Below are 71,870 nucleotides of genomic sequence, written 5' to 3'. Positions count from 1 at the left end.
GTGATTATTTACAAACAAGTAAGTCTGCTTCAGCAGTACACTGAGAAGAACTGAACAATAGCCGTTTCCCCCCTTTTGTGAAACCCAAAACGCTGGACCGAATATGACGAGCAAATATGAGCAACTAAGTGCAATACAACACATTATTCTTGCATATCATCATTGTACTACACCACTATATGCTTACATGATCAGTTCCTTGCTCAGAGCTGCCTCTTCTGGTCACTCCTGAGCTGAAGAACATCGACGTCCTCAAAAACCTGGAGCGTCGCTAGCTGGATGAAATCAGTGACCCGAACCCCCACAGGCCTACAATTTCATCAAAATCATAGCACAGCATAAGGAGGATCAATTGAACAACGGCATGCTCATTACAGACCAATCATTTCTGATCCTTGCCAACACAACAATAACAAAGACGATCCAAGAAATTCAGTTCAGATGCTCACCATGGGAAGGAGGCCTTCTCTGGCAACCGTATTCCGAGCCTAGGGCCCAGTGCCGGTCCTAGGATTTTAAGGGCCCTCTGCCAATCTCATCGCAACGGCCACTCTTGACCATGTATAAAATCTTATAATATATAAGTACTAATTTTGCTTGTAAAATGAAAGCAAATTCAATAACATATTTTTAATTTAACATGTCTGATAATTATCGAGGAACAATATAGATTAAGCAATATATTTATAGATGTATGATAATTATCGAGGAACAATGTTGATTAAAAAAGCAATATTTTCGTTTTCTTTTCTCACGCATGACAAATATTTCTTAGGTAACATTCTAAAATTCTAACACCTAAATTAGAAGAAAAATATGACTATATGGGTACAAAGTACTGGAAGTCTGAAATACTATATAAATAATTAATTTAAATTAAAAATAAAAAGAAAAAAAATACCTTGAGCCTAAACAACTGATCGGTGATCGCAATTCGTAAGAAGCCAAGAATCAAGATGTCGTCGTCGTGGAGCTCTGCCTGGTCGTCGTCCTCGTGCGCCGTGTCCATGTCTCTGGTAGTCTAGCTCTTCGCGGCGGCGTGGCTCGTCAGCTCCGCATGTGTAAGGCGCACGTTGCGAACTCACGATCAGAGTGTGCTATGTGCAGCGTGACTCCTCGCCTCCTCTCTACCCGAGGGCCGTGGTGAAAGGAAACTAGAAAAGAAATGTTGATGTTGTCTTTGTGGATCGCCTGACCAGTTCTATGTCTCTCTTCTTATTAGTTTGCTAATGCTTAATGGACTATAGGACCTGAGGGTTTGTATACCTGGGCTTGGACCCCTCCTCCGCTTGGGCCCTCGGCCGTCGCACCTCGTGCGTTACCCCTAGGGCCGACACTGCTAGGGCCTTCGTCGTACCCCTCACAGATCATCTCCCCGTTCTCATCTCTGTAGCATACGATCCCTCTCGATTGGTCCTCAAACACCTATGAATCATCACAAGAACAGATGAGATCGAGAGCCTCTATGCATACACCTCCTGCATGTGTAAATGAAGAACTGCTGCGACACACATACCTGAACTTTCTTGTCTGTCACAGCAGCAAAGGAGAGGTGTGGTGAAGAACTGCTGCCATGAGCAGAGGTCCTGAGCCTGAAGGACGACTGCCTTGTGCCTGACCTTGGGCAGATCATGGCCATGGAGGAGGAGGAAGAAGGGTGACGATGGCAAGGGATCCTGGCTGCCATTTTTGGTTTCTGGTGAAAAGCAAAGGTGTTGTTCACCAAACAACCAAAGGTGGGCTTCCACTAGGCTGAAAAGAATACATATATACAGGGGCGGATCCAGCGGTGGGGCGGGGGGGGGGGCTCAAGCCCCCCCTACCCAAACCGAATCAGTGCAAATTACTGTAGAGCCCCTATGAATTTTTAGGCAAAGTTCTATAGTATAGGGGGGCTGAGACTTAAGATCGAGCAGCAGTGTTGTTCAGTCCCCCCTAAAATATTTCCTGGATCCGCCGCTGCATATATAGGAGATGGACATAGCAGAATGGGTCGTGAACCGACTACTACAGCCACATTTTACAGCAATCATATGCAGGAAAGGGCCAAATGTGTCAATCATATTCTTGTTGAAGGTTAGGCTTGGTGCACACCATTACACCAACGACTATAATTGTTGATGTCTACTCCTATGTCTATGTGTTATTGCTGGCCTGTTAATGCCAAAAGAAAATGGCATCCTTTCACAAGTAAATCAGCATCTAGAAAAAGGCACATTCAATCCTTTCAAAAAGAAAAGCGAATTTAGATTTGTTGGGATGCACTTTATTATAAAGTATTATATTATTAATTTTCAGTTATTTGCTATTTTAAGATAATGTCTTATGATGTTATTAGTCAGCGTCATATTAATGTCTATTATGAAAATTTATATAAATTCATGAAGTAAGATTTATATTTTTGTAGAAATATTCTTATAATCTGTAATTCATATATTGTGAAACTATAAGGATTTTTTTGAAATGGATGGTCAAAAATAGTAGAGTTTGACTTAGGACAAAGCTAACGTGACAAATAAATAAAAACGGAGGGAGTATAGAACCTTTAGCGCAGTTGTTGACATACTGTTCCTTGGACTCCAATACTTCAACTTCAACTTTGTTTCTGTTTTTTTTTTGAAAACTTTAGATTTTAATTGTGGTCTCAAAAGAGTTCACTTAGCATGGTACATTCATTAAATTAGAGTTGAAGTCCAATCATAAGAATGGGGCAATGTGCAGCTAATGTTTTTTTGTTGCCGCACACCATCTCTTGCCTCGTTGGGCTCGTTGGGCCCCTCCTCACAAGCATTATCACCGCACCTGTTGATAATATTCCTTAATCTAACACCGATGGCTATGTGACTAGACTTATCCAGTGATGTCGAAGCCTATTTACCAGCTGAAAGCTCTAGTTTGGTTTTGATGAATTGATGAAATCCTTAGTGTTAATCTAGTTTATCAAAGTGATTATGAGATAGGTAGCACTATTCCAAGTGATGAAGCAAATGAAGATCATAACATGATGATGATGATGATGGCATGGTGATGATCAAATGCTTGGACTTAAAAAGAAGTAAGAGAAAAATAAAAGATCAAGACAAAGGTGAAATTGATAGGAGCTTTTTGATTTAATGATCAAGACACTTAGAGAGTGTGATCATATTTAGGATTGATAGCCGTACTATTAAGAAGGGTGAAACTCATATCGAAATACGGTTATCAAAGTGCCACTAGATGCTCTAACTCATTGCATATGCATTTAGAATCTAGTGAAGTGCTAACACTCTTGAAAACATTTATGAAAATATGCTAACATATGTGCACAAGGTGATATACTTGGTGGTTGGCCGGTTCGAAACTTCACCAGCGGAGTGTCCCGAAAAGACAGGGTTTCACAGAGTGCACCGGACGCTGGTCTCAACTGGACCAGAGTGTCCAGTCAGTGGAAGCAGTGAAGACGCTGGCGTCGGTCTTCGACCGAACGCTGGGTCACTTTGTGACCGGACGCTGGTTGGGTGCGTCCGGTCCTGCTGACGTGGCAGCACACAGTGGAGACGATGTATGACCGGACGCTGGGCGAGCCCGGTTGGACGTGATCGGACGCGTCCGATCGCGAATATCCACCTCTAGAAGTTTACTGGAAGTGACCGGACACTGGGGTCTGCGTCCAGTCAGGCGTGACCGGACACATCCGGTCGCGATTGGAACCTTACTAGAAGTGACCGGACGCTAGGGTCCTGCGTCCGGTCCTACACTGTAGAGCGTCAGGTCACAACTTAAGTGTACCAATGACCGTTGAGATCGGGCGATCAGCGTTTGAAGCCGATGACACGTGGCAAACATCGGGCGACCGGACGCTGGGGTCCTGCGTCCGATCGATCTGACCGGAGCGTCCGGTCACCCCGAGCTGTGCCTAGTGAAGGGGTACAACGACTCTATTTCGTGGGGTTTCTATTTAAGCCTCATGGCCGGCTCAAGCTCACTCTCTTGGTCATTTTTAGTGACATAGCAACCTTGTGAGCTTAGCTAAAGCCCTCCCACTCATCTTCATCATTGATTCATCATCTTTATGAGATTGAGAGTGAATCCAAGTGCATTGCTTGAGTGTTTGCATCTAGAAGCACTTGGTGTTCGTGTTTCACTACGGGATTCGTTTGTTACTCTTGGTGGTTGCCGCCACCTAGACGGCGTGGAACAGCGAGGATCGTCGAGTGGAGGTTGGTGATTGTCTTCGGCTCCGATCGTGGTGCTTATGAGGGGTTTTTGACCTTTTCCCGACGGAGAGCCAAAAGGTACTTTAGTAAATTACTCGTGGCTTGTGTGATCCTCATCTTGTGTTGGTTGTGCGGCATCCTATTGAGGGTTTGACGTGTGATGTCAATTAGCGCGTGAAACTCCAAGTGAGTGAATCGCCGCAACGAGGAGTAGCTTGTCGGCAAGCAAGTGAACCTCGGTAAAAAATCATTGTGTCATCATTTGATTCCGAGGTGATTGGTATTCATTGGAATTCATCCTTATGATTGATTGGTTCATTCCTCGACTCGGCGGTATATCCATCTTGCTCTATCTCTTTACATTACCGCAAACTAGTTGTCAAGCTCTTTAGTGTAGCTAATCGTGAGAGCTTGTTAGTTTGGTTAGTGTGGCTCTTTAGTTAGCCTTTGAGAGCACACTAACTTAGTGTAGCAACATAGTCATTGTGTGGACAGAGACTATACAAAATAGAATTAGATAGGTGGCTTGCAACCCCGAGTATAGTGCTAGCGCAAAATTCGCTTCGCCATCTTATTGACTAATCATTCATCTTAGTGTTGTTGTAGAAATTCTTAATAGGCTATTCAACCCCCCTCTAGCCATTAGGACCTTTCAAGTGGTATCAGAGCCGTGGTAACTGTAATTTGAGGCTTGACAACCTTCGGTGTAAAAATGACTCAAATCAACAACACCAAATAGCCACCCCAATTTGATGGCACAAATTATCCATATTGAAAGTCGAAGATGACCACACATATAAGTCAATCAATAGAAGGGTGTGGAAGGTGGTAGAAACCAAAATCGAGATAGCCGATCTAGAGAATCCCACCGCGGCCGAAGAAGTGCTTCTAAAAAACAATGGCATTGCTCTAAGTGTTATTCATGATGCAATTAATGAGAGAACATTTGAGCAAATCAAGAACATTGAGATGGCTCACGATGCTTGGAAGAAGTTGGAAGAATCATTCGAGGGCACCAAGGCAATGAAGGGTGCAAAGGCATATATTCTCAAGGAGAAATTTGCTAGCTTCAAGATGAAAGAAGATGAGAGTGTGTCGGACATGTTCCATCAGATGGAAGTGCTTGTCAATGATCTCAAAGCACTTTGGCGAGAAGGTGGAGGACATGGACTTTTCTCATAAATTCTTGAAATGCTTACCCGTAAGATTTGGCATGTTGGTCACCTTGCTAGTGAGAACCGGTTGCTGAAATTGTCAAAAACTATTCTATCAACCGTTGCTTCTGCACAAGTTAGGAATCTTAAGAAAAAGTAAGTGTTGGAAATTCATGGATACATTTAGGACGATAGCTAACCAAAATTGCTTATATAATTTGCACTCTATAATACATTCGCACTCTACCGTAGTAGTCATTTGGATACTTTCTTTTTTTCTAAATCTCTGTTCAGTTGTAATGGACTTTGGTGGCACAGTACTATATACTTTAGGAGATGTTTGACTGATGGTTTTTATGGCTGATAGGCCGGCTGCAGCTGTTTTGTTACGAGAAAAAAATACTATACTATGACTGATAAGCCGAACTGATAAGTTCATAGTTTTCTACTTTGCATTGTACCTCCACGTGCATTTGACATTGTACCTCCATTGTACATTTTGCATGCAGAATGCAGTCCATTCTCATGCTGGCTGATGTCACTAGTAGTCTACTGAACGTGAAAACAGTTTTTGTTGCCCTCTCTTCATGGCCACTCAACTCGAACAAAAGCGACTTAGTAGACTGATATCTCATCTTCTCTCTTTCACTACAGGATTCTGGTTCTTTGCCGAGTGCAGGCTGCACTCGGCAAAGCCCGCTCTACACTCGGCAAAGGCTTTGCCGAGTACCGCACTCGGCAAAGAGCACTCGGCAAAGAATTAGTCGGCAAAGAATTCTTTGCCGAGTGCCACCTGTCTGGTACTCGGCAAAGCCTTTGCCGAGTGCCATGTTAGCACTCGGCAAAGTTAACGTCCACCGTCATCTGCCGGTTTCTTTGCCAAGTGCTGACGTGGCAGGCACTCGGAAAAGAGTTTTAATTTTTTTTAAAAAATAATATTTGCCGAGTGCCGGTCTGACAGACACTCGGCAAAGCAATTTTTTTGAAACAATCTTTGCCGAGTGCTGACACTCGGCAAACTTATGGTCACTTTGCCGAGTGCCTGTCAGCACTCGGCAAAACTGTTGTGCTGGGAAACTTTTTCAACGTACGTGCATGTATCACATGTGGGGATGTACTAGTTTATGAACATCGTACGTGCAACGTGCTCGAAACTTTTTCAAATTTTGACCACAGCATACGCATACGATATCATGACATCTCGACAAGTTTCGCAGTTTTCGGAATTCGTTTGCATTTTTTAGAATTAAAAAACCGCCCGCACGAAAGATGGTGGCGTTGCTCCGTGCGCACGTTGATCGAAATTTTGGGTCAGTTCATGGATTTGGCCTAACTTTACACTCAAAAACAAGAATATCATTTTTTGAATCATTCAAATCGAATATTCGATGCACCCGCAGTTCAAACCTACATTTTTCGAAAAAAATCAACAAATCGAAATAAAGTGAAAAATATAGCAAAATGTACTAAAAATGTGCCAAATTTGAACATGTTGATCATGGTTGTAGGAATGCTTCACAAAAAAAATTGACGGCCAAAACCAAAAAAAAAATTTATTTGCCGAGTGCTAGGTCTGGCACTCGATAAAGAGGTCCTTTGCCGAGTGCCGACCACGTGGCACTCAGCAAAGGCGAGCCGGCCTAGTGGCCCCCGAGCCGGCCACGTGGCAGGTCTTTGCCGAGTGCCTAACGGCAGGCACTCGGCAAAGGTGGCGGCCATGGATGCCGTTTGCCCCTGGCACTCTTTGCCGAGTGTCCATGTTTGCCGAGAGCCTGGCACTCGGCAAAGAACTAATTTGCCGAGTGCCTGAGTTCGCCGAGAGTCAGGCACTCGGCAAATCGTTCTTTGCCGAGTACTGAGTTTGGCACTCGGCAAAGTGGATCTTTACCGAGTGCCCGAGTTTTGCCTCTCGGCAAACCTCTACGCAAGCGGCAAAGATCCAGTTTCCTGTAGTGTTTGGTATATATGCAAAGCTGAGAAACATGATGTACACGTACGATGAAATAACTTCACCCTGGGTGGAGCACCTTTCATGGTTTCTGCAAGGGAGGCTGGTGAGATGGGCCCACATATTTCATCAACCGAAATGTGTCGAGTACAGCCACACCAGTGGGCAGCTAGACCTGCTGCTAAAAGTTTTTTTATTATTATTTTTTGCATGTACTGTATCATGAATCCATAGCCATTAGCCCTAACAATTGTAAGTGAACAAACGTATATATCTTTATAGATTATTGCACACTTCCACCCTATTTTTTTTTTTTACGAAAACTTCCACCCTATTTATACATGCACATAGCTCCTTATTTGTCTCCACAAGTTTCTCCGCTCAATCTCTCACTAACTGACATCGCGAGCCGTCACTAATTTGCTTCTCTGGCATAGTGGAATGACTGCTTTGTTCGGAATTGCAAGAAAAGTAATCATGCCCAGCTGACTAGAGCCCTCTCCTCTTGTTCCGAATTTCTTGTTTCTGCAAAAAATGAATTGCTTGCTTTTGAAATCCTTCTTTCAACGTTGTGCTTTTTGAAATACAAAAGCAGGGGAAACCTTCCTCTAAAAAAAGAAATCCTCCTTCCAAAATAAAGAATTGGAGTGGCTCAACTACGGTGTTTGCTGTGCGGTGTCTATAAAGCCTGCCTAGTCTTTACTAACGTTTGAAAGACTTTCTTCTTTATTACGATGATATAATTGGTGGTGCCAACAAGGTATGAAAGGATAATGAGATGGTTTATTGCAAGCGTGTTCAATGATGTGGGCATTTCCGTGGTTCAGCGATGTTATTTCCGGCTGATCGGTGGGGATTCATGGTCAAGTCAAATGAGCATGAGGATCCGCAACTCTGGTTCTGCATGCATGTGCGAGCAAAAAAATAAGGTGGTTCTGTTTACATAAGTAAACCATTTCATCTGATCACCCTTACATGATCGGTTCGAAGTTCAGAGCAGGCACTTCTGATCACCCTTGAGCTAAAGAACATCAGCATCCTCGTAAGCCTAGAGCGTGGCCAGCTGGATGAAATCAATGACCTGAACTCCTACTGGCCTTTAGTTTTCCACAAGTAGGGCAATCAGACAACATAATTCAGTTTCATCGCACAACACCCTTTTATTCAATCTGAATCAAGATTACAGAGTATTCAGAACTCAGATGCTGATTACCATGGGAAGCAGACCTTCTCCGGCAGTAGCACTCCAAGCCTGGGGCCATCGACATACCCTTCGCAGATCATCTCCCCCTTCTCATCTCTGCACACTCACCCCCTGTGAATACACGTACGCAAACCCTACCTCTATGAGCACCTCCGAAAGACTGAGCCGATAGATCTCGAGATTCACGAAGTCACCACAGGCGCCTCGCTGTCAACGGAGACGTCGCCTAACACTGAAAGCATAGCGCCGTTAAATCCTGAAATAAATTCAGGAAAATACGAGCACCCGTACCAAGTCGAGGACTTAAACCCAGGTGGGCAGGTTCAACCACAAGGAACCTAACCAACTGATCTATGATTAGTTCGCACATACATGGCTCCTTGATCATGTACTAACTGCTATTACATGTATGTGTCTCCCTTAGCACGGAATATTTGCACCATCGCCATCTTCGAATAGAGTGTTTTCTATGATAGCCCCGTGGATAGCGCATAGCAGAGCTACGTCTAATACTCTGGCAACTCCCATCATATGAAATGGGTTCAATGTCCAATTATGAAATCCTTGGAAGAAAAGGATGAACCGAAATATAGCTGCTACGCCAGAACTCAGCACAAAGAACCAACCAGATTGTCCTAGTGGATAAATAAGGAATACGGAAACAGAAACAACGATTGGATCAAAGAATGAAATTGCATTCTTAATTTCATGGCGTGGATATTGGTAGGAATTAATTGAGATTTTAGCATGGGCTCATGAACGCACACCTTTGGCTAATTTAATTAGTTGGAGAGATAAGCCCGAGGCTCTTTCAATTGTGCAAGCAAGATTGGTCGGATTAGCCTACTTTTCCGTGGGTTATATAGTCACTTATGCAGCTTTCTTGACTGCCTCAACATCAGGCAAGTTTGGTTAATTTAGTTTTTTTTTTGTACTATATAAGAACCCAGTTCATTACTCTTGATGGAGAGAGAGGATCCGCCTTTTTAGATTTTTTCTATTTATTTTTCTATCTAGAATTAGAACTCTTCTTGTCTGCTGCACCAGCAAATGAGAGGTGTGATGAAGAGCAGCTGCCATGAGCAGAGGTGCTGAACCTGAAGGGTGCCGCCTTCCTTGTGCCAAGCTTTGGGCTGATCATTGCCATGGTGGAAGAATGGTGGTGGTACAAAGAGCTCCTGGCTGCCATTGATTTGGGCTCTGGTGAGAAGAAAGGCGTTCAACAAAGAGACCTCCACTAGGTTAATTAAACAGAAAGGAATGCATTTATAGGAAATGGACATCGTGGAGGAAGGTCCATTAATTTATTGTGAGACTGAAGGAGGCATGTGTTGCTTATAAGTGCTTGTCAGCATGTAGTAGTGGATGAAAGGGCAGGCTAGGGATGGCAAACCAGAGCCTTTAGTCTAATTAATTAATAAATATTGTTCAACATGAGGAATATTGTTCAATATGAGAGGTTAAGTATAACTAATTAATAAACACATAAAAATGTCAAAAAAAAAAAAGAGTCAGTACTAGAATAATAGATGTATGGCCTCGTTTAGATTGCGAAAAAATTTCAACCCGATGAATAGTAGCACTTTCGTCTTATTTGACAAATATTGTCCAATCGTGGACCAACTAGGCTCAAAAGATTCATCTCGTGATTTCGAACTAAACTGTGCAATTAGTTATTTTTTTACCTACATTTAATACTCCATGCAAGCGGCTAAAAATTGATGTGATGGAGAGAGAGTGAAAAAACTTGGAATTTGGATGGCATCTAAACAAGGCCTATGTTACTGGTGAATGTGGCGACTAATATGATGGCGGTTCAATGATGTGAGTACAGCCAACTATCTGCCAACTCTGCTGTGAATTACTGGCGAGAGTCAGGTCGATCTGCTCCAGAACTTCATACCATGTGTTGCACCATGACTCTGTAGCCTACCAAAATATTGTGCTATAAATGCATGTCATATTCCAACCCTATTTATGGACCTTTGCTTCACAGGTCCTCTCCCCATCTCTAATTCTGTATTCTAGTTGCCAATATTTGATATATAGAAGGTTTCGGTTCAGTCAGCGGATCAATATAAGATGAAGCATCATGTTGTTTTCTGTGATCAAGCAACAAACTGCTTGGAATGAGTGGCACTCAGGAACCATATATGACTTTTTTTGAGTCTTTCCCTGTCGATCGTGGGATGCTTGGCATGGAGTCTGGTGGCTGGGACACGGTATTCTCAGTGAATGCGGGAATGGTAGACTGAGCATGGTCTCGGGCGGCCTGGCTTTCTCGGTTCTCCGTCGGCTACGGCGAGTTAGCAGCAACAGGTGGGGAATTGGGGATATGGCTCGGCGACTCCACGTGAAATGTCATTGGTAGCCCGTACGTGATGATTTGAAGAAGAGTAAGCTGTTGTGACTTCATATGCTTGATTGGAACATCATAGTTAATTAGTTATCTTGTTCAGCTGCTGTGACTCCCCTCTTTTGTTCTGTGCTTGAATTTGATGGAGCTACAATGACCCTGTATATCAAGCTTGGAACGCAAAAGTGGTTTTCCCCGCCAAAGATGAACTGTTAACTTTGTGTAATATTCCCTCATTCATGCAAAAGAATGTATTTCTTCTCCTCCAGATAAAATTTTTTGGATGACTAGACGGTTGAGCTGCTTCAGAGCTTAGAAAATACCTATAATATATGCCAAAGTACAGAAGACGAGGGTTGTATACAACTATGCCACTCGTTCTCTTGTGTCTATATATTCATCATCTTGGAGATTAAGCTCTTGAGAATGATTTCAAGACGGTAGCGAACATGTCCTCAATTTTGAGCATAAAACAAAGGAATTCAAATGGAGAAAAAACAGATTGGGTTGTTGGATTACACAGCAATGCATTAGCCAGCAAATTTAACATCAAAATTGATATTCGATCAACAACTTGTATAAGATCATAACACTGACCAAAAGTTCAGAATAAAATAATATAAAATTGGCCAAAAGCAAACCTACTGCAGCATATTTTTCACCAAACCACTTCACTGGAAAACAGATACCACTTTGCTGAAATTAACAAAAACTAGCCATCAACCATTGCTTCTGCACAAGCTAGTAATCTTAAGAAACAATAAGTGTTGGACATTCATGGATACATTTAGGATGATGCTAGCCAAAATTACTTATATAATTTTGCACTCTAATATATTCGTACTCTACCGTAGTACTTATTTGGATACTTCCTTTTTTTCTAAATCTCGTTCAGTTGTAATGGACTTCAGTACTCTATACTTTATCATCATTATTCATAGTTTTCTACTTTGCATTGTAACTCAACGTGTATACCTGTTCGGCAAGCATTTTTTTTTTCAGCGGCTGCTTATTCTGTGGCGGCTGCCTCACACAGGAACATTGTGCTAACAGCAGTTGTGGATGCAAACTAGCTACAGCAAACGGCCGAACGCAGCCAATATTGCTGAAACTCAGTGCAGTGTGGGTTCTGCATGCAGAATGACGGTCCATTCTCATGCTGGCCGATGTCACTAGTCTCCTGAACGTGAAAACAGTTTTTGTTGCCCTCTCTTCATGGCTACTTAACTCGAACAAGCAACTAAGTAGATTGATATCTCGTCTTCTCTCTTTCGTATACATATATGCAGAGCTGAGAAACATGCATGATGTACAGGTACGATGAAATAACTTCACCCTGGGTGGAGCACCTTTCATGGCGCTAGTACACTGGAGCTCAGCACTGGCGGTCCAGAGGCATTTCTACTGGCAGCTAAACCCACCGTCAATGTGAAAGGCGAGTGGAAATAAAAAATACTACAGGCGGTTAGTTAAGATGCACTAGTGTTAATAACTTTGTACTGACAATTCCTCTAAAACAACCGCCAGTGATAATAGTATTTACACTGACAGTTGAAGTAAACAATCCGCCAGTGTTAAATCATTTTCACTGGGTGGAGCACCTTTCATGGTTTCTGCAAGGGAGGCTGGTGAGATGGGCCACATATTTCATCAACCAAAATATGTCGAAGCTAGACCTGCTGCTAATAAAAGCTTTTTTTATTTATTTTTTGCATGTAATGCATCATGAATAGCCATGGCCCTAACAATTGTAAGTGCTTATTATTGCACACTTCCACCCCATTTATACATGCACCTAGCTCCTTATTTGTCTCCACAAGCTTCTCCCTGGTGTCTAACTGCTCAATCTCTTGTTGTTTTGAGATTTTCTAAAGGCTTCAGCTGTGCCATTCATATGGATGAAAACGGTACGGATATTTATTCGACCGTCCGTTCGACCGAACAAATATGAACACTTATCTGGATAGTTACTCGGATATCCGTAATTTTTTTCGGATACGGATACTAAAACGGATATCTTAGGCGGATATCAAATACGGATGTAATATCATCGATATCCGGCGGATATATCCGGATATTTAAAAACGGATATTATCCGGATATTATTCAAACGACCTTGGATGGAGAAATGATCAAAATAAAAATTGTAGATCTCAAAAAATTATGAAACTTTGTTGTTTACAACTTTTTCGTTTGAAATCATTTAGTGCTTCAAAATTTAAACCGTCCAAACTTTCTCAAATGGAAAACTAGTTTATAGGCGTCAAAATTTAAAAATCACAAATTTGAACCATCCAAACTATCTCAAATGGAAAGTTGACCAAAACAAGAATTGTAGATCTTGATGAGTTGAACAAACTTGGTATTCAAAACTTTTCAATTTGAAGTCATTTAGAGTTCATAATACTAGAGTCAAAGTGTTGTTTTTTCATTTGACCAAATTTGACTTGGTCAAACTTGCTCAAATGAGACACTAAATGACCTCAGATGAAAAAACTCTGAATACCAAGTTTAATCGTCTCAGCAAGATCTACAATTGTTATATAGCTCATTTTCCCATTTAAGAAAGTTTTATCAAACACTAGTCACAAATTCTTGAATCTCATATAGACTTTCTGAAACTATGTCACACATTTGTAAATTTTGAACTACATTTTGTTCAATATTTCTCAAATGAAAAATGGCCTATATAAGGATTGTAGATCTTGATGAGCTGAACAAACTTGGTATTCAAAACTTTTTAATTTGAGACAATCTAGGGTTCCGAAAACTAGTTTGTAAGCATCAAAATTTAAAAATCATAAATTTGAACCATCCAAACTATCTCAAATGGAAAGTTGACCAAAACAAGAATTGTAGATCTTGATGAGTTGAACAAACTTGGTATTCAAAACTTTTCAATTTGAAGTCATTTAGAGTTCATAATACTAGAGTCAAAGTGTTGTTTTTTCATTTGACCAAATTTGACTTGGTCAAACTTGCTCAAATGAGACACTAAATGACCTCAGATGAAAAAACTCTGAATACCAAGTTTAATCGTCTCAGCAAGATCTACAATTGTTATATAGCTCATTTTCCCATTTAAGAAAGTTTTATCAAACACTAGTCACAAATTCTTGAATCTCATACAGACTTTCTAAAACTATGTCACACACTTGTAAAATTTGAACTACATTTTGTTCAAACTTTCTCAAATGAAAAATGGCCTATATAAGGATTGTAGATCTTGATGAGCTGAACAAACTTGGTATTCAAAACTTTTCAATTTGAGACAATCTAGGGTTCCGAAAACTAGTTTGTAAGCATCGAAATTTAAAAATCACAAATTTGAACCATCCAAACTATCTCAAATGGAAAGTTGACCAAAACAAGAATTGTAGATCTTGATGAGTTGAACAAACTTGGTATTCAAAACTTTTCAATTTAAAGTCATTTAGAGTTCATAATACTAGAGTCAAAGTGTTGTTTTTTTATTTGACCAAATTTGACTTGGTCAAACTTGCTCAAATGAGACACTAAATGACCTCAGATGAAAAAACTCTGAATACAAAGTTTGATCGTCTCAGCAAGATCTACAATTGTTACATAGCTCATTTTCCCATTTGAGAAAGTTTTATCAAACACTAGTCATAAATTCTTGAATCTCATATAGACTTTCTTAAACTATGTCACACACTTATAAATTTTGAACTACATTTTGTTCAAACTTTCTCAAATGAAAAAATAGCCTATATAAGGATTGTAGATCTTGATGAGCTGAATAAACTTGGTATTCAAAACTTTTCAATTTAAGACAATCTAGGGTTCCGAAAACTAGTTTGTAAGCATCAAAATTTAAAAATCACAAATTTGAACCATCCAAACTATCTCAAATGGAAAGTTGACCAAAACAATAATTGTAGATCTTGATGAGTTGAACAAACTTGGTATTCAAAACTTTTCAATTTGAAGTCATTTAGAGTTCATAATACTAGAGTCAAAGTGTTGTTTTTTTATTTGACCAAATTTGACTTGGTCAAACTTGCTCAAATGAGACACTAAATGACCTCAGGTGAAAAAAATCTGAATACAAAGTTTGATCGTCTCAGCAAGATCTACAATTATTACATAGCTCATTTTCCCATTTGAGAAAGTTTTATCAAACACTAGTCACAAATTTTTGAATCTCATACAGACTTTCTAAAACTATGTCACACACTTGTAAAATTTGAACTATATTTTGTTCAAACTTTCTCAAATGAAAAAATGGCCTATATAAGGATTGTAGATCTTGATGAGCTGAACAAACTTGGTATTCAAAACTTTTCAATTTGAGACAATCTAGGGTTCCAAAAACTAGTTTGTAAGCATCGAAATTTAAAAATCATAAATTTGAACCATCCAAACTATCTCAAATGGAAAGTTGACCAAAACAAGAATTGTAGATCTTGATTAGTTGAACAAACTTGGTATTCAAAACTTTTCAATTTGAAGTCATTTAGAGTTCATAATACTAGAGTCAAAGTGTTATTTTTTTATTTGACCAAATTTGACTTGGTCAAACTTGCTCAAATGAGATACTAAATGACCTCAGATGAAAAAACTCTGAATACCAAGTTTGATCATCTCAGCAAGATCTACAATTGTTACATAGCTCATTTTCCCATTTGAGAAAGTTCTATCAAACACTAGTCATAAATTCTTGAATCTCATATAGACTTTCTAAAACTATGTCACACACTTGTGAAATTTGAACTATATTTTGTTCAAACTTTCTCAAATGAAAAAAATGGCCTATATAAGGATTGTAGATCTTGAATCCATGACCATGACTCCATGAGACCCATGAAGCCATGAGCTTGGCTATTTCTACTCATGCCGCGAAGATTGGTGCTTGTATGATGTTTGATGTATAATGTATCTGTATCTTTATCTTATTTGTTGCTTTACTCTTTAGTCTTTCGGCTTAATCTAGATGGATTATGGACTCATAGAGTGGTGTAATGGTTTGCGCACGTATGATATATATATATATATATATATATATATATATATATATATATATATATATATATATATATATATATATATAGGGAGAGGCTATTCAGTAGCCAGCTACAGAATAAGTTATTCTGTAGCCACCTTTATTTACCATAATTTTATATACTAATTTACCATAATGTCAATATATATTTACTATAGTTGGGTTACTATAACACACGGGGATATTTACCATAACGTTATAGTAAACCACTTAGTAAGGAGTTACTATAATCTCATAAATTAATATAGTAATTATCGTAACTCAAAGTGGCTACAGAATAAGTTATTTTGTAGCCAGCTACAGAGTAGTAGTTCTATATATATATATATATATATATATATATATATATATATATATATATATATATATATATATATATATATATATATATATATATATATATATATATGCTGCTTTTACTCAATATCCGAATAGATATTTGTATCCGACCTTCTCCGAATCCGATTCATACCGTATTCGATACTCATTATTCGTATCCGTAACCGAGTCAATCCGTATTCGTATATGTATCCGAACGCTATCCGTGTCCGAATCCGAATCCAAACAAAAATATGAAAACAAATATAATATGAGTGATATCCGTTCGTATCCGATCCGTTTTCATCCCTAGCCATTCATGATGGGAACGCATGTTTTTCGCACATCGACCTCCCAGTTCCGGAGCTTTCTACCAGTGGATCCAGACCGTGTGATGACTGATGAACCCATGAGAGATGCTTGGAATGTGCGGCACAGGGAAGTCAGATGCGACCCCTATCGCACGAACGTCAGCTGCAGCTCACAATCTATGGCGACGAATGCCTGTGCAGCAGACCTAGTAACGAGCAGTCACTTTCTAGGAAAGTTCAATTTTAGCGTAGCGTGCACCAATTTCACTGTACAGCAAGTTCTTTCTTTTTGCGTTGCATTTGAGTGAATCTGTTGTTGAGTTAGAACCAAGATTCCTAGAATACTAGTTCAAACAAGTTAGAACCTAGAATGAGTGAATGACTGCTTTGTTTTGAATTGCAAGAAAAGTAATCATGCCCAGCTTACTAGAGGAGCCCGCTCCTCGTGTTTCGAATTTCTTGTTTAAATAAGTAAACCATTTCATCTACAAATTGAGAGCAAAGGTAATTTTGATGAGCCATGGTTCTGTGCTGGTGAATTAATTAATTATAAACTACATTCAGAATATATAGCGCTTCTGCAGTGTCATATCTTCAATGTAGGGCTTCGACTCCCCGGCTCCATCCCCTTTACATCTACTAGATAGAGGAGGATGGAACAGGAGCCATACAGACATCCAAGTGCTACACTTCAGCGGTTATTGCTACACTCTCGAGTCTCGACAGCTAGCTATATGCTTACATGATCCGTTCCAAGTTCAGAGCAGACTCTTCTGATCACCCTTGAGCTGCTGAAGAACATCAGCGTCCTCGAAAACCGGGAGCATGGCCAGCTGGATGAAATCAGTGACCTGAACTCCTACAGGCCTTTAGTTTTCCACAAGTAGAGCAATCAGACAACAGAATTCAGTTTCATCACACAACACCCTTTTATCAATCTGAATCAAGATTGCAGAGTATTCATAACTCAGATGCTCATTACCATGGGAAGCAGGCCTTCTCCGGCAGCGGCGTTCCAAGCCTGGGGCCTTCGTCGTACACTTCGCAGATCATCTCCCCCTTCTCATCTCTGTAGCACACCATCCCTCTCAACTGGTCCTCAAACACCTATACCAATTTGTAGAGAAAACAAATCAGGAACAATAGCCAGTAGCACTCCAGCAGTCACATACACATGGCTCCTTGATCATGTACTTCTACTACTACACGTGTATGTGTCTACCTTCCTCTTCTTGTCAGGTGCATCAGCAAAGGAGCGGTGTGGTGAAGAGATGCTGCCATGAGCAGAGATGCTGAACCTGAAGGCTGCCGCCTTCGGCCTTCCTTGTGCCAAGCTTTGGGCTGATCATTGCCATGGTAGAAGAATGGTGGTGGTACAAAGAGCTCCTGCCATTGATTTGGGCTCTGGTGAGAAGAAAGGCGTTCAACAAAGGGACCTCCACTAGGAAAAGAATGCATCTATATGAAATGGACATGGTGGAGGAAGATCCATTAATTTATTGCAAGACTGAAGAAGGAATGTGTTGCTTATAAGTGCTTGTCAGCATGTAGTAGTGGATGAAAGGGCAGGCTAGCGATGGCAAACCGTACTACAATAAGGTATAGGGGGACCAGAGCTTTCAATCATTTTGATTGCAAGTTTGTTGTTAGTAGACGTGGTGCATCCAAAGAAATGTTCACTTGGAAAGAAACAGGAGTAACATATCTGCCATTGTGGTTATACAGTAGCTAAAAGCTTTTTAAGTAATTCAACTTTTCAGGGCAAACACACACACACACACACACACACAAGCGATCCTGACAATAGTGAAATTCACACATTTTATTTTTTTTATAAGAAAGAAAACCGTGAGGGCCGCAATATAAATCTATTTACGTTTTGCCGCAACTTTGTTTTCTCATAAGAGAAGAGTTCATCTGTTCTTTTATTCCGAGCATAAATAGATGGTGGTTAATATTTAAGGCGGCACGCCACCTTGCCTTGATACGATTGGTGGGCCCTAATCATTACCTCACAAACATTGTCACCATATATACAGTCTGTTCGTTTCGGCTGAAACGATCGTGGATTATTACGCTGGCTGGTTTGGTGTGAGAGAAAAATAATGTTCTAGCTTATAATTCATGATCGTTTACGACCCAGCGAACAGGCTGATAGTTTGTTGATGATATTTCTTAATTGACCAGACACCAATGACCACTTGGCTACCTTATCTGGTGATGTGGAGGCCTCAGCAAACAATTGCTTACGGTCTATAAACTATTGCACCCTCTTTGCTTAGATCATTGCCCGTTGATAAATGAGCACCAATGGTTACAAACAGACGTTGAGATATGTCAGGCATGAAGTGTTATTTAACGAAATTAGCTATGAGGCCATAAAGTTCTGGGTTTTCTCCATTAATACATTGATACAAAAAAGTAGTTTACCTTCGACTTTGTGTATGATACTATACTCTCCCTGATTCAAAATATAGGCTTTTTTGTCATAAGTTAAATTTAAAACTTTGATCAAATTTATAGAAAAATTACACATCTATAACTTTAAGAATCTGGTTTAGTTGTGAGCTGTGAAAAAGTTGTTGTGTGAAAAGGTTATAAGCTGTTTGGTTGAAGCAACTAAAACCTACCATCTCCCTCTTTGTCTTACATGAAACAGCTCCAAAACGTCTCTCTATTTCTGCCCATTTGCAAAAGCTAAAAACTGAAAGCCAAAAGCAGGGTTAAGGTGCTGCAAAAATTATAGAGTAAAATGCACCGGAGGTCCATTAACTTTTGTTAGGGTGTCATCTAGGTCCATCAACTTTAAAACTGTATTTTTAGATTCATAAACTTTTAAAATAATTCACTGCAGGTCCATGTCATTTATTTAACCTTAAATTGAACTTATATTTACATAGACTCCGATCTTTCTTTATGTTCTAACGAAGTGAGTTTCCGAGGGGAGACGAGAGAGATCGATGCAGGTCTCGGCGGCGGCACTGCTGCATGCGGCAGCCGCGGGCAACGGCAGCTGCGCGCGGAGCTGCGGGGGCTTGACGGTGCAGTACCCGTTCGGCTTCTCCCCCGGCTGCGAGATACCGCTCGGGTGCGACGACCAGGCGAACAGCACCGCGTGGGTCGGCGGCGCGCGCGAGCTCGGCCTGCTGGTGCACAACGTCACGGCGCGCGCCGTCGTCCTCTCCCTGCCCCAGGACTGCTCCCGCGGACTCAACGCTTCCATCCAGGCGCTCTTCTCGAAGAGCTACGCGCCTGGCTCGCAGAATGCGCTCGTCGTGAGCGCGTGCAGCCCCGCCTCGCCGTCGCATACCAGCAACTGCAGCGACGGCCAGCGGCGTAGCCAGGATTTGTAGTTATGGTTGTCCATTGTCTAAATTTTTTTTAATGCTATACCAATTTGATAAGTAAATAGAACCAATGATAATCTTTATCGCTCTTTGTTTCAACAATTCTCCAAGAGAATTATATAATGTTTCAATATATATCCAATACTGCAAAAAATCATATATTGAAATAAAATAATTCAGTGTTGCACTTGCACCCAAAAAAATCAGTTTTGCATACCCTATGGCTTGTGCACTTTTCCTGTCTGACTGTCTGTGCAGATCGCAGATCACCGAACCGATCATATATTGAAACTGAAGAAACTGAAAGGAAAAGAAGAAACGTATGTACTTGTGACTAAAGGAGAATAGGGATAGATCATAGACGTTGGCTCAGCAGACAGCCGGATTTAACGTTGGCTCAGCAGTTCAGTCTTGGAGTCGCTAGGATTCAGAGTACCTGCTGGGCTGCTGCTTTGCGTTTGCCGTCGTGGCGATGCCGATGTCAGAGTCCGATGGGCGATGGCCGACTGGTGCTCGCCGCCGGCAGCAGTTGCATCGCGGCCGTCCACCGATCTCAGTACCCCACAATTGCACCGCACACCACGCGAAAGAAGGAAAGCAAACAATACAATTGGAGACGAACCGACGGCGGCAGCCGGAAGATCCTGAGCGACTGAGCGAGTCCTGACTCTACCTATATGGGCTTTGGTTGGGCCGAGCCGACCACCCTGTAGCTCCGCCCCTGGCGACGGCGACAGGTACCTCGACAGGTCGTCCCAGTGCAACACCACCGAGCCCATCCGCTGCGTCCTGCCACCAGTAGTCCCACCACCGATCAGCAGCGGTAGCGACCAACGTTTCTTCAACAGAACCGAGATGCAAACGCTCGCCGCAGAATGCACCGGGCTCGTGTGGGCGGCGAGCTACTGGGACGCGCCGGCGCCGGCGCCGGCGCTGCTGCTGGGCGTGATGGAACTGGAGTGGTGGATGGTGGGCGAGACGTGCCGCTGCTCACGCCACGCCACCTGCACCCTGGTCACTACGCCGATCGCTGGGCAACGGGCGTTCCGGTGCGAGTGCCCCGAGGGGTACGACGGCGACGGCTTCGCCGACGGCACCGGTTGCCGGAGAGGTCAGTGACGTCATTTGATTAATGCTTATTATTTTCTCGGCTCCGAGTATCGTTGGTTGAATTGGTCAGTCAAATTGTGCGAGCTAGCGAATTTGTTAGAATGGTTGACTCCGCTCTTGCATCCAGCTCGCGCCACCAGAATGGCTTGGACCATGGGCTCCGCTATCAACTGGCCTTAATCATATCGACGTCTGAGCAAACCACGTACCAATACATTCGTAATGTATCAACCTCTTTAGATTACTTGGCTAACAAGTAGCTAAAAAATAGTCCTAATCTATTCAAATATGTAAATTAGTAGGTGGACTAAACTTTAGTCTAGCGCCGAACTAACAACTAGTCCTTCAGTTGGCAAATAATCCACCTAAATATTTTTACGTCATGACAACCGAACACGTCGATCCTGCGTAGCGAGGTTCGGCAGCATCAGCAGCCCGGGTCGCAGCACAGCCAGCGAGTGCGCGACGTAGCCGAACGTCTAGAACCCCGTGGTCACCAACCTGTCGCGAGCTGGCCGCGATGCTGCTTCTGAAGGGCGACGACGGGCGGGCGCGGTACACAGCGGCGGACGCGCTGGCGTTCGTGGCGGGTGGGGCGGCGGCGTCGGCGTGGGGACCGGGGTCGGCGAAAGGCTTCGGAGCAGGTGGGCCACGCTGTTCCGACGCGCGGGAGCTCGGTGCAGCTGCGCTGTCGGGAGAGAGCGAGGCCGGCCGGCGTCCTCCTCGCGCGACCGGCCACCGCTGTCTGTCTCGTGTCTCGTACGAGCACCCATGCAGTGGCCACCCATGCCACGGCGCCGAGAACCCATGCAGCGCGCGCGTGCGACACTTGGACGGGAGCGTACATGTCACCAGGGGCCATCCCATCGCCCACCAGGCACCGCTGTCAGTCTCGTGTCGTCACAGGCTTTGCTTTGCTTCGCTGCTGGTGCGGAACGTGCGTGCGGGCGCGCCCCGTGCCCCGCTGTGCTTTCTTCGCGTCGGCGTGTGGCGGTGTGTGGCCAGTGGCCACCCGCTTGCTGCAGCACGTGATCCTCTACTCCGTCGTCGAGTTCACCGGCCATCGCCCATCGCGCTCGCGTGGCCGCACCGGGCCGATCGGTCACGTGGAGCCGGTGTGGGCGCGTGACGCCGATGGGCTGCAGCCGAACCCAACTGAACTGGTGCTGGCCTTGGCCCGTTCCTGGCTCGTGCCGTCGTGCTCGTGCACGCCTCCCTCGGATGGAACCCGCACACGCCGCCGCGGTGCCGGTGAGCCACTGAGCCTTGCGGTGTGGGCTCATGTGGGCGGGCGGGCACAGCACAGGGCAGCCACTGCCCCACTACGACGGATGCTGGTCCTGGCTGGTCTCCCTCTGCGGGGCCGGCCTGCGGCGGCGCCGCCGCGTGGCGTGCTACGTGTGAGGCGACCTGGAGTCGCCGCTCACGCATGCTGACACGCGCGCTGCATGGGTTCACTGTAGGTCCATGCAATGGCTGCTGTACGCGCGCAAAGACGATCGGAGGCTGAAGCCGACGTGCATGCATGCGTTGAGCAAGAAGGGTCTAAGCGCGTAGAAGATAAAGAAAGGTAGGGGGTTTTCTGTAAATGTATTTTGAATTTAAGGTTAAATAAATGGCATGGACCTGCAGTGAACCATTTTAAAAGTTCATGGACAAAAAAATACAGTTTCAAAGTTGATGGACCTAGATGACACACCAACGAAAATCAATGGACCTCTGGTGTATTTTACTCAAAATTATACTACACAGAGGCAGTTGCTTCTGAAAAGCAGCTTCAAGATCCACCCGTTTGGTTGGCTTTCTGCTTTTTCACAGCAAAAACACTTTCCACAAGTTGAACCAAACACAACCTAAATTAGTTTCATTAGCTCGAAGTTTTTGTATGTATTTGTGTTATTATAGATGCTAATATATTGTTTTATAGTCAAAGTTAGATAAAAGTTTGACGTACGACATAAAACTCATAAATCGATCTACACTTTAGAATAGACAGAGTAGCTTCCTGTTGGTTCGGAGGTACTTCATTTTAATAGCAAATAGTTCTAACGATTAGGATAGAAATAAATGACACTTTGAATGTGACCAGTTCGCTTCTCTTACTCTTCTTCCTCAATGTTGTCCACAAAAAAATGATTCTCCCACATAATGTACAAGCACGAGCGATTGGGGATAAGCTTCATGGTGGTTATGGAAACAACACCGATCCCTGGCTTTCAAGGACCCTAAATCAGTAGTGAATCTAGAAACATATGCTCTGAGGGGCGGTCATCCTCTTATTTTCTACATTTAGTCCCTCCTAAGTTTTAGTGACTACAAACTTGTAGGAGGGGCTTGAGCTTCAACCGACTTTGTGCTAGACACACCCCTACCTAAATGGCTGCCAAACCTAGAGGCAGATGATGCCCTATAAGACACAAATTGATAGTCAATCTTGAAGAACCATATTTTCATTTTACATAGTTCAGCAAGGAACTTGGTTGCTTATCTTACTATTATTACTTTTTTTAACCTATTGAAAAAAGAGTAAATCCTATAAATTCTGGCAACAAAAACATTTAACCATCAACTCAATAGACTATAATCATCATTAACAATAATAGATATTTCATCTATGTGTTTTCTAAAAAATACGTTTATGTACCATTTTGAAAAATAGTCAGTAACCCTAAAAAATTACATTCAAAGTACCCTTCCCTGCCATTATGAAAAATAACCCTATAAATCTTCATCTAAATTATGCAAGTATGTTGTGATTAGGAAAGAAATTAATCTAGTGTAGCCTCCTAAATTTGTTTTTAAATTAGCCATCTCTACCATTATTAAAAATGGCTCCCTAAAACTGCATCTAAATTAGCCAACTTTGTCGGTACAAAAATAATCTCAAATTACCACTTCTAGTGTTGTCGATGTATATCGAAAAAAAACTAACATCTTGTATACATGCATCATGTGTGTCACCTGCATGCCACATATGTATACATGCTAGAAGCGATTAGCATGTCAAAATGTTAAATACATAGCTTAAGCTAAGGTTTCTAGGACACAAACACTAATAGAGATGTTGTACAAAGGATTGTAATTAGTTGATGGGCCCTTTTTTTACAAAACTGGCAGAAGTTCACGCCCATTTTCATTGCATAGAGAAGAAGAGATTACAGATAGTTGCCCTCGAGACAACATGGAGGAGCAAAACTGGGAAAACCAAGTGGGAAAACCTGTATAGATATAAGTAAAACATCAAGGTGCAGGAATTAAAGCCTCCAAGAAGCGTGCTCCAGTAACAGCTCAGGTTCTACCTTTCTCTATAGCTTTGGTCACAACCAACAATACTGACAACTCCAGCAACAGCACTGATGGAGTGAGGGACTAGTAATGAGATAAAATATGCAACCACTCCTGAAGATTTGGGGCAGGCCTTTATCATGGTGGCTACTCATCTTCAGTTATTGGATGCTAGAGGATAAAAGTAGCCGTGACACCGCCACAGGAAACAATATCACAAGCTGACAGCCGCTACTCATCTTCAGTTATTGGATGCTAGAGGATGCTAGAGGATAAAAGTAGCCTTTATCATGGTGGCTACTCATCTTCATTCTTTCAGGCTCTTGACAGGACATGTTGGTTGGCGTGTCATGTCAGATTTAGTTTGGCGTCTTAACCATCTGACGGAATAGCCACAGAACCCGGTAGAAGACTACTTGTTTCAGTCTCTGCCTTAACCACCATTCAGATTCACTGCAGTCCTCAGTTGTAGATTGTGAGGTTTGTTGTCATTGCAGGTTCTTCAACACTGCACCAAACCGAAACGCCATCATTTTCCGATGAGAGATTTCTGTAAAACAAAAGCAGACGTCCCCTGTCAACGCTTTACAGCACATCCTTTGAAACTGACGGCAGATGGCTACAGCTCACAAGCTGACAGCCGGGCAAGAGCTATAGTCGACAAGAAACACCCTACCAAGTAGCATCACAGGATCACTTTGGATATGTCTGATCATAGATCCCATATAGCAGAACGCCAGGAACCAGTAGATTTTACTCTTTTTTTCTATGCACAAAAAGGAAATCAGATAGATCATCCAGATACAGTTCAAGTTACTGAAACGCAACTATCGCTGAGCAACCAACCTGATGCAATACGGCAAAAAGAAAAGAGAAGGCAAAAAGAAAAAGGCAAAATCAACTGATGCGCAATAGGTACAAAAAAAACTGATTCTGGGAGGCAAATTAGTAGACGAGGCCATGAACTCTGGTCAGACTAACTTCCTATCCTATACTTCTACGGGTTTTGCTGCATTCTTCAGCCGTCTGAGTTCTGTCTTCTGCAGTTGTTTTCCTCATGCTCATGGGTGCAGCATGTCTTTATTTTGCCGTTCAAGAGGGATTGCAGCAGCGGACACACCTTTCTGGATGGATATGGCGGAAGCAAGGGCAACTGGCATCAAGCAGAGCCCCTTGTTCTGAAGGTACTGCATTGCACTGGTGATGCTGGTTTCCATTAGCTTCACAGCCTCTTCCTCAAAGACGAAGCTGTCTACCGGGTCTAGTGCATCCAGTAATCCTTGTGCGTTGGTTGTAGCTGACAGAGGTTGACCGTGGTAACCCTACATGAATCATGACAGTGCATGGATAAGTAGATTGAAGTGAATTACTGGTATATCAATGTTAAAGCAGGAGGCAAATCTGTATCAAATGCAACTACAGTGCATGTGGAATTAAAGGACTGCTATTAGCAAAAAAGAAAAGGACTGCTGTTATAAGCTATTATGTCATGTCATAGCTCAAAAGGACTGAAGTGTATATCACCAATTCTAAAACAACAATACTTTTTTCAAGGATTCCTGGAAGTTGAAAATTAGAAGGTTTGGCACCTCAGTCTGAGATTCTGTGAGAAGGGGAAGGACTGCTCCTGGAGCACCTAGCCTACTCATGCTCAAGACCTGAATGAAACCAGGTAAAAGGGAAGAGTGTTAATCACCTTTCACGTAACCAGAAAAATTACTTGTAGCTTGTTTCAAAAACTGTTCACAGCCATACCTTGACCTGAAGCTGAAGAAATTTCACATAGTCAATGATTTCATCCAGCATGGATGCCTTGTCTGCCTGCTTGCAACGAAAGATTTGTCACTCCATCTTATTCAAGAGAATTAAACAAAATGAACATCTTTAAAGAAAGGTAAAACTGCTGTCTTCCTTGGCATGGTATTTTAGCTACACTAAACAAGCTCTGCATCAACAGGAACTGGGAGTTTGGATAACTGGATGGGTGCTATTTCGTTGGAATGTAGCATTTAGTTCAATTTTCAACTAGATCCAAAACTTTCCAGTGAAATACATCCAATCCAAACAAACATTAAACCTGTCTTTATAGCTTCATCACAGTAGAACTGGACCAATGGCTAAAAAGGTAACGACTATTGTTGGCCCAAACAAATTCAACATTCACTCCAATGTATTTGTAGACTTGAAGACTTGAAATTGTGAACCCCAAAGAAGTACCTTAAATTTAATAAATGATCCATTCTATTGTGTCACTTGCAGATTTCAAGCCACAACTAAGAAACACATGTTCCCATTACATATATAAGTAGCAAAGTTTTGATAATTAGCTCGATGACCAATTTTAGTAACTGCAGTTGCAGTTTATGAAAATGCACCAGACAAGTTAAACACCCAAAGAAATGTACCTTATTGGAATTCGGGACAAGACCTTGCAGACTTTTCATCCTATCTGAAATTTTTTCTCTGCGAAGCTGCAACATATAGGAAATTGTACTTAAACTTATGCTACACAAAGCAGCAAAACAAATAATTCAAAAATATTATATGTAACTCATCAGTTTGCACTGAAGTGGACTGATCACATAAATAGAAACTCACCCGTTCAGCAATACTATGAGGATCAGTTGCCTGTCCACGACGAGCCCTTACTCGTGGCTTCACGCCAACACCATTTCCAGCTGAATTTGGTTGGGTTTGTACATCAGAAGGATGGCTAACAGGACCCTCACTTTTGTTTTCATTGATCCATGAAGGAATCTAAACATTTGAAATAACAACCCCATGTCAGGTACAATCTTGAAAGACAGCATAAAAGGAACACAGTGACTGAGCAGAAATGTATTCTTTTAAGAGAAAACATAAAAACCTTTTGAGGGATCAGTGCTCCTTGCGTTGCAGCAACTGACATTTGATTACGTGCAGTGAAAGCAGGGATAGGAACGTTGCACATTGCATTTTGCTCCTGCAGTATGGAAGTTGAGTTACTGGTACAGTTCAAATTAACAGTAAGATGCAGTTCAGATATTCTCTTCAATAGCATTGTTTATATAAATAACCTGCTTCTGAGTCTTGAAACCACTAGAAGCTAGGTTTGCTTCCTGGACACTAGCAAACGAGGGGAGCCTACCACTGATAAATTCTTTGCTATCCTGTATTACAAAAGGAACCCAAAATTAATTTAACTGAATGAAATAAATGCATAGCAGCTGTCTATGTAGTTTTTTTTTTCTTTTTGGAAGAAGAAGCAGCTATCTCTGTAATGAGAGTTACATGAAGTGATGCCAAGGTAGCACTGTCAAACACTGAGATATTCCCATTTGGATGGCTTGTTTTGTTCAAAACAGAATCACTTTGTGCCCCTTGAAAACTGAAAGCTTCTAGATTCACTGGTTCCATGAATGAAGAAGCATTTTGAAATGCGGAACACAAAGTTGGGGCTGAAGAAACAGCATTTACATCAGCAAGAAAAGCAGAAACTTCACTTCCATTACTATCAATTGAACTAGATAAGGCATGAGGCAGTTCTGAAAGTCCAGTAGTATTCAACTGCGGATGAAAGACCCCAGGTGTTGAATTGTGCTGAAGCACTCCTGGGGCCACTAAATTACTCTGCAGATTGCTTGTTATTCTGCAGTCGTTGAAGCTCCAGAAGATTTTCACAAAGCTTATCCCTAGATAGAGTATCACCAGGTAACAGATCAGTCTGGCCAGCACCAGCATAGGTCAACTGTTCATTTGGAAGCATAGTGGAATCCTGTTCATGCACACTGAATTTTATATTGTGATCTGATCTAGCTGTCATGAAATAGCTTGAAGGTGGCATGCTTCCTTCTCCTCCATATGATTCCACTGAACCATCAGCCAAACTGTAGCTCTCAGAAGCAGAATTGACAGGCCATGATGAGAAGTAGGAACCAGCTGAGAAGTCCATGTTAACCACAAGAAATGGTACTGGCAATCTCTGCCCAAAATGTTCTTTAAAAGATGGCTTCTACAGACTGAAAATATGCCCGGTTGACAATATGGTGATGCCTGCATTCAAAACAGAAAATCAGTTAGTCATTAAAGAGAATGGTAGATGTCCAGAATGCTTCCTTTTATACAAAGGCAGGACATAATGATGCTAAAAGAACAGCTGTCAATTCTTCATAGATTGCATGTATGGGCCAATAATGCAAAAGTATATAATCAAATGATCCTTGCGAGCATAAAGATCTTGAAGAAATATATTTTTGGAACACACGTTAATCACTTGAATAAGCAACATTAAAATATGCCCAACTAATTTGAACTCTCCCATGTTTACTGCATACGGTTGACAGGTGACCCTCAGGCCCTCAGCACACATCACTGTCATGTTCATGGCAGTTAAGCATAGAAATCTTCTACGGATGGGGTCATGGGGGATTGAATTTTTCAATAGTCTGGATTTTTCCTGAGAAAATGAAAGTTGGGATTTGGCTTTCTTAAAAGCCGAGGTAATCTCCTTTCAAAAAATGAAAGTTGGGATGGGCAATAGAATCAAGCACATACTCCATTACTCACCAGTGGCAGAACTATTAGAAAAGAGGTGTACAACTACTGATAGCAACCAAATATATAAACAGCTTTAGACACAACACAGGCTTCCATCCTCATTCTGTATTTTTATAAACAAATACACGACAAGTAAAAGCGTAATTGAAGGTCTTTCTAAAAAAAGTGTAATTGAAGTTTCTGCAGTCATGTTAAATAAATTATTTTTTTGTCACATTGCCAGGTGAACACAACTTCCCTTCTTTACTCTACAGCCATTCGACCTAATTTTCTTAGAACAAACAGCAACTGATTCAGATATTCCAGTTAAGAAATGGTAAATGAACACTATCATCCATTTTGACGGCAGAATACATACGACCCTATAGTTAAACCCACTGAATATTTTTCCTCTCAACAATGCTACCATCAATTGCTCCCGTACTCATACGTCATACCAGTTCAGTTCTCGCCTAATCAGTAGTCAGAAACGCTGAACTGATACAATAATTGTAAAAACGCCAGCCATCATTGATCTCTAACACTACAGGAGCACTTAAAAGCCCCTGAATGTCCACCATACGATTCATAACTACAGGTCATTAACAACCGACTGCATTTATGCCTTCTGGCTAGTGCGAAACAGATATTGTCAGCCAGAAAAAACAGAGATATACAAACAAAAGCAGCTGATCAACGTGTTCGTTTCGTCGTAAATAGCCGTGGATTATTTACCGCTGGCTGGTTTGGTGTGAGAGAAAAATACTCTTCCAGTTTATAATCCACGATCGTATGCGAGCAAGCGAACAGGTTGGATATCACGCGCTCTACAACTAAATTGTCATTCCTCTCATTTCTCTATCGCAAAATTCATTACACAACATCCATCTTTCCCCTTTTCTTTTTCTCCCTCGAGATTGAGCTGATACAAATTCAGGCAGACAAGAACAGCTGTGAACAAATTTTCACCAACCGTATCCATCTACGAAATTGGCGGAACAAGAACAAATAAAAGAAACCACGATCGAAACATTACGCCTGCATCAACCAATCAATCCCACGCGATCGTCTATCTCCATCTGGACCATCCCTGGCATTGTTCTTGCCCCTTTGCGAATCGCGACACGACAAATAAACCCCACCAAGAAACGCCAATCACGAGGCACGGGCGACCAAAACCACATCAAGAACAAAGCCAAGGGCCCTAAGGCAACAAGTACAGAAAGCACAGTAGCAGGGTGATACACATGCAGTGAATCGCTCTCGAAAGATCACGACTATACTGAAAGCTGACCCCGTTGAAGGGGGGAGGACCGGACTGGACACTTACCAGTGAGACGAGCGCAGCAGTGAAGCTTCCGTTGCCAGGACTGGAGGAGGAGCAGGGGAGAGAGCCTACACGCGCGCGCGTGTGTGTGTCTGTGGAGGTGACTGAGGTGAGACCCTGAGAAGTGGAGAGGAGAGACGAGAGGTCGAGAGGAGAGGAGGCGGCGGTTTGGGCGGAGAAGAAAAAGGAGTGGCCTTTGCGGTCTTGCTTGCCGGTGCCGAAGACTGAAAAGACGCGTTGGACTGCTGAATTTCTGATGCTCGCTCAGCGCTAGCAGGAAAGAGAGACAGCAGTTGGTGCCGCTGGCCGCTGCCCTCTCTTTTTGTTCAGCAGCACCCCCTCTTTTTGTTTATTTCTGCACGCATCCTTTGTCCTTTTTATGCCTTCTGGGCTGGAAATGGGATGACCACCGGTTGGATGGATCGAGTGAAACAAAAACATTTGGGATCCATGCAACCTTTTTTTCCCCGTTGTGTCGTGTCGACGCCGATTCCTTGTAGAGGAATATCGTGTTGTTGTGGTAAATATCATGCAATTATGGTAAACTTGTTTGGAACTGTTAGTTGAAGCACGTTTTATAAAGTGGCTTGAGCAGAGCATGTACTTTTGTGTATATAAGTAGTATTTATGTGTTTCTTTTGCTGAGATGGTCATTGCTTTTGTGGAGACCAGCTCATACTACACGTTAGACTATGTCGCCACACTAATTTTGTTTTTTTTTTTTTCATGTATGACAAGACATGTGTATTTGTACAGCAGTATTTGCTAAAAGATGTGTCACGTTATATGCAAGCTAGCAGCTCGTAGCGGTATACAAGTTTTATGTGAAAAGAAGACACAGTAGTCTTGTCCTATTGTGATCATATAAGCTAGAAGGCTTTGTTGTGTGGCTATATCGTAGAGGAGGGTTAGTGAGACGTATATAAATGAGACGGTGGGTAGATAGCTTTGTTCGTTTCTCTTATAATCCGTCTTTTTTAGCTTATTTTTTTTAGCCAGAACAGCGTTTTTCTCTCACAATAAATCAGCTAGAACAGTATTTCGGCTTATTTTTCCAAGGAAGCGAACGGCGCCAGTATTGCTAGTTATTTTACTAGACACCTTTGAAGGATATTTTCTCTCACCACGAGAACATATGTTAGGCTCTAGTCCTATTACTCAAATTCGTCACTTTTTATTCCAAAAACCTAACGAAAATAAGTGTTTTGCTTCTTGTCTTTGTCATAACCTATTACTAGCATAAAACTTTTTAACTATTACTACAAACTTCGTGACTACTACTACCTCTTCGGCTTATCAATCTAGTAAGCACGTATATTTGTTTTGGGTAAATCTAGCAAACATATATAGAAAAATCCAGTCTCGGTAATATTTCCAGAAATGTTTTTTTTTTCCAGAATGAAGAGAAAGGTTGATTGGAACTGAAGTGGTCCACGCATCTCTTCTTCGTTTTTTCATCTTTCACAGTCATACATTTTTCTCATCGTTTGCGATCGTTTGCTTTTACCATCTCTGTGCAAACACCGACCGACTCCACAAACAAACAGATTGATGTGTACTCCCGGTCCGAAACCGAGAGAGGGGACAGAGGGCTGGACCTGGAATAAAGCCGGAGACCGAGGGCCGGAACGCGGCGTCGTTAATCAGTCCTCGGTTTGCTACGAGTGCTAAGCTACCAGAAAAGCAGCAGAAAAGAGCCTCGCGCCAGACGTCCCATCATCGTCAATCCCTAATCTAATCCCCTCCTCCTGGTATGCAGTCTTTTTTCGTTAATTAATTGATATAAAGAATTAGCACGAGTCGGTGAGTTAATTAGGCCTGCCGTGGCCCTCGTCCCCGCACGTCACGTGTAGGAGCTGGCTGGAAAAAACGGCGGCGTTCGTGTGTAACTGACTCCGCGCCTGCTGCGCGCTTTTGACTTGGCTCGGCTGGCGGATTACTGGACTAGTTTAGCCCCGAGGGGCGGGTCATGCGGCAGGAGCGGATGGTTCGTTGGGTGATTGATTCAGGTGGTTCCGGTCAGCTAATCACGCGGGAATTGCGATCGCATGCAGCGCTTGCAAGCAAAGCATCACCTAGCCTAGCCTCCACCCAACCAACACACGATCGATGGGTCAGTGATGGCTGATGGGTGTGTTTGGTTGGCTGATCCACTCGCGACCATTCAGAAACACACACAGGTACTCGCGCTCGGGGGCATAATTTTCATGATGGCCTAGCACATTGCGTCGCTGCCCCAAGCAAAGCAAATCAACACGGGGGTACGTGCCGGTGGGGTTTGGCTTTGGCGCTGCAGTCGTGCTGCACCACCGATCGCAAACCGTCCAGGTATCCTTCTGCGCGAATCTTGATGGTTTCCTTCCGCGCGGAGCCTAACATGCAGGACTGATGGGAGCAGTTACGGCAGTGCAGAACCAGCAGCGAGCCGCATCCATGCCTTCGGTGCTGCACGGGAGTCGGCGTTGTTTACACTGCGGCCTGCCTGAGTCAAGAGCTGTTTACACTTGCCCCTGCCATGCGCTTCTCCGTTGACGTGGACGGAGAGCCCCTTAATTTTGCTCTCCACGGCTCCACCTGCTGACACGTTAGACAGCAAAATGCAGGCCGACTCGGGCCCCGATTTTCTAGCTTTGCTATATGGGCGCCTACTGGGTCTTTTAGTCCTGCCGTAAAGGCCACCCCTTACTTTTTCTTCCGCTCGTTTGGATCGAGCGGCCAAGCCCATCTTCCGCGTTCCGTTGCATTTTTTGACGGGCCCGTATTTCCATCCACTTTGGACCCCGTCGTCGGTCTTAGGCGACCACCGCATGTTAAGCCCAAACACATCCTCTTTCCGCTGCTAACCGTCCGTGTTCGGGGGCTTTTTTTTGTTTTTGACATATTCCATTCCAAAATAGGAATCAATACACTTCTAGCATTTAAAATTATTTATTTTTAGATCATGGACCACCTAGCAGGCTAGCACTAGTATTTTTTAATTCTTCTATTTCTAAAGTGCAACCATTAAATGCTGCTATAACTTTTGGTAGCAGTATATAGTAATTTTATAGTAGCATTAGCAAAACGATTAGTTCCTGCAATGTCTACAGAGACACCTTAGATTTTGGTTTGTTCACGTTTTTTTTTTTTTTTGAAACGGGTTAGTTCACATTTTAATAGTCCGCCAATCTAGAATTGTCAAACCCCACGAACCGCCTCACCTCACGTACTCCCTTCTCCCTAAAACAATGCAATGCTAAATAAGTCAAGCTTTTTTAAGTTCGACCCAATTAGTAGGAAAAATATCAACATTTATGTCTCCTATTAAATTTATGATAAAACTATATTCCATAATCAATGCAATCATACTTATCCGGCATCATTGATATTAGTAATTCTTTATATAAATAGTCAAATTTAAAATTGCTTGATTCTTGTTTTAGAATTAAAAATTGCTTGACTCTTTAGAAAACGGGGATTGTATTGTTTTACCAAGGGAGTAGCTAATAGCACAAGTAACTGTTGAGTGTATATACATTATTGTTTACATAGTTCTTTGAAGCCGTGCATAAGCTAGCTGTAACTTTACAACCCACTTTTCTTCTCTTCCTTCTTCTCTCCTCGGTCGTAACACAAATCTAATGTGGCACTTTCTACAATCTACTTACATTATCTTATTATTTTCCCTTCGTTTCAAAATAATCAATTTCTACAATTGTCCTAAGTCACACTAACATATGTGACATCAAACAAGTATATGATGAAAATATATTTTATTGTGTATCTAATAACAAATCTTGTGTCATAAGCATCGGTGTTGCTTTTTTAAATAAATTTGGTCAAATCTAAAAAATCTAACTTAGGACAATTTTAAATGTTAATTTATTTTAGGATGGATGGATTACTTGCTCTAACAGCCTGTAGAGTTCAACCAGACAACTCAACCCCATCTCTTCACAAGCTACTTAGTAGCTTATAAAGCCAGTCTCGGTGAAAAGTCTTATGGCACAGTTACCGTTTACCAAGGCTGTCACGTTAGATTTTGTGTTGGTAACTGTGATAATAGGTTTCATCCAGATGAAAGCTCTCTCTATCTGTCTTCTCATAACTAACTAATATGCCAAGTCATCAAATCTACTAATGTGCCACAATATTAAACATAAATAGATAAAAGCTCTGAGCTGACCTAACAATACAAGTTTTGCATCCACGGTGCGGTTCCGATAGGACTCCTCTTTTAAGTGCCTGTTTAGTTGCATTTCATTTTGCAATTTTTTTCAAGATTCCCCGTCACATCGAATCTTTGGACGCATGCATGAAGCATTAAATATAAATAAAAAATAAAACTAATTACACAGTTTTGACGAAATTCGCGAGACGAATCTTTTAAGCCTAATTAGATTATGATTGGACACTAATTGCCAAATAACAACGAAAGTGCTACAGTGCCATTTCGCTAAAAAATTTGCAAACTAAACAAGGCCTTAATCCGTCATCAAATCAGCCTGTCCATTGTAACTATAGTGGGCCGCAGCCCATTGACGAGTCCAGAACGCATATTTCTTCTCCGATCCAGTTTCGTGGATGACGAATTAGTTTTTTTTTTTGGACTACTAGGTCAAGTGGCCATCGATTTGGCTGAGCCTATGGTTTACGCTAATAACAGTATGATAATAATCGTGATGATGAGAAAATGCCTTGTCAGTTACAGAAATGGTTTTTTTTTTACAACAAGTTACAGAAATGACTGAAGTACGGAAAACGAGTCAAGCGGTGTGAGCAAAACGTAACCGGTGCTCCGTTCGATAATGTCGAGCTACCTTGAGTCTCTGTACTAGACAACAAGTCAGGGTTGTGCGGTTCTGCACGACACGGCAGGCTTAGGCGTTTAGATTAGCCGCCATTAGGCTAGAGTGTTAGTAAGAGCTACCACTACTAGACCCAAATTGCACGCACGCATACAGCTGCTTCACGGCAATGCAATTCTAGATGGAAACGGGGAATTGTTGGCATACCCGACGTGACGGTGGTGGAACTACTACCAGCTGCGACGACGACAGTGACCTCCGTACCATGATGCAGAGTATTATTCGGCCGTTGGAAGGTAACGTTGTACGTGTGGACCATGGATCAATGCCGCCAATCGAGTTTCATGAGAACCTAGAAGAATTCCCCGCGCGTCGCTGCGGGAATTTGAGAATAGCCTTTAGATGGCCTTTGGGTGAACGAAACAAAACAAATTACGGGTTGAAATATACATTATGTTAGGGTGAATTTCATTTCTCAAGTGAAAACTCCACATGTTACTGCACACATAAGTATATGAGGTAAACTGACAAATATTCAACTATTTGTTCGTGCCAGTTATGTAAGCAACTGTATAACTAATTCCATCATTGTTATCATTTACAACTATCATAGATAAACATTTCTACCAAACTTCAGCGTAGTCACGAAGAGAAGATGTCCTGTCGGCTCCGTTCGGCTTATCCCATATCCGGCTTGTTCGGATTTTTTTTTTCCAGTCGGAACAGTGTTTTTCTCTCACAATATTTCAGTCAAAACAGTGTTTTCAGCCAATTTCAGTCAAGATTCAGCAAGCCGAACGAGCCGTCTTGTGTACTAATACTAAAGTAACTTAGAAAAATGTTGTGCGCTATCTGGCTACTGAATAATAAACTTACAGCTATAAATAAAGACTCGAGAGATTTATACCTAAAAAATTGACTGCAGAAGCAATATGAAATAAGGCCTGTTTAGATCACCTCCAAATTCCAAGTTTTTTCGCTCTCTCTCCATCACATTAATTTTTAGCTGCTTGCATGGAGTATTAAATGTAGGTAAAAAAAATAACTAATTGCACAGTTTAGTTCGAAATCACGAGATGAATCTTTTGAGCTTAGTTGGTCCACGATTGGACAATATTTACCAAATAAGACGAAAATGCTACTATTTATCGGATTGAAATTTTTTGTAATCTAAACATGGCCTAACTAACCACGAAGCCAGGACTGGTGCTGCCAGTGCCATAGGACCAGCCTTGCCTCTAGAAGTTTAAAATTTGTAAGAAAAGATAATCCAAAAAATTAAAATTCAATATATTTTTAATCGATTCAACACCCCTTGTCTAGTCTAGCACCTTCTTTGTAGTCTTGCTCCGCTAGTGGATACCATTGAGAGGTGAGACTGAGAAGGTACATATGTTGCAGAAGGAAAAGAAAAGATTGATAAGTACATATTTTAGTTCTCTTTAGACAAAGAAGGCAAACCTATTGCCTGATCCAAAAAAAAAGGCAAACCTATTGCCACATAATCGAAGGCATGCAAGGCAGCATAGTAGCAAGTTCTGTACGACTATACCTCTCCATCTGAGATCCTTCGCGTACAAATGAAACAAACAACATCACAATGATTTGTTTAATGAGGGAGAATTGAGAGGAAGGCTTACGGGTTGGGTAGTTGTCCAAATGGACGTGGACGGTCACTGTTGCTGGTAGCCTGAGGAGTTCTTGGCTCCAAGGACGCAGATGCAGCAGCAGGAGATTAGACGGTGACCATCGGGCTTGTTACCTTGTGGTTGTGGGTCGAGGCTCAAAGATGATGGCCTACCTATTTAATCTGGACGGAGAGGGAGTCAGTGTGTCAGTTTTTTTTTAAGGTGGCTTGGTTGGTGCGTCAGTTTTCAGTTTTGTGAAGCGAAGGGAAGTTGATCAGTGGGTGAGTTCTACTCCATTCCATATAAAACAGAGTTCTTTGTAGAACATGAACTAGATAGAGAAAAAGAGAGAGAGAGAGAGAGAGAGAGCGGGCGCGGGGGGGGGGGGGGGGGGGGGGGTGGGGGGGGGGGGGGGTAGAAGTCGCTAACCATCAGGCTTGGTGAAGGAGGAAGCCATGGCGTCGGTGAAGAAGGATGCCGATGAGTTGGGGTCGACGGAGAGGGGTGAGCGCGGTGCAATGGCGGCGGCGAGGCGGTGGCGCTTTTCGTCGCTCACAGCGCACCCTCTAGATCAGATTAGGGTTTGTAGGTGGGGATTTGACGGCGTCGGTAAACCTCGTGTCGCGAGCCCCGGCCCCCATCTCCGTTATATAGCGCTACGCGGCGGGGTCTACCAGCCATGTGTGGCGGCTAGGCGCTCTCGATCAGGGCGCGGGATCAAGGCCCAACTCGGTCGTTGGACCGAGTTGGAGGAGATCAACCTTATATTCTTCCCTTGATCTCAACTTATGACTTAAACTTAAAATACTTATCTCATCCAATTCCATCACAGATTAGTGTATAGAGTGTTCCTCGTCACAAAAGTTAGTACCATTGGATTAACAGCTATAATACACCTCTCTGTTTTGAAACAGATTCTTAACTAGGTCTTTATTGTCCAGAGATCATAGGCTTTCCCGTAAACCCATGCCGGCTAAGTGTTCTCGGAACACATTGGGCGGTAAACCTTTTGTAAGCGGATCCACAAGTATTTTCTTTGTACTTACATGCTCGAGACTAATAGAATAATCTCGGACTTTGTCTTTCACAACATAAAACTTTATGTCAATATGTTTGGCAGCACCACTTGACTTATTGTTGTGGGGATAATATACTGCTGCCTCATTGTCGTAGTACAACTTGAGTGCCCTATGAATGTCGTCGACCACTTTCAACCCGGGCATAAATTTCTTTAGCCAGTTCACCTGCCCCGTAGCCTCATAACATGCTACAAACTCGGCATACATCGTGGACGATGCAATGACGGTTTGCTTGGAGCTTTGCCACGATATAGCTCCTTCTGCGAGAGTAAATACATAGCGTGATGTGGATTTTCTATCATCTACATCTCCCGTAAAATCTTAATCGGAATACCCCTCTATATGTAGGGAATCAGATCTTCTGTATGCTAGCATGAGGCCTTTTGTGCCTTGCACATAACGCAAAGCTTTCTTTACCATTCTAAAGCGTTCTATTCCTGGATTACTCTGATATCTGCCAAGAATCCAGATAACAAAAGCTAAGTCAGGGTGTGTACATACTTGAGCATATTGTAAGTTTCCGACAGCTGAAGCATATGGAACCACTTTCATTCGATCGATCTTATATTGGTTCCTGGGACATTGGAATTCCCCCAAAACTATCGCCCTTGACTATGGGAGCAGGTGAAGGCTTACACGCATGCATACTGTATTTCTTTAGAACCTTTTCTAAGTACGCCTTTTGCGATAATCCTAAAACCCCCTTTCTCCTATCTCGATGAATCTCTATTCCTAAAACTAATGAAGCCTCACCGAGATCTTTCATATCAAAATTTGAGGACAAGAACTTCTTCGTCTCCAGTAGTACATTAACATCACTACTAGCGAGTAGGATGTCATCCACATACAAGATTAGGAAAATGTATTTCTTATTCTTAAACTTTGCATAAATACAATTGTCCTCTACATTCTCTTTAAACCCAAACTTCCTTATTGTTCCATCAAACTTTAAATACCACTGTCTAGAGGCTTGTTTTAATCCGTAAATGGATTTCTACAGGCGGCATCCCATACATTCTTTTCCTTTATGACAAAACCTTTGGTTGTGCCATATAAACATTTTCATCCAAATTCCCGTTAAGGAAAGTCATCTTTATATCCATCTGATGTAATTCTAAATCGTAATGTACCACTAACGCCATTATGATTCTAAAAGAATCCTTGCATGAGACTAGAGAAAATGTTCATTGTAATCTATTCCTTCTCTTGCGTGAAGCCTTTCACCACAAGTCGCGCTTTAAACCTTTCCACATTCCCTTTGGAGTCATTTAATTTGTAGACCCATTTTAGCCTACTGTTTGGCTCCTCTAGGAATTTTTTCTAAGTTCCAAACTCATTGGTACTCATTTATCTCATTTCATCTGCATGCTTCAAGCCACTTCGACGAGTGAGCACTTTTCATAGCTTCTTCAAAGAGGTGGGATCACCATTCATTTGAAATTCTTCACTAACATAGACTTCGTAGTCATCAGGAATGACTGACTTTCTGACTCTTTGAGACCTTCTAGGGGCCTCATTAGTTTGCGCTTGTTCCATATAGGGCTATTGTTGCTCTTCCTCATGTGAGACAACGGGCTCTATAGGATCCTGAAGGATAGGTTCTTCATGTTCATATTGTTTTTGCCACGGGAGAACTAACAACAGGTGATGTCATACAATGTCCTGCACATGACAGTGCATGGATAAGTAGATTGAAGTGAATTACTGGTATATCAATGTTAAAGCAGGAGGCAAATCTGTATCAAATGCAACTACAGTGCATGTGGAATTAAAGGACTGCTATTAGCAAAAAAGAAAAGGACTGCTGTTATAAGCTATTATGTCATGTCATAGCTCAAAAGGACTGAAGTGTATATCACCAATTCTAAAACAACAATACTTTTTTCAAGGATTCCTGGAAGTTGAAAATTAGAAGGTTTGGCACCTCAGTCTGAGATTCTGTGAGAAGGGGAAGGACTGCTCCTGGAGCACCTAGCCTACTCATGCTCAAGACCTGAATGAAACCAGGTAAAAGGGAAGAGTGTTAATCACCTTTCACGTAACCAGAAAAATTACTTGAGCTTGTTTCAAAAACTGTTCACAGCCATACCTTGACCTGAAGCTGAAGAAATTTCACATAGTCAATGATTTCATCCAGCATGGATGCCTTGTCTGCCTGCTTGCAACGAAAGATTTGTCACTCCATCTTATTCAAGAGAATTAAACAAAATGAACATCTTTAAAGAAAGGTAAAACTGCTGTCTTCCTTGGCATGGTATTTTAGCTACACTAAACAAGCTCTGCATCAACAGGAACTGGGAGTTTGGATAACTGGATGGGTGCTATTTCGTTGGAATGTAGCATTTAGTTCAATTTTCAACTAGATCCAAAACTTTCCAGTGAAATACATCCAATCCAAACAAACATTAAACCTGTCTTTATAGCTTCATCACAGTAGAACTGGACCAATGGCTAAAAAGGTAACGACTATTGTTGGCCCAAACAAATTCAACATTCACTCCAATGTATTTGTAGACTTGAAGACTTGAAATTGTGAACCCCAACGAAGTACCTTAAATTTAATAAATGATCCATTCTATTGTGTCACTTGCAGATTTCAAGCCACAACTAAGAAACACATGTTCCCATTACATATATAAGTAGCAAAGTTTTGATAATTAGCTCGATGACCAATTTTAGTAACTGCAGTTGCAGTTTATGAAAATGCACCAGACAAGTTAAACACCCAAAGAAATGTACCTTATTGGAATTCGGGACAAGACCTTGCAGACTTTTCATCCTATCTGAAATTTTTTCTCTGCGAAGCTGCAACATATAGGAAATTGTACTTAAACTTATGCTACACAAAGCAGCAAAACAAATAATTCAAAAATATTATATGTAACTCATCAGTTTGCACTGAAGTGGACTGATCACATAAATAGAAACTCACCCGTTCAGCAATACTATGAGGATCAGTTGCCTGTCCACGACGAGCCCTTACTCGTGGCTTCTCGCCAACACCATTTCCAGCTGAATTTGGTTGGGTTTGTACATCAGAAGGATGGCTAACAGGACCCTCACTTTTGTTTTCATTGATCCATGAAGGAATCTAAACATTTGAAATAACAACCCCAAGTCAGGTACAATCTTGAAAGACAGCATAAAAGGAACACAGTGACTGAGCAGAAATGTATTCTTTTAAGAGAAAACATAAAAACCTTTTGAGGGATCAGTGCTCCTTGCGTTGCAGCAACTGACATTTGATTACGTGCAGTGAAAGCAGGGATAGGAACGTTGCACATTGCATTTTGCTCCTGCAGTATGGAAGTTGAGTTACTGGTACAGTTCAAATTAACAGTAAGATGCAGTTCAGATATTCTCTTCAATAGCATTATTTATATAAATAACCTGCTTCTGAGTCTTGAAACCACTAGAAGCTAGGTTTGCTTCCTGGACACTAGCAAACGAGGGGAGCCTACCACTGATAAATTCTTTGCTATCCTGTATTACAAAAGGAACCCAAAATTAATTTAACTGAATGAAATAAATGCATAGCAGCTGTCTATGTAGTTTTTTTTTTTCTTTTTGGAAGAAGAAGCAGCTATCTCTGTAATGAGAGTTACATGAAGTGATGCCAAGGTAGCACTGTCAAACACTGAGATATTCCCATTTGGATGGCTTGTTTTGTTCAAAACAGAATCACTTTGTGCCCCTTGAAAACTGAAAGCTTCTAGATTCACTGGTTCCATGAATGAAGAAGCATTTTGAAATGCGGAACACAAAGTTGGGGCTGAAGAAACAGCATTTACATCAGCAAGAAAAGCAGAAACTTCACTTCCATTACTATCAATTGAACTAGATAAGGCATGAGGTAGTTCTGAAAGTCCAGTAGTATTCAACTGCGGATGAAAGACCCCAGGTGTTGAATTGTGCTGAAGCACTCCTGGGGCCACTAAATTACTCTGCAGATTGCTGTTATTCTGCAGTCGTTGAAGCTCCAGAAGATTTTCACAAAGCTTATCCCTAGATAGAGTATCACCAGGTAACAGATCAGTCTGGCCAGCACCAGCATAGGTCAACTGTTCATTTGGAAGCATAGTGGAATCCTGTTCATGCACACTGAATTTTATATTGTGATCTGATCTAGCTGTCATGAAATAGCTTGAAGGTGGCATGCTTCCTTCTCCTCCATATGATTCCACTGAACCATCAGCCAAACTGTAGCTCTCAGAAGCAGAATTGACAGGCCATGATGAGAAGTAGGAACCAGCTGAGAAGTCCATGTTAACCACAAGAAATGGTACTGGCAATCTCTGCCCAAAATGTTCTTTAAAAGATGGCTTCTACAGACTGAAAATATGCCCGGTTGACAATATGGTGATGCCTGCATTCAAAACAGAAAATCAGTTAGTCATTAAAGAGAATGGTAGATGTCCAGAATGCTTCCTTTTATACAAAGGCAGGACATAATGATGCTAAAAGAACAGCTGTCAATTCTTCATAGATTGCATGTATGGGCCAATAATGCAAAAGTATATAATCAAATGATCCTTGCGAGCATAAAGATCTTGAAGAAATATATTTTTGGAACACACGTTAATCACTTGAATAAGCAACATTAAAATATGCCCAACTAATTTGAACTCTCCCATGTTTACTGCATACGGTTGACAGGTGACCCTCAGGCCCTCAGCACACATCACTGTCATGTTCATGGCAGTTAAGCATAGAAATCTTCTACGGATGGGGTCATGGGGGATTGAATTTTTCAATAGTCTGGATTTTTCCTGAGAAAATGAAAGTTGGGATTTGGCTTTCTTAAAAGCCGAGGTAATCTCCTTTCAAAAAATGAAAGTTGGGATGGGCAATAGAATCAAGCACATACTCCATTACTCACCAGTGGCAGAACTATTAGAAAAGAGGTGTACAACTACTGATAGCAACCAAATAATATAAACAGCTTTAGACACAACACAGGCTTCCATCCTCATTCTGTATTTTTATAAACAAATACACGACAAGTAAAAGCGTAATTGAAGGTCTTTCTAAAAAAAGTGTAATTGAAGTTTCTGCAGTCATGTTAAATAAATTATTTTTTTGTCACATTGCCAGGTGAACACAACTTCCCTTCTTTACTCTACAGCCATTCGACCTAATTTTCTTAGAACAAACAGCAACTGATTCAGATATTCCAGTTAAGAAATGGTAAATGAACACTATCATCCATTTTGACGGCAGAATACATACGACCCTATAGTTAAACCCACTGAATATTTTTCCTCTCAACAATGCTACCATCAATTGCTCCCGTACTCATACGTCATACCAGTTCAGTTCTCGCCTAATCAGTAGTCAGAAACGCTGAACTGATACAATAATTGTAAAAACGCCAGCCATCATTGATCTCTAACACTACAGGAGCACTTAAAAGCCCCTGAATGTCCACCATACGATTCATAACTACAGGTCATTAACAACCGACTGCATTTATGCCTTCTGGCTAGTGCGAAACAGATATTGTCAGCCAGAAAAAACAGAGATATACAAACAAAAGCAGCTGATCAACGTGTTCGTTTCGTCGTAAATAGCCGTGGATTATTTACCGCTGGCTGGTTTGGTGTGAGAGAAAAATACTCTTCCAGTTTATAATCCACGATCGTATGCGAGCAAGCGAACAGGTTGGATATCACGCGCTCTACAACTAAATTGTCATTCCTCTCATTTCTCTATCGCAAAATTCATTACACAACATCCATCTTTCCCCTTTTCTTTTTCTCCCTCGAGATTGAGCTGATACAAATTCAGGCAGACAAGAACAGCTGTGAACAAATTTTCACCAACCGTATCCATCTACGAAATTGGCGGAACAAGAACAAATAAAAGAAACCACGATCGAAACATTACGCCTGCATCAACCAATCAATCCCACGCGATCGTCCATCTCCATCTGGACCATCCCTGGCATTGTTCTTGCCCCTTTGCGAATCGCGACACGACAAATAAACCCCACCAAGAAACGCCAATCACGAGGCACGGGCGACCAAAACCACATCAAGAACAAAGCCAAGGCCCAAGGCAACAAGTACAGAAAGCACATTAGCAGGGTGATACACATGCAGTGAATCGCTCTCCAAAGATCACGACTATACTGAAAGCTGACCCCGTTGAAGGGGGGAGGACCGGACTGGACACTTACCAGTGAGACGAGCGCAGCAGTGAAGCTTCCGTTGCCAGGACTGGAGGAGGAGCAGGGGAGAGAGCCTACACGCGCGCGCGTGTGTGTGTCTGTGGAGGTGACTGAGGTGAGACCCTGAGAAGTGGAGAGGAGAGACGAGAGGTCGAGAGGAGAGGAGGCGGCGGTTTGGGCGGAGAAGAAAAAGGAGTGGCCTTTGCGGTCTTGCTTGCCGGTGCCGAAGACTAAAAAGACGCGTTGGACTGCTGAATTTCTGATGCTCGCTCAGCGCTAGCAGGAAAGAGAGACAGCAGTTGGTGCCGCTGGCCGCTGCCCTCTCTTTTTGTTCAGCAGCACCCCCTCTTTTTGTTTATTTCTGCACGCATCCTTTGTCCTTTTTATGCCTTCTGGGCTGGAAATGGGATGACCACCGGTTGGATGGATCGAGTGAAACAAAAACATTTGGGATCCATGCAACCTTTTTTTCCCCGTTGTGTCGTGTCGACGCCGATTCCTTGTAGAGGAATATCGTGTTGTTGTGGTAAATATCATGCAATTATGGTAAACTTGTTTGGAACTGTTAGTTGAAGCACGTTTTATAAAGTGGCTTGAGCAGAGCATGTACTTTTGTGTATATAAGTAGTATTTATGTGTTTCTTTTGCTGAGATGGTCATTGCTTTTGTGGAGACCAGCTCATACTACACGTTAGACTATGTCGCCACACTAATTTTGTTTTTTTTTTTTTCATGTATGACAAGACATGTGTATTTGTACAGCAGTATTTGCTAAAAGATGTGTCACGTTATATGCAAGCTAGCAGCTCGTAGCGGTATACAAGTTTTATGTGAAAAGAAGACACAGTAGTCTTGTCCTATTGTGATCATATAAGCTAGAAGGCTTTGTTGTGTGGCTATATCGTAGAGGAGGGTTAGTGAGACGTATATAAATGAGACGGTGGGTAGATAGCTTTGTTCGTTTCTCTTATAATCCGTCTTTTTTAGCTTATTTTTTTTAGCCAGAACAGCGTTTTTCTCTCACAATAAATCAGCTAGAACAGTATTTCGGCTTATTTTTCCAAGGAAGCGAACGGCGCCAGTATTGCTAGTTATTTTACTAGACACCTTTGAAGGATATTTTCTCTCACCACGAGAACATATATGTTAGGCTCTAGTCCTATTACTCAAATTCGTCACTTTTTATTCCAAAAACCTAACGAAAATAAGTGTTTTGCTTCTTGTCTTTGTCATAACCTATTACTAGCATAAAACTTTTTAACTATTACTACAAACTTCGTGACTACTACTACCTCTTCGGCTTATCAATCTAGTAAGCACGTATATTTGTTTTGGGTAAATCTAGCAAACATATATAGAAAAATCCAGTCTCGGTAATATTTCCAGAAATGTTTTTTTTTCCAGAATGAAGAGAAAGGTTGATTGGAACTGAAGTGGTCCACGCATCTCTTCTTCGTTTTTTCATCTTTCACGTCATACATTTTTCTCATCGTTTGCGATCGTTTGCTTTTACCATCTCTGTGCAAACACCGACCGACTCCACAAACAAACAGATTGATGTGTACTCCCGGTCCGAAACCGAGAGAGGTGACAGAGGGCTGGACCTGGAATAAAGCCGGAAACCGAGGGCCGGAACGCGGCGTCGTTAATCAGTCCTCGGTTTGCTACGAGTGCTAAGCTACCAGAAAGCAGCAGAAAAGAGCCTCGCGCCAGACGTCCCATCATCGTCAATCCCTAATCTAATCCCCTCCTCCTGGTATGCAGTCTTTTTTCGTTAATTAATTGATATAAAGAATTAGCACGAGTCGGTGAGTTAATTAGGCCTGCCGTGGCCCTCGTCCCCGCACGTCACGTGTAGGAGCTGGCTGGAAAAACGGCGGCGTTCGTGTGTAACTGACTCCGCGCCTGCTGCGCGCTTTTGACTTGGCTCGGCTGGCGGATTACTGGACTAGTTTAGCCCCGAGGGGCGGGTCATGCGGCAGGAGCGGATGGTTCGTTGGGTGATTGATTCAGGTGGTTCCGGTCAGCTAATCACGCGGGAATTGCGATCGCATGCAGCGCTTGCAAGCAAAGCATCACCTAGCCTAGCCTCCACCCAACCAACACACGATCGATGGGTCAGTGATGGCTGATGGGTGTGTTTGGTTGGCTGATCCACTCGCGACCATTCAGAAACACACACAGGTACTCGCGCTCGGGGGCATAATTTTCATGATGGCCTAGCACATTGCGTCGCTGCCCCAAGCAAAGCAAATCAACACGGGGGTACGTGCCGGTGGGGTTTGGCTTTGGCGCTGCAGTCGTGCTGCACCACCGATCGCAAACCGTCCAGGTATCCTTCTGCGCGAATCTTGATGGTTTCCTTCCGCGCGGAGCCTAACATGCAGGACTGATGGGAGCAGTTACGGCAGTGCAGAACCAGCAGCGAGCCGCATCCATGCCTTCGGTGCTGCACGGGAGTCGGCGTTGTTTACACTGCGGCCTGCCTGAGTCAAGAGCTGTTTACACTTGCCCCTGCCATGCGCTTCTCCGTTGACGTGGACGGAGAGCCCCTTAATTTTGCTCTCCACGGCTCCACCTGCTGACACGTTAGACAGCAAAATGCAGGCCGACTCGGGCCCCGATTTTCTTAGCTTTGCTATATGGGCGCCTACTGGGTCTTTTAGTCCTGCCGTAAAGGCCACCCCTTACTTTTTCTTCCGCTCGTTTGGATCGAGCGGCCAAGCCCATCTTCCGCGTTCCGTTGCATTTTTTGACGGGCCCGTATTTCCATCCACTTTGGACCCCGTCGTCGGTCTTAGGCGACCACCGCATGTTAAGCCCAAACACATCCTCTTTCCGCTGCTAACCGTCCGTGTTCGGGGGCTTTTTTTTGTTTTTGACATATTCCATTCCAAAATAGGAATCAATACACTTCTAGCATTTAAAATTATTTATTTTTAGATCATGGACCACCTAGCAGGCTAGCACTAGTATTTTTTAATTCTTCTATTTCTAAAGTGCAACCATTAAATGCTGCTATAACTTTTGGTAGCAGTATATAGTAATTTTATAGTAGCATTAGCAAAACGATTAGTTCCTGCAATGTCTACAGAGACACCTTAGATTTTGGTTTGTTCACGTTTTTTTTTTTTTGAAACGGGTTAGTTCACATTTTAATAGTCCGCCAATCTAGAATTGTCAAACCCCACGAACCGCCTCACCTCACGTACTCCCTTCTCCCTAAAACAATGCAATGCTAAATAAGTCAAGCTTTTTTAAGTTCGACCCAATTAGTAGGAAAAATATCAACATTTATGTCTCCTATTAAATTTATGATAAAACTATATTCCATAATCAATGCAATCATACTTATCCGGCATCATTGATATTAGTAATTCTTTATATAAATAGTCAAATTTAAAATTGCTTGATTCTTGTTTTAGAATTAAAAATTGCTTGACTCTTTAGAAAACGGGGATTGTATTGTTTTACCAAGGGAGTAGCTAATAGCACAAGTAACTGTTGAGTGTATATACATTATTGTTTACATAGTTCTTTGAAGCCGTGCATAAGCTAGCTGTAACTTTACAACCCACTTTTCTTCTCTTCCTTCTTCTCTCCTCGGTCGTAACACAAATCTAATGTGGCACTTTCTACAATCTACTTACATTATCTTATTATTTTCCCTTCGTTTCAAAATAATCAATTTCTACAATTGTCCTAAGTCACACTAACATATGTGACATCAAACAAGTATATGATGAAAATATATTTTATTGTGTATCTAATAACAAATCTTGTGTCATAAGCATCGGTGTTGCTTTTTTAAATAAATTTGGTCAAATCTAAAAAATCTAACTTAGGACAATTTTAAATGTTAATTTATTTTAGGATGGATGGATTACTTGCTCTAACAGCCTGTAGAGTTCAACCAGACAACTCAACCCCATCTCTTCACAAGCTACTTAGTAGCTTATAAAGCCAGTCTCGGTGAAAAGTCTTATGGCACAGTTACCGTTTACCAAGGCTGTCACGTTAGATTTTGTGTTGGTAACTGTGATAATAGGTTTCATCCAGATGAAAGCTCTCTCTATCTGTCTTCTCATAACTAACTAATATGCCAAGTCATCAAATCTACTAATGTGCCACAATATTAAACATAAATAGATAAAAGCTCTGAGCTGACCTAACAATACAAGTTTTGCATCCACGGTGCGGTTCCGATAGGACTCCTCTTTTAAGTGCCTGTTTAGTTGCATTTCATTTTGCAATTTTTTTCAAGATTCCCCGTCACATCGAATCTTTGGACGCATGCATGAAGCATTAAATATAAATAAAAAATAAAACTAATTACACAGTTTTGACGAAATTCGCGAGACGAATCTTTTAAGCCTAATTAGATTATGATTGGACACTAATTGCCAAATAACAACGAAAGTGCTACAGTGCCATTTCGCTAAAAAATTTGCAAACTAAACAAGGCCTTAATCCGTCATCAAATCAGCCTGTCCATTGTAACTATAGTGGGCCGCAGCCCATTGACGAGTCCAGAACGCATATTTCTTCTCCGATCCAGTTTCGTGGATGACGAATTAGTTTTTTTTTTTGGACTACTAGGTCAAGTGGCCATCGATTTGGCTGAGCCTATGGTTTACGCTAATAACAGTATGATAATAATCGTGATGATGAGAAAATGCCTTGTCAGTTACAGAAATGGTTTTTTTTTTACAACAAGTTACAGAAATGACTGAAGTACGGAAAACGAGTCAAGCGGTGTGAGCAAAACGTAACCGGTGCTCCGTTCGATAATGTCGAGCTACCTTGAGTCTCTGTACTAGACAACAAGTCAGGGTTGTGCGGTTCTGCACGACACGGCAGGCTTAGGCGTTTAGATTAGCCGCCATTAGGCTAGAGTGTTAGTAAGAGCTACCACTACTAGACCCAAATTGCACGCACGCATACAGCTGCTTCACGGCAATGCAATTCTAGATGGAAACGGGGAATTGTTGGCATACCCGACGTGACGGTGGTGGAACTACTACCAGCTGCGACGACGACAGTGACCTCCGTACCATGATGCAGAGTATTATTCGGCCGTTGGAAGGTAACGTTGTACGTGTGGACCATGGATCAATGCCGCCAATCGAGTTTCATGAGAACCAGAAGAATTCCCCGCGCGTCGCTGCGGGAATTTGAGAATAGCCTTTAGATGGCCTTTGGGTGAACGAAACAAAACAAATTACGGGTTGAAATATACATTATGTTAGGGTGAATTTCATTTCTCAAGTGAAAACTCCACATGTTACTGCACACATAAGTATATGAGGTAAACTGACAAATATTCAACTATTTGTTCGTGCCAGTTATGTAAGCAACTGTATAACTAATTCCATCATTGTTATCATTTACAACTATCATAGATAAACATTTCTACCAAACTTCAGCGTAGTCACGAAGAGAAGATGTCCTGTCGGCTCCGTTCGGCTTATCCCATATCCGGCTTGTTCGGATTTTTTTTTTCCAGTCGGAACAGTGTTTTTCTCTCACAATATTTCAGTCAAAACAGTGTTTTCAGCCAATTTCAGTCAAGATTCAGCAAGCCGAACGAGCCGTCTTGTGTACTAATACTAAAGTAACTTAGAAAAATGTTGTGCGCTATCTGGCTACTGAATAATAAACTTACAGCTATAAATAAAGACTCGAGAGATTTATACCTAAAAAATTGACTGCAGAAGCAATATGAAATAAGGCCTGTTTAGATCACCTCCAAATTCCAAGTTTTTTCGCTCTCTCTCCATCACATTAATTTTTAGCTGCTTGCATGGAGTATTAAATGTAGGTAAAAAAAATAACTAATTGCACAGTTTAGTTCGAAATCACGAGATGAATCTTTTGAGCTTAGTTGGTCCACGATTGGACAATATTTACCAAATAAGACGAAAATGCTACTATTTATCGGATTGAAATTTTTTGTAATCTAAACATGGCCTAACTAACCACGAAGCCAGGACTGGTGCTGCCAGTGCCATAGGACCAGCCTTGCCTCTAGAAGTTTAAAATTTGTAAGAAAAGATAATCCAAAAAATTAAAATTCAATATATTTTTAATCGATTCAACACCCCTTGTCTAGTCTAGCACCTTCTTTGTAGTCTTGCTCCGCTAGTGGATACCATTGAGAGGTGAGACTGAGAAGGTACATATGTTGCAGAAGGAAAAGAAAAGATTGATAAGTACATATTTTAGTTCTCTTTAGACAAAGAAGGCAAACCTATTGCCTGATCCAAAAAAAAAGGCAAACCTATTGCCACATAATCGAAGGCATGCAAGGCAGCATAGTAGCAAGTTCTGTACGACTATACCTCTCCATCTGAGATCCTTCGCGTACAAATGAAACAAACAACATCACAATGATTTGTTTAATGAGGGAGAATTGAGAGGAAGGCTTACGGGTTGGGTAGTTGTCCAAATGGACGTGGACGGTCACTGTTGCTGGTAGCCTGAGGAGTTCTTGGCTCCAAGGACGCAGATGCAGCAGCAGGAGATTAGACGGTGACCATCGGGCTTGTTACCTTGTGGTTGTGGGTCGAGGCTCAAAGATGATGGCCTACCTATTTAATCTGGACGGAGAGGGAGTCAGTGTGTCAGTTTTTTTTAAGGTGGCTTGGTTGGTGCGTCAGTTTTCAGTTTTGTGAAGCGAAGGGAAGTTGATCAGTGGGTGAGTTCTACTCCATTCCATATAAAACAGAGTTCTTTGTAGAACATGAACTAGATAGAGAAAAAGAGAGAGAGAGAGAGAGAGAGAGCGGGCGCGGGGGGGGGGGGGGGGGGGGGGGGGGGGGTAGAAGTCGCTAACCATCAGGCTTGGTGAAGGAGGAAGCCATGGCGTCGGTGAAGAAGGATGCCGATGAGTTGGGGTCGACGGAGAGGGGTGAGCGCGGTGCAATGGCGGCGGCGAGGCGGTGGCGCTTTTCGTCGCTCACAGCGCACCCTCTAGATCAGATTAGGGTTTGTAGGTGGGGATTTGACGGCGTCGGTAAACCTCGTGTCGCGAGCCCCGGCCCCCATCTCCGTTATATAGCGCTACGCGGCGGGGTCTACCAGCCATGTGTGCGGCTAGGCGCTCTCGATCAGGGCGCGGGATCAAGGCCCAACTCGGTCGTTGGACCGAGTTGGAGGAGATCAACCTTATATTCTTCCCCTTGATCTCAACTTATGACTTAAACTTAAAATACTTATCTCATCCAATTCCATCACAGATTAGTGTATAGAGTGTTCCTCGTCACAAAAGTTAGTACCATTGGATTAACAGCTATAATACACCTCTCTGTTTTGAAACAGATTCTTAACTAGGTCTTTATTGTCCAGAGATCATAGGCTTTCCCGTAAACCCATGCCGGCTAAGTGTTCTCGGAACACATTGGGCGGTAAACCTTTTGTAAGCGGATCCACAAGTATTTTCTTTGTACTTACATGCTCGAGACTAATAGAATAATCTCGGACTTTGTCTTTCACAACATAAAACTTTATGTCAATATGTTTGGCAGCACCACTTGACTTATTGTTGTGGGGATAATATACTGCTGCCTCATTGTCGTAGTACAACTTGAGTGCCCTATGAATGTCGTCGACCACTTTCAACCCGGGCATAAATTTCTTTAGCCAGTTCACCTGCCCCGTAGCCTCATAACATGCTACAAACTCGGCATACATCGTGGACGATGCAATGACGGTTTGCTTGGAGCTTTGCCACGATATAGCTCCTTCTGCGAGAGTAAATACATAGCGTGATGTGGATTTTCTATCATCTACATCTCCCGTAAAATCTTAATCGGAATACCCCTCTATATGTAGGGAATCAGATCTTCTGTATGCTAGCATGAGGCCTTTTGTGCCTTGCACATAACGCAAAGCTTTCTTTACCATTCTAAAGCGTTCTATTCCTGGATTACTCTGATATCTGCCAAGAATCCAGATAACAAAAGCTAAGTCAGGGTGTGTACATACTTGAGCATATTGTAAGTTTCCGACAGCTGAAGCATATGGAACCACTTTCATTCGATCGATCTTATATTGGTTCCTGGGACATTGGAATTCCCCAAAACTATCGCCCTTGACTATGGGAGCAGGTGAAGGCTTACACGCATGCATACTGTATTTCTTTAGAACCTTTTCTAAGTACGCCTTTTGCGATAATCCTAAAACCCCCTTTCTCCTATCTCGATGAATCTCTATTCCTAAAACTAATGAAGCCTCACCGAGATCTTTCATATCAAAATTTGAGGACAAGAACTTCTTCGTCTCCAGTAGTACATTAACATCACTACTAGCGAGTAGGATGTCATCCACATACAAGATTAGGAAAATGTATTTCTTATTCTTAAACTTTGCATAAATACAATTGTCCTCTACATTCTCTTTAAACCCAAACTTCCTTATTGTTCCATCAAACTTTAAATACCACTGTCTAGAGGCTTGTTTTAATCCGTAAATGGATTTCTACAGGCGGCATCCCATACATTCTTTTCCTTTTATGACAAAACCTTTTGGTTGTGCCATATAAACATTTTCATCCAAATTCCCGTTAAGGAAAGTCATCTTTATATCCATCTGATGTAATTCTAAATCGTAATGTACCACTAACGCCATTATGATTCTAAAAGAATCCTTGCATGAGACTAGAGAAAATGTCTCATTGTAATCTATTCCTTCTCTTTGCGTGAAGCCTTTCACCACAAGTCGCGCTTTAAACCTTTCCACATTCCCTTTGGAGTCATATTTAATTTTGTAGACCCATTTTAGCCTACTGTCTTGGCTCCTCTAGGAATTTTTTCTAAGTTCCAAACATCATTGGTACTCATTTATCTCATTTCATCTTGCATGGCTTCAAGCCACTTCGACGAGTGAGCACTTTTCATAGCTTCTTCAAAAGAGGTGGGATCACCATTCATTTGAAATTCTTCACTAACATAGACTTCGTAGTCATCAGGAATGACTGACTTTCTGACTCTTTGAGACCTTCTAGGGGCCTCATTAGTTTGCGCTTGTTCCATATAGGGCTATTGTTGCTCTTCCTCATGTGAGACAACGGGCTCTATAGGATCCTGAAGGATAGGTTCTTCATGTTCATTTATTGTTGCCACGGGAGAACTAACAACAGGTGATGTCACTACAATGTCCTGCACTATTGGTGCAGCAGCAACAGGTAACGAGAAAATGGCTCCTAAACCATTGGAGTGGACACGTATACCCGCTTCTCCTCAAAGTTAATTTCTCACGCTACCATGCTCCCCCTAACCATCTCATCCTCCAAAAACACAGCGTGTCTTGTTTCTACAAACTTTGTATGTCTATCAGAACAATAGAAACGATAACCTTTTGACTTATTTGGATAGCCAATGAAATAGCAACTGACTGTCTTGGAGTCTAGCTTCCCAATATTTGGGTTAAATACTTTAGCCTCAGTTGGACAGTCCCACACACTTAAATGGTTAAGTGAGGGGTCCCTTCCTGTCAACAACTCATATGGTGTCTTGGGCACCGACTTGCTTGGTACTCGATTGAGAATATGAATGGCGGTTTTAACGCCTCCATCCACAAACTAATCGGTAAAGTAGAGTAACTTATCATACTTCTCACCATATCCATTAATGTACGGTTGCGTTTTTCAGCTACTCCATTCTGCTGAGGCTCGCCCGGTGTAGAGTACTGGGCAACTATGCCATTTTCCTATAAGAACTTTGCAAAAGGTCCAGGAACTTGGCCATATGGGGTATGTCGACCGTAGTACTCCCCCCACGGTCGGATCTTACTATCTTAATCTTTAAATTGTGTTGATTTTTTACTTCAGCCTTAAATATCTTAAATTTATCCAATGCTTATGATCTTTTCTTAATTGGATAAATATAGCCATAACGAGAATAATCATCTGTGAATGTTATAAATGAATCATAACCATCCACACTTTTCACAGGAAACGGACCACAGCTATCTGTGTGAATTATTTTCAAAATTTCTACACTTCGTTTGGCGTCTTTCTCTATTTTCTTAACATACTTTCCTTTAATGCAATCAATGCATTGTTCTAAGTCAGAAAATTCTAATGGTAGAAGAATTGATTTCTTAATCAGTCGTTCTATCCTCCCCCTTGCAATATGGTCTAAACGATAGTGCCATAATTTCGATGATACATCATAAATTCTCTTCCGCTTATTACTTACATTCATAAACAAGGAGGCATTCTCATTTTTAGTGCTCACAACATTCACATTCTCACAAAGTGATAATAAATAAAGCTCGTCTTGTCTGAAAGCAAGACCAACACACTTATGATTAAATATAATCTTACATTGGCCATTACCAAAATGGCAATCAAATCCATCATCGTCTAAACGTGAAACACTTATTAAGTTTCTACGCAAAGAGGGTACATAAAGGACATCTGTAAGCTTAAGTACAAAGCCATGATTTAATTCTAATGGGAGTTCTCCAATGGCTTTAACTTCAGCTTTGACTCCGTTTGCTACCTTAATATGTCTTTCTCCTCTTTGCAGGGTCCTCCTCGTATGGAATCCCTATAATGAATTTGCAACATAAATAGTTGCACCTGAATCAATCCACCAAGTAGATTTTGCATAACTTAAATACAAGGACTCATTTATAAATGTAAAGATGTCCTCACCTTTTCTCATCAGGTGCTTCAGGAACTCTGGACAATCCTTCTGGTAGTGTCCCTTCTTCTTGCACCATTTGCAGGTATCCTTGTCTACTTGAACATTGTTGAATTTCTGATGGTGATCAGTGTCGGTGTTTTGTAAACCAGACTAGTAAACTTATAAGATTGCCATGCTGCTCTAGGAAGACGATGGTAGCATCCAACAGACACGACAATTTATACTGGTTTAGGCCGGAGCCCTACGTCTAGTCTCAGAGATGATCGAGTGTGTGTTCCTCGCTTGAATGCTCTGAAGTTCTTATAATGGGGAGTGTAAGAATAGTGGAAGGGATGGAAGGACCTATGCTAGGTGAAGGGCTGCCCAAAGAGAAGCTCTAGGAGCCCTACTACAATGGTGAATGGTAGAGGATTTAGAATACATCTAGAGAGGGTGCCATGGCTGCCCTTATATAGAGTTTGAGGCTAGGGCACATACAAAGCAGGAGGTTCTCCTAATCGAATGATTGAGAGCCTAAGGGAGGTCCTAGCTAACTTAGCTTGCAAGCTACGCCGTCTTCTAGTGCACGTCCGGTCATGGCTATCGTCATGGTCTTCTGGCCATGTTGTGATACGGTGTGGCGTGGCGCTACTATGATGGCCGTGTTGGCACTGTAGCCTCGATGGTGGTTCGTCAGCTATCATGTGCAACATGGTGTCTGTCGTGGTCCTTGTCGTTGTCTCCTAGTTTCCCAAGGCACGGTACATGGGGTGGTAGCCTCCCTTAGGTCATTGATCACTAGGTCATCACTAAGGAGCTAAGGGCCATAATCCCTATCGACAGAATATCATCAGCAGTCCTCTAAGGGGTATTCCACGAAGGTAGATTGATCAGCAGAGATGCATGTAATCGAGAACAAGAAGGCAACAGAGACACATGAGTTAGACTGGTTTAGGCCGTCAGTATGACATAATACCCTACTCCTATGGTCTATTGGATTGTATTGGCTATCGTATGATATTGTATGAGTTTGGAGGGGGTCCATGCCCGCCTTATATAGTTCGGGGGTAGGGTTACAAGTCGGTTAGATCTAAGAGATAATCAAAAAGTAATAACATATTACAGGAACCATAGGATCATACGTTTCCTAATAGATCTCGTAGTATCTTCAGGATATCTTTCTGGTGTCTTACAGGAGGCGCTGAGCAGCATCTGCCCCACAAGGCTTCATCTTATGGGCTGGGCCGCCCCTGGGGGCATAGCCCATGTGGTCTATCATGGGTATCTAGGGTCGTACCCCCCACAGCTAGTCCCCAAGCGCCTTGTACCCATTGTGCATCGCTGTCTTGAGCTTGTCCGAGTAGGAGCGAACAAAGTCGAGCAGTCAAACTCATGGTCCGACCACCATGATGAGTTGTCGAGCAGTTGTGAGCAGTTGCTGAGCAGCGTGAACCATCGCTGGGCAGCATGAATCGTCGTTGAGCAGTGTGAGCCATCACCGAGTAGTGTGAACCATCACCGAGCAGTGTAACCCAAGTATGGCTTGCCATAAGGGTGTAAGGAGCTCAAGTTTAGAATCAAAAATTTCCTTGCAGTGGACCAAGTGTGCCCACTTAGAGTCTGACCACGAAAAAGGGAGATAGTCTCCTTTAGCTTCAAGAGGCGTGGAGTCTTCTAGATTAAAGCAAACACACTCACCGCAAGGTGAAGTGTGCTCACTTAGTCCCCGAGCCTGATAGTAGGTGACACAGTCACGTAGTGCTAGGGTCCAAAGTAGAAGACCAGCCAAGTAGGCAGCTAGTCCCTGGGCTTAGACCCAAAATAAAAAAAGCACATTCACCGCAAGGTGAAGTGTGCCCACTTAGTCCCCGAGCCTGACAGTAGGTGATGTGGTCACGTGGTGCCAGGGTCAGAAAAAGCAATCAATAGAAGGAAGCCCCCAGTGCGGTGAGGAACCAAGTTGTATTGCTGACGTAGTCCTCGAGCCACAAGAGGAAATCTTGGAGAAAACAAATCGTGGAGAAAAAACTAGAGTAATGGCTATACAGTAGTAATTACTGAGCCGTAACAGATGGCAGAGAAGTTGGTGAATATTCGGTGAGCAGTAACAAATTGTGGTGAGAAGTGAGCGATACAGGCTGTATTTGCGCGAAGGCCTAGGTAACGGCCCACCACGCGGTTGCGCAGAATTCAGAGAGGTGCAAATCCAGGAGCGGTTTCCCAAAAACCCTCGAATACGAGAGGTGGGGGGAGTGCTTCACAATTGCGCCGCTGCACCCTGCGCTCCCACCTTTGCCACTTTGCCATTTCATTTTCCTCCTCAGCCCTCGCACCTCCAGATTCACATTCGCCCACATTTCCATCGCCACCCCAAACCAGATCTGAGAGATGGCGCCGAAGAAGGGAGTTGGTAACTCGAAGAAGGCGAGTGCTAGAGTCAGCCATGACAAAGAGTGGGTCCCATCGCGTATGGGAGAGGCGGAGCTCGATAGACTGGTGGAGGTGGGCGTTATTCCTAACCGTGTCAACACGGATGGCGGCCGGCCCTTGGTGAGCCCTATCCAATGCCTCATATCGATGAAGCTATAGTATTTGAGGACTACTTTTGGCATGGATTAGGATTTCCTGTTCATCCATTCTTGAGGGATTTGTTGGAGTTCTGGAGAGTCAGCCTATGCAACCTCCACCCAAACACCATCTTGCACATCTCTATCTTGATCCATTTCTATGAGGCATATCTCAGAGTTCTTCCCCATTTCAACCTCTTCCGTCATCTATTCTGGCTAAAGAAGAAGTGTGGCGGTGGGTCGAAGGTGGTCGGTGGCGTATATCTCCAGCTTTGAAATGGAATGACAGGGGAGTACCTCACTGTGCCACTGAACATGTCGCTAAAGGGGTGGAACACTAGGTGGTTCTACATGAAGCAGAGCCATCCAACCATCCACTGCGACGCCGACCATATCCCGAAGAGTCAGAAAAGCTAGTCAAAGAAACTGAGCAGTGCTGACATGGAGCAAGTGAGGGAGCTCCTCAACCTGATAAAAGGCATGAAGACCAATGGTGGACTGGTGGTGGCGAGCTTCATAGTGCTCCGCGTCTAGCCCTATAAGGAGAGGGTCCATGCGCGCTTTAACTTCAAGGGGACACCGACGGCACCCATGAGAGGACGGAGATGCTATCGAGGGACGATGTGAAAGTGTGGGCCGTAGAGCTATTCGCTCCATTTGCCTCATTCAACATGTCAGGGCAGACAAGACCCTTTAACTACAAGAATCCGCCTCCTCAGGTAAATATCCCAATTGTTTGTTCCTGATGCTTTTTATCCTTAATCATTGCTGAGCAGTGGACTAATTCACTTATGGAAATATCCATTCGTAGGAAAGAGAGGTGTACTTCTCGGGCATGCTGAGAGGCGATTGCCTATAGGCAATAGATGCCTAGCCACCGACGTAGCCTGAGGAAGGTGCCATCAGCGCCTTGTCGAAGTCTAGAGGCATGGACGCTAGTTGGATGGAGAGTCCGCCCCTAGTGTCAGAGAAAGTCTGAGGGAAGAGGGCAGCGGTAGATGAGCTGGCCTAGAAGAAGTGGAAGACGGTGGGTGCCTCTCCCCACAAGCCGAGCGACATCTCACTTGGCGGCGACCAGACCACTCGAACACGGAGTGCGGCGATGTCCGAGTGGTTGGATGACGATGAGGTTCCAGTGGCTCCTCCACCGAGCACTAAGGTGCCTTCACGCAACACGCGCTCAGAGGAGCAATCGAAGGGAGGGGAGGGAGTCCCCGAGCAGTAGGCAACGGGAGTCCTCGAGCAGCAGGCGATGAGAGTCCCAGAGCGACAGGAGGAGGCGAGGCTAATGGTGGAGGCCGCAAGACCTCTACCCTGGGGTGCGGGAGTTGACCCTAGGGCTACGCCTGGGGGCTCGGGTAGGCAGCGCCAGTTCAAGAAAGTGTACTGACAGGCCAACATGTAAGTATCCTTGCTTTGAACTTATTTTACTATGATATCCTTATCTTTTTTGGCGATTGATGAGCTGATCTGATGTAGAGCGAGGCGTACGGAGGATTTGACCCCGCCCATCCAGACCGACGAGCAACCGAGGGCTGGTCTCGGGGTAGAGGCAATGCCGGTAGACCCCATCTTGGAGTCCTCGGGTGCTCGGTGGCCTACAAAGAAGTCGGCCACCATTGCTGATGTACTTGGCAGTGGTGAACGGTTGGCAACGACGGCAAACAGGTCGGCGGCAATGCCCGCGGTAATGGTGGAAGCCGCTGGGTCTTTGGAGGTGGCAACTAGAGTTGCAGACGCCACGCCTGAGTCTACGGTGGATAAGCCGATGGCGCCCGAGGAGCAAACGGTGCTCCCTGAGGCATCACAGGGCATGGTCGAACATGCTGTCCGGCCACCGAGCCCCCTGGTGGTGCCTCCCGCTGCAGAGGAGTAGGACAAGGTGGAAGAGATCGAGCGTGAGGAATCACGACCTCAAGCTGTCCGAATCCTCCGCATGCGGGGTGACAAAGTGGTGGTCGTTGAGGAGGAGGACACCACTAGGGAGCTTAGGAGACTGGAATCCACCCTGTCAATGGCGGTGAAGTAGATCAAGGTTAGTATTGCATTGGCAATGGCTGTATGTGTTGTCAGAGATTGAAGTTCTTCATAATCTTGTTGCTTTTGTAGGGCATAGCTTGGACTACCAAACAATGGCGCCAGATGATCAAGAGGATGGAGCCCCTCACCGAGGAGAATGAAAATCTAAAGGAGGCATTGAAACTTATGGAGAAAAATGTCCAGATGGCCCAGCGTGAGCGTGATCTTGCTGAATCCAACGTGCGAGACCTAGAGTACCAGAAGGGCGTCCTATCCGAGCAGCTGGTGACTATTTCCGAGCAGTTGTGGGGCAGATCCGAGTAGCTAGCCACCGTCTTCGAGCAGCTAATGGGTGCTTCCGAGCAGCTGAAGACCAAGTCCGAACAGCTACGAAAAATCTCCGAGCAGAAGATGGGTATGGTGGATCGATGATTTTCCTTTGCATTGTTGAACAGTTATATTGTTGCTAACAACCATTGTGCTTATAGAGTAAGATGTAGAGCTCGGCTAGCTACGCCATATCGTCGAGCAACTCCAAGAGGAGAAGGCGAAGGAATCAGGGCGAGCGGAGAAGCTGGCTAAGGAGCTAAAAGGTGAGTACTTCATGGTTGGAGTTACTGTTGGAGTAATTTCCTTGCTTGATGGAACCTTGTAATGCCTGCAGACTACCATCGAAGGGTCAAGGTGTAGTTTGATGTGCTGGAGCAGGAGGCCAAAACCCAGCAGAATAAGCTCGACGCCATAGTTGCTGGAGTCAAGCTGGTGCTCGACTGTGTCGACCTGGAGGTGGCTCCTCAGCCTGATGGTAGGCCACCGTGTCTAGACACCATCATCGAGAGGTGCAAGGCAGCGTGGGAGAACTTCAAGAGCTTCAACCGTGACGCCATCGTCACTGCCGTTACACACACCCTTGCGGTGGTCCGGTCCCACTATCCTGCCGTTGACCTTCAAGCGATAGGAGTTGGATTCGCTAGAGGGACAGGCGAGATGGAGCTCTAGTAGTTGGAAGATGAGGTCGAAGACACGATGAAGAAGCTAGCCGGCGATGTCGACCTATTCGGCGAGATGAACGGCGATGGCAAAGCTCGATGATCTGCTTAGAGAATATGCTGTGAAACCCGATGATCTGCTTGGAGAACATGCTGTAATAACTAAATAGGGCAGTTAAAACATGGAAGGGCATAGACAATCATTTTTATGTATGTATAAATGTTGCAAGATGACATGTGCATGTTTATGCAGCTCGCTAGTTTTGCGGTGAAAAATCATTGTAGTGTTAACCCTAACGCAATTATACATAGTATAAGTAGCGTCCGAGCAGTTAGTTCGCTACTAAACTCTATGGCCTTGGCTAGCCCATAGTCCATAACGTCGAGCATGGAGCCCGTGCACGTGTAGGAGGAATAGGCGTGACCAAGGAACCGTAGCCGACTATCCGTAACACAGAGTGCAGAGCCCATAGCACATGTAGGGAGAGATTAGAGATTGGGCCTTCTCTGTAGAGAATAGAGCAGAATGTATGCTGCTCAGCACTTAGCGCAATAACTTGGAGATATACATAGTATTAGTGACATCCAAGCAGTTAGTTCTTTACTGGGCTCTTGGGCTTGGCTAGCCCATAGTCCATAACGTCGAGCGCGGAGCCCGTGCACGTGTAGGAGGAACAGGCATGACCAAGGAACCACAGCTGACCACCCATAACGTAGAGCGCAGAGCCCATAGCACGTGTAGGGAGAAATCGAAGACTGGGTCTTCTCCATAGAGCGTAGAACAAAATGTGTGCTGCTCGGCGATTGGCAAAACATTTTGGAGATATAGAGAAACGCGGTGGCGTGTTTATGATGATCACATGTTGGAGATATGGAGAAACATGGCGGAGTGTTTACGACGATCGCATGTTGTAGATCGTTAAGGAGTAGCTTAGAGCTCGACGATCGTAAGTGGAGATTAAATCATAATGGAGAAATAATGGAGACAAATTGTGGTGACCAAAACTTTATTCATCATGGAGTGGAGAATACATATCTGGAGCATTTCAAGGATAGAAACGTATAAGGTGCTCGATGTGCCATGAATTGGGGATATCGATTCCGTCCAAGTCACATAGCCGTTAAGACCCTGGTCGGGTAACCTCTTTGACGACATAAGGCCCTTCTTAGGGGAAGAAGAGCTTGTGCATCCCTTTGGTTTTTTGCTTTCTACGGAGAACGAGGTCACCGATAGAAATGAATGACCTTTAATGTTGCGGTTGTAGTATCTCTGCAAGCCTTCTAGATATTTGGCTGTGTGGATGTAGGTGATCAGGCGTTCCTCCTCGGCCCTATCGATGTCCTCTATCCGAATAGCTATGGCTTGCTCTTCATCGTAATGTTCCACCCTAGGTGCTCGGAAGGCAATGTCCATTGGTAGTATGGCTTCTGAGCCATAGACCAAGAAATATGGAGACACACCGATGCTGTGACTAGCTTGAGTGCACAGTCCCCAGACCATAGCTGGTAGCTCTTTGAGCCATCTACTTGGATGCTTTTCTTCTTTCTGATATAACCACTTTTTGAGGGCATCAAGGATCATGCCGTTCGCTCGTTCGACTTGGCCGTTGGCCCTAGGATGGGCAACAGAGACGTATTTAACGAAGATGCATTGGTCTTTGCAAAAGTCCTAGAAATGATGGCCAGTAAATGTAGTTCCGAGGTCGGTGATAATGCTGTTTGGGAGACCGAATCTATGAATGATATCTTCGAAGAGCTCAACTGCTTTCTTTGTAGTGGCCAAAACAAACGGTTTGTATTCAATCCACTTGGAGAACTTGTCAATGGCCATGTACATGTACCAGAAACCACCTGGCGCTGGCTTGAAGGGCTCGATCATATCCAGTCCCCAGCATGTGAAGGGCCAGGAAGCTAGGATGGTCTGCGGTTCTTGTACCAACTTGTGTATTTGCTTGGCGAAAAATTGGTAGCCTTCACAACATCGGACGAGGTCTTCTACATCAGAGATAGCCGTGGGCCAGTAAAAACTAGCTCGGAAAGCTTTGCTGACTAGGTTTCTCGAGGCCACATGGTTGCTGTAGGAACCAGAGTGAATTTTGAGAAGTAGTTTCACTCTCTCTTCTTGGGTGATGCATTTTCTATAGTATCCCTTCCTTGGCACTTTTCCTCATCAAGTTGCCGTCCACCAGCATGTAATGCTTGCTTCGATGGATTAGGCATTCGGTTTCAGTATTGTCGGTGGGTACTTTGACGCTGGTGAGGTACTTGATGAACTGTTCTCTCCAATCGGTGGCCGGCGAAGGTACTGTAAGTACCAGCTGCTCAGCAGGGGGAATTTCTTGAACTTCCTTCTCTTCCTTAATGGATTGTGCCATAAGATCTTGAATGAAGACCCCAGGCGGAATCATGGCATGAGAAGAGCCTATTTTGGATAGGTGGTCGGTGAGCTGATGTTGATTTCGTACCATGTGGTGGTACTCGATACCGTAGAATTTTCCTTCAAGCTTCATGATTTCGGCACAATATGCATCCATCTTCTCACTAGAGGAGGACCAGTCTTTATTGAGCTAGTTGATGACCAGCGCAGAGTCCCTTTATATAATTAGGCATTTGACGCTGAGCTCAACAACTATATGGAGTCTGTGGAGACACGCTTCGTATTCGGCAGCGTTGTTGGAGGCCAAAAATTGTATTCGGAGAATGTATCAGAGCTTATCCTTGGTCGACGTAATGAACAAAATGCCTGCACTAGCACCATTGATGTTGAGGGTGCCATCGAAGTACATCGCCTAGTGCTCGGGGCAAGTAGCAACGATGGGCTCTTGGATCTCGGTCCACTCAGCGACAAAATCAGTGAGCGCCTATGACTTGATGGTAGGTCTGCTTCTAAATTTGATGGAGTAAGTGCCAAGCTCGACAACCCACTTGATGATGCGGGCGTTGGCCTCTTTGTTGTGGAGAATGTCCCCTAGAGGGAACTCAGTGACCACGACGATCTTGTAATACGTGAAGTAATGGCAGAGCTTGCATGACGTGATCAGAATAGCATATAGCAGTTTCTGAACTTGAGGATAACAAGTTTGGGGCTCGTTAAGGACCTCGCTGATGAAGTAGACTGGACATTGCACCTTATAGGCATGCTTGGCCTCCTCACGTTCGACGACGATAGCTGTGCTAACGATACGAGAAGTGGCGGCGATGTAGATCAGTAGAGTTTCGTTTGGTCGAGGCGCCGTCATGATCAGAGGCTTTGTTAAAAACAACCTGAGCTGCTCGAAAGCTGTATCTACCTCCTCTGACCAGGAAAAGTGCTCAGAGGCCTTGAGGAGTTTGAAGAATGGTAGTCCCTTTTCGCCGAGGCACGATATGAAGCAGCTTAGAGCATCCATGCAGCCTGTAAGCTTCTGTATGTCCTTTATGCAGGTCAGAAATTCATGTTGGTGATAGCGGAGACCTTGTTGGGATTAGGTTCGATGCCACGAGCATTGACGATGTAGCCCAGGAGTATACCAGATGGAACTCCAAAGATGCACTTTGAATGATTCAGCTTCCATCGGTACCTTTTTAGGTTGGCAAAAGTTTCTTCGAGGTCGGTGATGAGATTATCGGCGTTCTTGGACTTGATGACCACATCGTCCATGTAAGCTTCGATGTTGCGACCTATCTATTGATCGAGGCACATCAGGATGGCCCTTTGGTAGGTCGCTCTGGCATTCTTGAGTCCAAAGGACATGGTGGTATAGCAGTATGCACCAAAAGGCGTGATGAACGATGTCTTGATCTAGTCTTCTTCCTTGAGGGAAATCTGGTGATAGCCAAAGTAATAGTTGAGGAAGGAGAGTAGTTCATAGCCGGTGGTGGAGTCTACAACCTTGTCTATTTGAGGTAGACCAAAGGGGTCTTTAGGGCAGTGTTTGTTAAGATCAAGGTAATCAACACATATTCTCCATTCTTTATTCTTTTTTTTGAACGAGAACAGGGTTTGCTAACCACTCAGGATGATACACTTCTTTTTTGAATCCAGCAGCTAGGAGTCATTTTATTTCTACCCTAATAGCCTCCTTCTTGTCTGGCGTGAATCGTCGGAGTTTTTGCTTGATCGGTTTGGTGGTCGATGAGACATTCAAGGAGTGCTCGATCTTCTCCCGTGGTACCCCCAGCATGTCTGCAGGTTTCTAAGCAAACACGTTGGCGTTGGCATGTAGGAAGGAGACAAGCGTGCTTTCCTATTTGGGGTCGAGGTGAGCCCCAATCTTCACTATCTTGGAGGGGTCGTCGAGACCGAGGCCGACTTCTTTGGTTTCTTTGGACTTGGCGGAGGCACGTGGAGGCTCCAGCGATGGGATCTCCAGGTCATCGGTGGGCACCGTCTTGGCGTTGATGACCACACTAGCCATCTGGATGGAGAGGTTGGTGGCTTCGGTGAGGGTGAGACTCTCTATCTCACAGGCGTAGGCGATGGAGATGTTGGCCCGTAGGGCGAGGACTCCTGCAGGTGAAGGCATCTTTAGCACTAGATAAGCATAGTGCAGTGTAGCCATGAACTTGGCTAGAGCTGGCCAACCAAGTATGGTGTGATAGGCGGTGTTGAAGTCAATGATGTAGAAGTTGATGTGCTCGACGCGGTAGTTGCTTGCCATGCCAAACTATAACGGTAGGATGATCTCTCCAAGCGGTTTGGATGCCCTGCCAGGTACCACACCCTAGAAGGAGGAATCAAAGGGTGTGAGATCTGTTATCCTGAGGCCCAACTCCTTTAGGGCTCCAGCGAAGAGGAGATTCAGAGCGCTCCCACCATCGATGAGCACTTTTTTGGACAGTTACATTAAGGACGAGTGGGAAACGCCCTGTGTAGGGAATGTCCGCCCACTGGTCGGCCCTGCTGAAGGTGATAGGGACCTCGGACCAAGGGCGATAGCTAGGGTTGGCGGCGGTGTCTTCCGCACTGACGGCGAGCACTCGGCGGGTGGCAAGCTTCCGTTCTCTTCTGCTCTTGGTGGAGGCGAGGCCCCCAAAGATGGTGGCAACCACCTTGTCATCATCCTAGAAGGCATTATTGTTGCCCCCAGGTGGTCGGCAGCCTTCGGCTCCATCGTTGTTGTCGTTGTTTGGCTTTTTGGCCAGGAATTCCTTAGCTAAGCCGAGGTAGTCCTTCATCTTATGCTTGGCGTTCTTGTAGAGAGGGCACGGGCCATTGAGGATCTTCTTGTATGGCTCATCATAGTTGTGCTTGGCGTGAGGTTTGTCGATAGCCCAATGATATGGTCTGGTTGGCAGCGGTGATATTGACCAGACTTGGATCCTTCTGGCCGATCATGGCCACTTTCCTGATGATGACTACGGTCGTCGTAGCGACAGTCGTTGTGGCACCGGTCATTGGGGCAATCGTCACTGCAGTGAGTTGGGCGATGAGTGCCCGCATCCTCATTGAAGCGCACCTTAGCTTCCTCAGCATCAGCGTACTGGTTGGCGGTCGTAATCATCTCGCTAATCCTAATTGGTGGCTTGCGATTGAACTTAGAGTGGAGGTCGCAGTGATGGAGTCCTCAGACGAAGGCGGTGATGACCTCAGCTTCTGTGATGTTAGGAATTGAATTCCTCATCTCAGAAAAGCATCTGATGTAGCTAAGGAGGAGCTTGGATGGCTTCTAATAGATGCAGTTTAGATCATGCTTGGTGCCCGACTGAGTACACGTAACCATATAGTTATCGGTGAAGACTTTTTTAGCTCTTCCTAGGATCCGATGGAGTCTGGGGCAAGGCTGGTGAACCAGTTCATCACGGTTGGCGTGAGCATGATAGGAAGATGTTTCGCCATGACATTGGTATCTCCTCCAGTGGCATGCACATCAATGGTGTAAGCCTATAGCCACTGTGTGGGGTTCATCCTTCCCTCATAGGGCTCGACCCCAGTGATTTTGAAACCATGGGGCCACTGGAGTTTTTGGAGTGCCCTTGTGAATGCTGGGGGCCCTTTGGGGTTGTTGGTTCCATGATCTACAGCATTACCGGTGTTGAGCGGCTCGAGACCTGAGTCCGGGTTATCGAACTCTTGCTCGTACTCTTGATGGCGGCGTACTTCTTCTTCATGGCGACCGAAGCGACGCTTATCGATACATTGTCGTGTGTCTTAGAGATTATTGAGGTGCACTCGAAAGTCATGGTCGACCTCCTAGTCGTGTTGGCGAATGTGTTCGATGCAGTTGCCCCTAGCTCCCCCCTAGAGGGGTTGTCTGTCATCGTGGTGCTGGTTGGTGAAACAACTTGGGCGGTGATTAGATCTTAGTGTGACTGATCGGTGAATCGAGCTTGTGGAGTATGAAGGTCTCTTATCCTAGCAGATCTCGTTGACCTGACGGTGTGCCGCTTTAAGCATGGCGGTGACCTTGGCGACCTCTGGCATCTATGGGAGCCAAGTGAGCTCGTTGGCGGCCATGGCTAGGTTGGCGCTTGGGGTCTTGTAGACATTGTGTCCATCAACACGGAAAAATTCATCGTCGAGGTTATGGTGGAGTTGGCATGGCTTTCTTGCAAGTCAAGCTGAGTCTCAGCCATCGCAAGGGTAGCCTCATTTGCATAGCGCTGTGCATGATTGACGTTCCTATTGATGCGGGCGGCGCAGTCCTCCTCGGTTTCCCCTTCCCGTGGGGGGCTATCGATGCTGACGTTGAAGATTGCACCACCACGGAAAGGAGGGAGAGGAAGTTGTTCGGCGGTGGTCTCGGCGATAGTCTCCGTAGAGCACTGGGACTTGGAGTCTGGATTCTCCTCCAAGATGGTTTGGAGGGATGCTCCAGGGCATCGGCCAACATGTAGCATGTTGACAGTCGGTGAGAGGATGGACATCTCCAACCTGGTCAGTGAATTTGCCCTGTAGGGCCTCTTGATAAGTGGTGGCGACATTGGTGAGCTCAAAGGGTAGGGCCATGACCCTTGGAGTTTCTCAAGTAGCCTTCGATAGATCTGGATCAGAGGGTGATCGGCGCTGAACTAGAGTGGTCAGAGCCGATTCTGTGATGGAGAGGCAATCGGCGAGCTTCTGGCCGACCCGATCGATGGATGCGATCAGATCGTCGTTGTTGATTTGCCTCCTCTGGTAGCGAGGAAGCGGGTGGTGAGTTGTCAAAGAAGACAACCTTGGAGATAGTTCTAAGATCAGATCTGTAGTCGCAGGTGTTGGGGTGATCGGCGCAGAATTGATCTGCACCGGCTCAGTGAGTTCTCTGACTTCGTCAGCATTGATGATCCACGAGATTGATCCAACCGTGAAGATCTGGCCAGGCTGTGGGAGGGACGAAGAGCCTGTGGGATGTACCATCTTGTTCGATATAGAAACAACATGCACACCCCTACCTGGCGCACCAACTATCGATAGAATATTGTTGGCAGTCCTCCGAGGGGTATCCCATGAAGGTAGATTGATCAGTAGAGATGCGTGTAATCAAGAACAAGAAGGCAACAGAGACACACGAGTTAGACAGGTTCAGGCCATTAGTATGATGTAATACCCTACTCATGTGGTCTGTTGGATTGTATTAGCTATTGTATGATATTGTGTGAGTTTGGAGGGGGGTCCCTGCCCGCCTTATATAGTCCGGGGGACAGGGTTACAAGTTGGTTAGATCTGAAAGATAACCAGAAAGTAATAATAGATTATAGGAATCATGGGATCATACGTATCCTAACAAATCTCATAGTATCTTTAGGATATCTTCCCAGTATCTTGTGGGAGGCGCCGAGCAGCTTCGTGCTCTACAAGGCTTCATCTTGTGGGCTGGGCCACCCCTAGGGGCGCAACCCATGTGGTCTGCCGTGGGTATCCGGGGTCATACCTCCCACAATCTCAATCATTGGGGTTGTGGCTCTCATTGTCCTGGGTGGCCGTTAAGTCAAGGCCCCCATCATGGGTCCCATCCCATAGTGGGTGAGATCGTACACACATCTTGTTGGGCCATATCTGGCCAGCGTTTGTCGTGCCTGTCGTCACCACCTTAGGGCGGTGTTGTCTTGTCTGACCTTTGTGGTGCTAGGCTGGCATCTGACCGGACTAAGGTGACTATTGTTCCCTCGGTCCTCATGAGGCCAGTGAGGCATGTCTGCCTTTGCCAGAGTAGGTATACTCAGCGGCTCTCGACCTCTCTCTATCCCTTTTAGGGGTTTCGATGGTGGTGAGGTCATGCGCTTTTCGTGCATCATGTGGCTAAGGTAGGGCGAAGTGGTCGGGGCTAACCCTGGCCCTAGCATCTGGCATGGCTTGCTTGGCTTAGTTGGGCCTCAGTTGTTTGGGCCTTCACAAGCTAGCGTATTGCGGGCCACATGGCCTGCTAACTAATCGGTGCCTTGAGATACCCCTAGGTTATAACCCCGACACTAGCCCTCGAGCATTTTTGCGATCATAAAGTGATAGCAAAAGCGCTGGTATGCATGCAGGCTCATTCTCGTGGCCTGCTCGAGTTTTGCCTCTCGACCCCTAGTGGGTTGGTGCGATGCGACCTATGTGGTAGGGGGTTGCTAGGTTTCATTTCATTAGGATGTCCTGACGATGTGGCATGTGACTGCTGGGCTTTTGTCACATCAGAGAGCAGTGCCATCAGGGTTTGTGATCCTAATAGGGCCTCGGAGTGGTCTTGTTGATGCTGCTCCAATCTTTCCTTCAGGGAAGTCTCGACCTTCTTGCCCTTATGTGGGCATCCATTGCTGCCAGTGACTTTTCATGGTCCGCCATGTGGCGAGGGGGTCTTGGGCCACTCAACCCACTTCTGGGTCTATAAGTTAGGGCTTCTTTCCTATTTGAACTACCCCTAGCATCATGTTTCCTCTGACTTCTTTGAGGAGCTTAGCTTTTAAAGTGGGAGAAAGAAGAAAGGTTTCTGAAGAGAACCTCGTGGTTCCTAAACATGCATCCCGTTGGGGATCGAGGGTGGCAACCAATGGCCATGGCTGTTCGTCCTGACATTCGACGCTAGAAGAGATCTTGTGAGTCGAGTGGTAAGGGTTAGTATGGCCACCGAGTCGGGTCATACATGACATCGGTGTGCCATCTCATCACCATGTCTTGCTCTGAGCCTAGGCGGCTCGTGTGCTCAAAATGGCCGACGGATAGAGTCACTTCTGGCTCCCCTCGGAGGTCTATGCACTGGTCGTTAGCCCGCCTGGACAACTGGTAGAATGAAAGGAGGATGAGGCAGTGCTTCCTCATCACTCCACCCCCATTAGATGGGGTATGATGGTGACATAGCCATACCGCTACTACCGGCCTCTCCCTCCTTCAGAACCAAAGGAGTTGTTGCATCCCTTCTAGTGTTGTTGCTTAGGGGCACGGTGCTAGTGGGTGAGTCAGTAGGGGTTTGCAACCCCTGGTTCCCGGCGGGGCTTGGCCCTGCATTGTCAATGGGCATCACCATCAAGGTGATGCCTTTTGGATGTTTTGGTAGCATGGCTGCTTTTGTACCTACCAAAGGAATTTCCTTTTTGATACTTCTTAGTAGCCTTTACCATGAGCCCCTGACCCATAGGTTCGGGGTCATCCCTTTGACCCAAGCTCACTTGGAGGGAGTATTTTTGTCTTGGCATCATGGGGGATCATTTCCCTGACCTCTTACTGCACGGTCGCGAGGTTTCTTGCAGTCGTGCATTAGCTCATAGGTCTTGGACCTTTTTGTCTTTTCTACATGACTAAGCCATTATCACATTTTGGGGTTCAACATTATGCATCACCCTAGCCTTTTGCTTGATCGTTCTCTCCCAAAGTGGTCATAGACCTCTGACGGTTTATGAGTCTCTAGAGCAGGCCTCATGTCTGAGACCTAGGACACAGGGAGGAATCGGTTGTGGCTAGGCCCTGACTTCTTTCGGGGCCGCAGGGACCTAACTCCGTTTTTTCCTTCCTGGCATCCTTGATGATCTTGAGAGGTCATGTTGCCTTGTCATAGGTAGGTTTGTTTTTGCCCCATGCGGGGAGAGTCATGTCCACCGTAACCATGCGGTCGAAGCGGTGTGCCTTATCGGGATCTATGGGTAATTCGAGTGGGACCCGATATCCTCCCCAATCAATGTGGAGTTTGGCTGTGCCTCACATGAGACATCCTATAAATCATCTACTGTCAATCCTGTTGGTCCCCAACTGCCTCCGCAGAGGCCAGAGGGCAAGATGCCACCCCCAGCGGAGGTCAACCCAGGAGACTTCGAAGTGGACAACTCAAACACAGGGAAAGATGGTCATGTGGCTCTGCACCACCGATTAGAGCCACGGGGGCCCATCTTCTCCCTACCCCTATCCCTTTTGTGGCCTCGATCCCTTATAAGGGCTGGGACAAAAGTGGGTTTCCTAAGTATGATGCGGGGTTGTGGTCACAGTGGGCCGCTCGACGCACGATCTCTGGGGGCGGTTGGCCTCCCCGGTCACATCATGGCATAATGGCGCCCGATCACGAACAGTCGTGCACCGTGAAACATAGGCATGCAAATGGAAATGGTATGGAGAAAGTGGGGATGTGCGCAGCTTACTTGATTCGTGGGCGACCGTCGTTCTGCCTTCCTTCTGATCGCTTCACCTGCTCTATGAGGTTTTCCTGGTGGTTAGTAAATGTGAGTGGGTGCGCATGTGCCTTGAGTATCCTTAGCAGCTACAAATATTCTTGGAGCAATACGACAAGGAGGCATTCACCCTGAGTCGCCTACTCCATTACTTCCCTATTCTCGCTCTAGTTCTTTCTAGAGTCACTTTCTTGCCGACGAGGATGAGTCATGGCAAGCAGCCATTAGTGGAGTCATCGGGAGCCAGCGGGGTGCCACTGCCCATCCATACTTGCCTACATGATCAAGGGTAAGTGCATTTGGATGATGCTCGAGTTCAAGGGTTTGACCTGTGTTGATTGTGCACATTTTGGAGGGCTGTCTACCATGCCACGCCTACAGGGGCTGCCAGCGCCGCTTGCACCGTGACCTCGCCTTCCGAGGGGTCGAGCTCATCATCATCATCTTTAGAGGATCGATGTGAGTTCTATGAGCTCGTCCATGGGGCGGATGAGGCCCGCCAGCGCTACTTCGATGCCACTCATGAGGTGAGCCAGCTAGAGCGTTGTCTTGAGGCTGTTCGTGTGGCCCTCGAGGCATCGAAGAGGGAGACCACTGCCATGTAGGCGGCAGCCACCGACGCCTAGACCCACATCATGGGTAAGGATGCTTTTGTCTCTTGTTGTCTCGCTCATCATTTGTCATTCTTGATTTCCTTATGATCTTCGCGTCCTCTCATTGCCAGCGCTGGAGGAGCAATTGGCGGCCTCCCACCATGAAATGGAGGAAGCTCGCCTCTAAGAGGTTCTTTTGATGGAGGACCATGAATGCACGGTTGTGGCTAGAATCTATCAAGGAGTTAGTGTTGCGCTCGCCGCCCTACAGCTCCACACCGACCAGGATTTTTGTCGGGTGGCGCCTGGGTTCCTAGACCATGCTAGCTAAGCGGAGCAAGTAGAGATGGTCGGTGGCTTTGCTGCCGCTTTGCCATCGTCGGGGCCACTATGAATGTGGAGGACATCCTCCACAGCAATGGCCAGGGGCCTTAGGTTATATATAGGGTCCTTTGATGAATAAGATTCTTCAGTTGGTGTTTCGTGCTTCTTTTTCTTTCATGCGTCGTTGTTGATCCGTTCGTTTGAATGTTGTAGTCATGACCTTGCCTGTGGATCGACCTGCATAGTTTGGCTTGGTGTGACTCTATTTTCATGACCATGGCGTCATAGGATAGGCTCAGTGACAGCGTGCCTTGAGTAGTCTCCTTTTCTTCAGATCATGATGATCTTCCCGGTGGGCATCGATGCGCAGTATGCTATGGTGTGGCCCCCATGAGTGAACCATGTCGTTAGGCACATGCTGATTGACATAGGTTTATTAGGCGTGTGCGTGTGT

The 71,870-nt window shown here is 44.1% G+C and overlaps 2 protein-coding genes and 2 pseudogenes across 4 annotated transcripts; all 4 read right to left on the bottom strand.

Annotated features, from left to right (window-relative positions):
• Positions 1–1,767, bottom strand: part of LOC136522393 (uncharacterized) — a 1,831-nt pseudogene extending 64 nt beyond the window's left edge.
• A 15,311-nt stretch (positions 1,768–17,078) lies between these two features.
• Positions 17,079–20,272, bottom strand: LOC136519592 (uncharacterized). Of its 3 annotated transcripts, XM_066512973.1 has the most exons (4): positions 20,075–20,272; positions 17,809–17,896; positions 17,493–17,617; positions 17,079–17,377 (listed from the first exon to the last, which is right to left on the bottom strand). In XM_066512973.1, exons 1-4 carry the CDS (start codon positions 20,137–20,139, stop codon positions 17,269–17,271), a joined length of 387 nt encoding a protein of 128 aa, XP_066369070.1. In that variant the 5' UTR covers positions 20,140–20,272; the 3' UTR covers positions 17,079–17,268. The 3 variants fall into 3 exon arrangements, 2 of the variants coding, with proteins under 2 accessions (XP_066369070.1, XP_066369069.1); XM_066512972.1 differs by lacking the exon at positions 20,075–20,272 and having other exon boundaries at positions 17,809–17,998; XR_010774983.1 differs by lacking the exons at positions 17,079–17,377; positions 20,075–20,272 and having other exon boundaries at positions 17,515–17,617; positions 17,733–17,998.
• Positions 20,273–25,121: 4,849 nt separating this feature from the next.
• On the bottom strand, positions 25,122–30,319 carry LOC136522094 (transcription factor LRL1-like; annotated as a pseudogene).
• A 9,013-nt stretch (positions 30,320–39,332) lies between these two features.
• On the bottom strand, positions 39,333–43,971 carry LOC136522095 (uncharacterized). The gene is made up of 8 exons (XM_066515879.1): positions 43,767–43,971; positions 41,194–41,954; positions 40,979–41,071; positions 40,789–40,884; positions 40,521–40,679; positions 40,328–40,393; positions 39,678–39,743; positions 39,333–39,581 (listed from the first exon to the last, which is right to left on the bottom strand). The coding sequence occupies exons 2-8, from the start codon at positions 41,851–41,853 to the stop codon at positions 39,453–39,455; spliced, it is 1,269 nt and encodes a 422-aa protein (XP_066371976.1). The 5' UTR covers positions 41,854–41,954; positions 43,767–43,971; the 3' UTR covers positions 39,333–39,452.
• Between the last annotated feature and the right edge of the window lie 27,899 nt (positions 43,972–71,870).

Source organism: Miscanthus floridulus, chromosome 18, assembly GCF_019320115.1.
Source record: "Miscanthus floridulus cultivar M001 chromosome 18, ASM1932011v1, whole genome shotgun sequence".
Lineage (NCBI taxonomy): Eukaryota > Viridiplantae > Streptophyta > Magnoliopsida > Poales > Poaceae > Miscanthus > Miscanthus floridulus.
The sequence above is the reverse complement of the archived record's forward strand: the minus strand, read 5'-3'. Positions and strand labels throughout refer to the sequence as shown.

Excerpts from the sequence above, each read along its gene's own strand:
- LOC136519592 (XM_066512972.1), bottom strand. The coding sequence starts at position 17,985 with ATGTCCATTTCATATAGATGCATTCTTTTCCTAGTGGAGGTCCCTTTG. Across the intron at positions 17,618-17,808 it reads CCGAAGGCGGCAGCCTTCAG|GTGTTTGAGGACCAGTTGAG; the intron begins GTTCAGCATCTC and ends AAATTGGTATAG. Across the intron at positions 17,378-17,492 it reads GAGAAGGCCTGCTTCCCATG|GCCTGTAGGAGTTCAGGTCA; the intron begins GTAATGAGCATC and ends GGAAAACTAAAG.
- LOC136522095 (XM_066515879.1), bottom strand. The coding sequence starts at position 41,853 with ATGGACTTCTCAGCTGGTTCCTACTTCTCATCATGGCCTGTCAATTCT. Across the intron at positions 41,072-41,193 it reads CTACCTTGGCATCACTTCAT|GATAGCAAAGAATTTATCAG; the intron begins GTAACTCTCATT and ends TTTGTAATACAG. Across the intron at positions 39,582-39,677 it reads TTCTTCAGCTTCAGGTCAAG|GTCTTGAGCATGAGTAGGCT; the intron begins GTATGGCTGTGA and ends GGTTTCATTCAG.